The sequence below is a fragment of the Strongylocentrotus purpuratus genome, unplaced genomic scaffold (assembly GCF_000002235.5).
Source record: "Strongylocentrotus purpuratus isolate Spur 01 unplaced genomic scaffold, Spur_5.0 spur5_scaffold_10, whole genome shotgun sequence".
Classification (NCBI taxonomy): Eukaryota; Metazoa; Echinodermata; class Echinoidea; order Camarodonta; family Strongylocentrotidae; genus Strongylocentrotus; species Strongylocentrotus purpuratus.
The window spans coordinates 6,878,515-6,942,068 of NW_022145595.1; the positions used below are offsets into that span (position 1 = coordinate 6,878,515).

Sequence of the window (63,554 nt, forward strand, 5' to 3'; positions counted from 1 at the left end):
TGCATCTATGAACAAGGGAAGGGGCACGTTAACACACAACGCAGGCTTCAGTCATCCGCCTGGGTGGGAGTCGAACCCGGGATCTTTGGTTCGACAGGCAGACGCTTTACCGACTAATACATCATATAAAATTCTAATAAGAAGCCTTACAGGATCATGGTGAAAATATTGCTACATTCCATTACAAATTCCTTGGTATTCACTTTGCACTCTGTCTGACAATTCAGTAAATTGAATGCTCTAGGAACTGATGATATGAAAAATTAAACATCTGTATTGTAGAGAAGAACAATATATTAACAGAAATTAGGCTCCGCTTAACAGTCGGAAGTTGTGTTGCTTGATTAAGCATTTTAAGTAAATGAAGAATATCATGATATGTTTGTGAAAGTTAGTTGGTAATTTTACTTTGCATATTTTATCTGTATTTGGTAGTTGTATTTTCCGTTTTAATAACCGCTCCAATTAAATTAAATTCAGTCAAATTAAATTCGATTTAATCAAATCCGACCTGAGCGGAGAAGGGATACAAGAGAGATTCAATTCAATTAAATCTATACAGACTATCGATTTGTGTCATGAAGTTGAATTTAAGAGGTATCTATCACTTGAGACGCAAGAAATAGAAGCAAGTGATATGTATAACTTGAAAAATATTACTTAAATTTTGTTATTTGCCTCATGTTATTATTCTCAAAGTATTTACATTAATTTTGTTTGTGCTTGTATTTCTTGGTTTTTATATAATTATATTTTGTCTTTAAATAAATAAATTGTTAATACTAAATTTGTAATAATTAAAAAAAAAAAAAAATCAGCTTCATGGGTCATCCTGTCAAATTATCGGTATTACTGATTTGTTTTCATTTGATGATATTATTTTACTCTTTGTAGTTATGTTACTTTGACTTGACTAATACATCGCATCAAATTTATTTTAAAGCCTCACAGTGACACAGGACCATGGTGTAAATATTGCTGCATTCCATTACAAATTCTTTCGTGTTAATTTTGCACCCTGTCTGGAAAGCCTTTAAATTGAAATTATCTGGAGACTGATAATATGACATATTAGTTTGCTATGATGTAGAGAAGAACAATGTATCAACAAAAATTAGGCCTATTTTAACCGTCGGAAGTTCCGTTTTTCTGACTAGACATTTTAAGTAACGTAAGAACATTATTATACATTATGTAAACGTTTACTGCATTCCTGTTATAATTAGTAATTTCACTTTGAATATCTTTCAAGTGAATTCGGCAGTTGTCTTTTTAAAAATAATTACCGCTTTAATTCAATCTTATTCAGTTTAGTTAAATTCGATTCAATTCAATTAAATCTATACAGACCAACGATTTGTGACGTGGAATTAAGAATATCTTCATTTTCATTTTATAACGGTAGAAGATAGGATTATGTTTATCATATGATAAATTGTAAGAAATGATGAGGATATTAAACCTACCTCTGGTCATGCTAGTAATAGTATGGACATGCTCGGCAAACCCAGGAATGGATCTGGATCAATCATCATTTTAATGTTTCCTTATCGTTTAAAGAAATGACTTTCTAGTTGATATGTTTGTAAGAAGATGATATCGACGAAATTTCTTGTACACTTGAACGACCTTACTTGGACAATTTTTTTCTTCTCCCGTTCTGTTTTTTTCATTTCTAAAAAAAAAATGTTGAGGAGGGAGGGGGGGGGGGTCTGATAACCGCATCTCGACCTTATGTTTTTCTTCTTCACTTTTTGTGTCATGATAATGTACCTACAACTTCCTCCTGACAGTTTGGTACATGGTCCGACCCCTCCCCCACAATTCTCCTCTTTGTTCTCTTTTTCCCAACTTAGAAAATAAGTATAGAAAGTATGAATGCGCTGTAAATGTAGCCTATATAATTTTTTACAATAACAAGTTCATTTTGCTTTGTATATACACAATATTGTTGACGAACAATGGATATTTTGGGGGGTATATCTAGATTATACTTGTGTGATGATTACTGTAAGCCTACTCAAATTAAAATAAAAAAACAGCACATTCTCTGAGCATAAAAACGAGTGATTCAATTTGTTTAATCGTTATTCAGATGATAACAGAAATCTCTAAATGGAGTGCAAGCTGACGTAGAATTTGGTATTATTGATCCTTTCTAGATTACAATTTGATCACATTTTGCTGTCCATAGACTCCATACGCTGTATTAGATCTCTCACCATGTTTATCAGCATGCCGTCATATCTTACATTGTATGGACAGCAAGATGTGATCGTAGTAAGGTGTCCATACGCTGTGATATATCTCGGCATGTTTATCAGTATGCCGTGATATCTCACACTGTATGGACAGCAAGATGTCATCGTAGTAAGGTGTCCATACGCTGTATAAGATCTCTCACCATGTTTATCAGCATGCCGTGATATCTCACACTGTACGGACAGCAAGATGCCATCGTAGTAAGGTGTCCATACGATGTGATATATCTCGCCATGTTTATCAGTATGCCATGGTATCTCACACTGTATGGACAGCAAGATGTCATCGTAGTAATGTGTCCACACGCTGTAAGATCTCTCTGCCATGTTTAGCAGTATGCCATGGTATCTCACACTGTATGGACAGCAAGATTTCATCGTAGTAAGGTGCCACACGCTGTAAGATCTCTCGCCATGTTTATCAATATGCCGTGATATCTCACACTGTATGGACAACAATATGTCATCGTAGTAAGGTGTCCATACGCTGTGATATATCTCGCCATGTTTATCAGTATGCCATAGTATCTCACACTGTATGGACAGCAAGATGTCATCGTAGTAAGGTGTCCATACGCTGTAAGATCTCTCTTCATGTTTATCAGTATGCCGTGATATCTCACATTGTATGGACAACAAGATGTCATCGTAATAAGGGGTCTATACGCTGTAAAATCTCTCACCATGTTTATCAGTATGCCATGGTATCTCACACTGTATGGACAACACGATGTCATCGTAGTAAGGCGTTTATATGCTTTAAAATCTCTCACCATGTTTATCAGTATGCCATGATATCTTACATTGTATGGACAGCAAGATGTGATCGTAGTAAGGTGTCCATACGCTGTAAATCTTTTGCCGTGTTTCTTAGCATGCCATGGTTTCTCACACTGTATGGACAGCATGACCTGCCTATAAACGATATGAAGTGTGATACAGTGTATTTTCAGAAGTACCTCAAAAGGCCTTGAGCTGTGACGTGGTATTTTATTCTTTGTTGTTGTAATTCATGATGACATAAAAGTGTAATACGAATCGTCTTCATCTTATACGTGGGTGATCTTTGTTGTGCAAAATCACCATTCATTTACACATTATTTATTTTAAAAAGACATGATCGAAAGAAAAAAAGTGAAATAAACCCACAGCGTCATATCTGAACGAGCCAGATAGTGTACACCTTTTGCAGCCAACATCAATTTGTGTAGAACTTTGCAGGAATTATGAATATATCACGTATGTCCTATCTGTGAAATTTAAACGTTAGCAGCGTCCTAGCATTCAAATTATTCAAGGAAATCCGTTTACTTTCTTTACTTCACTGTCAGACTCTATTTGGTGACTGACTGACTGCTTTTTTTTCTTTGGTAATAATATACATGAAATGAGCTGTAAAGGGCACATGAGCATTAATTTTTCCACATCAATAACCCACTTCTTGTATTTAGCTGATTGAATCTTTGCAGTGCTCAAAACGTACGACAATTCGATACAAGGGTCTGAAATCAGACAATTTAATTAAACGAGCGCGCTCGCCAAATTCAATTCGACAAATAACAGTCGTTATTTTTTACACAAAAAGACATTCTCAAGCCCTTCTGTTTCGAGGAAAGTTCTAAATTGGTATTATTTTTCAAATGCCCTTGGATTTTTACCTTTTTCATTTGTTTGGCCTACAATTGGGACATACTACCTTTAAGCGGGACTGCACTACTTGTAGCTACTTGCGCCCTCTATATAGCCAACAATTGGACTTTTAGATTTTTACGTCGACATAGTGAACTGCTACGTGTGACGTCCTCTTAAGACAGGACGTCACACGTAGCAGTCTACTATGTCGACGTTCAAATCTTAAAGTCCCTAATGCCTCGGCGGTGCCCCGGGTGGTGCCCGTTAATCCCCCATGGTCCCCTTTTTCTTAACTTAATTGAGAGCTGATTTATGAGAAAACCACCGGCCAGTGACCATGCAGGGAGGTCTAATCCCCTGGCAACGCACGATTAACAAAATAAAAAATACACGGTACACTATGGACCAATGAATATTCTTTCCCATGTAAATCTTTCCTCTTGTTTTCCAAAACATTTATCAAAACATGTAAGAAAAGGTAAAAGACGTAAATAAGTTTTGCTTATGAGATGAACATATAAATGATAAATACAAAATATCACATTCAAATCTATTTTACATGCAAAATTACAGTAAAATAGGGAGCATTTGATGAACTAAGTTAACAATCATAAGTGAGATAATTGGACCTTCCCTGTATATTTCCCTTTTTTTTAATGCCGACCGTAGATTTTCAGATTTTTGGGTCGGTCGCAAAGGGCAATACAACAAGTTTTTATTGTCGGCCTTATGCACGAATCATGAACGAAGCCAACTGGGAGGTGGCCGTTCTGATTGGTCAATAAATCCAAAGTTATGAATAATTCATGCGGAGCAGTAGGAGCCAGAGTCCAAAAGGCCCTCGCGGCTACCGCCACTCGATCGCGCGTTCACCCTGGGTTTCTAGATTCACCTCTGCCGCTGATTTGGGTGGAAAATAGCCAAAGTCACGAGGCCTTGTCAAAAGGCTATGACGGGATTCGAACCCTCGACCTTCGCATCTCTAGTCAAGCGCCTTAAACCACTAGACCACTCGTATTACATTACTATTTCAATATCGATATGATATAATTTGTCTCGTTATCAGCTCTTGAGACGGACATGATTTACATCGTCTAGGTTATAGCCTAAGTCATGGCATTTTGTATAAAAGAGGAAGTGGTGAAATATTTGCTTCAGACGAATTTTGCATTGTAATAAGTGTAGCCTCGTAGCATTTAATACGCAAACAATTTTGAGAGAAAATTTTGACAGAGAAAAGGGAAGAGAATGCGAGAAATGGAAGGAGATAAAGGAAGAATAGTGGAGAAAGAAGGGGTGAAATATAAGTGTGATTACCGCCCTTTACCCCTTCAAACATAGGAATAAAGAAAAAAATTGCTCCATTATCCGGGATTCTACTAGAGTGGATCTCCAACATAATATCATATCCACCACTGAAAACCTAAAAAAGTCTCTCTCTACCTGTATAGATAAAAACGATGAATACCGCCATAAAGTCCAAAGGTGCTTATACGCTGCGCATACTCTCTGTGGGAAAACCCATTTCTATTTATATAGGATACAGGAACTGGATTGTATTCACAAAAGATCTACTCAAGTGTAATTTGACTATTATAACCTTACTTGTATTCAGATACACATTTGAATGGAGAATTAATACTTTTGATCAAAGCTAGGCGCACCTCTTTCGACACATATTAAGCAACGTACGAACTTGGTACAGAACTGCATGCAGTTAGGACGCACTTGTTGCGTAGTCTCGGGATATGGTAAAATCTGCTACTTTTTGCTTGCATGAACAAACTGTTTATTTACTTCTATAGTACACATTAGCTGATCATACTTTTAAGTTTTATTGGACATCAATTGGATATAGGCGTAGCACGTACTCGTGTTTGTAATTAGCCAGAAATCAGATATTAATTGTACCAATGGCTGCGAAGACCGAGGAAGAGAAAGCTCCAAGCTCTTCAGCGAACCTGACGTGTCCACTATGTCTTGATATTTTCGACGAGGCAACCATCTTGACTTCATGTGGACACACCTTCTGCCGGAAATGTCTCAGGAACTATGACTTGTCCCATCATGATCTTGATCACATGATCTGTCCTCTGTGCAGAGAGGTCACCAAGTTGTCTGCGAACCGTGTCGATGATTTCCTTACCAATCTGACGGTCAACGGACTTGTAGACAATTACCACGTCATGTGTGGAGAAGTGAACGCGGTCCTTGAGATGCGTTCAAAATGCACTGCTTGTAAGCTTCAGAAAGATGCCGTCTCATTCTGCTGTACATGTAATAACTACATTTGTGATAAGTGTCTGGATTGTCATCACCATCTTAGAGCCTATGAAGGTCACGAGATTGTATCCATACATGACATCATCATTAAGGTAAACGTGGTTTCGTTTAAGGTACCGTAGGCGCTGGAAGCGGGAAGGGGTTGGGGCACAGGGGGCTGATACTATAATACAAGTGGGGGGGGGGGGGGGGGGGAGGACTCGCATAACAAAAAGGGAAAATTATATGTAATTTGTTTACATCCGTTTACATTGAATATTAATAGACCCGGTGTTTCTTAAATTTGTAACCCCCCCCCCCCTTCTACAATATAGGCACCGAAAGCATGGGAGCAGATACAATTAAAGAATTGGGGCAATATGAGATTCTCCCCACCCATGACAACAAATAATTTGCAGCAAAGCCCTATCAGCAGATTTAGTCCTCTAAAATTCAGAATTTTACCATTCTAAAACCTAAATCTACTCAGTTTTTGTTCTGCTCTACAAAATATAGAAAGAAGTGGAATCATATATATATACAGTAAAATGCTAATCTCAAAGAGGCGGCAAAAGCTAGGGCATATTATTTCCTCTATCAGGATTGGAGCCAAATAGTTCATGCCCCTCCCCTCACAAGGCCAAATATCTTTACAAATAAAGGAGGATTTGATTTTTTTTCTGCCTCCCTTGCCAGACAAAACTTGTGGGGAGTAGGCAGAGGCGGGGGCGACTGAACGACTTCCAAAGTGGGTGGGGGGGCACCAAGGAAAAAGGGCACTTTCTGGAAAAAAAGGCACCTACATGTACAAAGGGAAATCTCAAAGCGAAAATATATAATCTTTTAGACATTGGTATTACCCCTACATTGCGATTAGATTATCAGGGTTGATTTCAAGATTTGTTTCACCTTATACAGTTGGGTGTGATGGTCTGAACAATTATTTGCGAGCGAGCGAAGCAGGCAAGGACAAATTTTAAGATTTGTGGGATCGCAGTGCGAAAAATTACATCTTATAAAGAGGGAAAAACCCAGTCCTGGTGGGGTTATTAGCAAATTCTCATGATGGAAGACTGAAAAGACCTTTGATAAGTAACATAAGTATATCATCTATAGATGCGTGCGGGCGTAGCGAGCGAGCTTTGGGAGAAATTGCTTGAAATTGGGGCGCATTTAATGTGAAAGAAGTTGTGAATTAGTTGAAAGAAAATGGGCATCGATCAGATTTCAAAGGGGCATTTATCGGAGGTTAAGGGGGCACTTGTCTGAAGTGAAAAGGAGTAACTTCTCGTACCTGAAAATGGTCATTTACCAAAAAAAGGGCACTTATCAGAAGGGGAAGGGGCTCTTTTTTAATGGGGCACTAGTCATTAGGAAAAGGGACACTTTTAGAAAGGAAAAGAAGCACATGTGAAAATATATGGTGCGCTTATCCGAGTTAAAATGGGGGTAGTTATCAAGAGGGGAAGGGGCACTTATTACAAAGGAAAAGGAGCACTCGTCAAAGTAAAAGAGGCACCTCTCAGAATTGAAAAGGGCAATAATCAGACTCACCTGAAGGGGACACTAATCAAAAGTTAAAAGAGGCACTTCTCGTACCTGAAAAGGGGCACTTACTAGAGATTAAAAAGGGCACTTCTGAGAATGGAAAATGGACACTTATTGCAAAGGAAAAAGATAAGTTTTCGAAGGAATAGAGGCACTTGTCAGAGTAAAAGGGGCACTATTCCTATGTAAAAAGGGGCATTTTTCGGGTGCTTGAAAAAGAGGGGGGCACTTTGCCCCCCTGCCTCCCAGGAGGGTGGCCTCTGGGCAAAGGCCCCGCCCGGCTAGCAATATTATAGCACGATTGTACTTGATATTATAGCAGACTAGAAAAGCTTTTAAGTGCTCTGAAATATGGTTTCAAATTTCCAAAACGCTATCTGTTTCCTCTCAGTCGCTAGACCTTATCTTTTCTTATCATTGAACAAACACCCTGTCTACTGCATATGCGCTTAACACGGGTAAGGTACGAAGTTCAAAGCTTCTCTCTAGGGGTGAGACAACAATGTTGCCACCCCTCTGAGAAGACATGAAGCTCTTTCTGCTCGCACATGCTCACATATATGCAAATCATTATTTTGAAGTAGGCTGGGATTTTTCGATATTTTTCAAACTTTACTTGATTACACATTTCAATTTCACAGAAGCAATTTTGTTTAGCCGGGTCACTACACTCACTAACTTTATAGTAAACTTTCTATCGAGTTATATATCATTCTTAGTATTAAATAAACTCTTTTATAATGACGTCTTATGGAAATAATAACTTGGAATATCTTAAATCTGCTTCTTCGCATTAAAACATATAAAACAATTAGAGGAATACAATATACATGTACTTCTTTTTTTTTGTAATTGAAACTTAAATACATTATTCTTTGTAATTTTCAAGAAACGTTTTTGCGAAAGGAGAAAAGGTGTTTGTTGCGGAGGAGGAGGAGGAGGGGGGGGGGGGGGGGGGGGGGGGGGGGGTCTTGGTTCTACATTTTGTGAAAAATGAGGCGCCTCCAAACTCCGGTGTTTGATTATCAAACCAGCTCCATGTAATTGGCATACATCTCATTCTGCAAAATGTTCTTTTCAATTCTCTATTATTTGTTCTGTTAAGGTGAACGACCTTGTCCAGCGATGTGCCACTAAGAAATCAGAACTGGAGAAGAACATTCAGAATGTGGAAGTACAACGCCATGAAGTTTACACTGCCGTGCAGAAACTATTGGACAATGTCAGTCAAGCCTACAGCATCAAGGCTAAAAAGCTTGAAGAAAATCATCGAATTCTCATCGAGCAAATCAATGCAGTAAAGCGGAGTTTCGAGGACGACCTCAACGTCTTGAAAACCAAGGATCGACAGAGGATCAAGAGTATTTGTAGTTCATTAACACTGGTAGCTAATGACAGTCTGGGTCGTCTTGAGACAGACAGTCTGTCTGCTCATTATTTGCTCTGTGAGGAGCTGGATGCCATGCTGAAGGAGGCTACTGATCACACTTCTGCGGCACTCATTACGACGAAAGCACAGGAGAAGAGGTTCAAGCCTGCAATTGATACTCGTCTTGACCTCGGGAGCATCTCAGAATCAGATCCGATGTTGCAAGTCATTCAGTGTGTAGATCTACGGGGATCCATGTCTGGAATGACCCAATACTCTGATGATAGTGTGGCTATCGGATTTAGTGATACACATGGTATAGATATAATTAATTCAGCTGGTAAAAAGCACCAGTATGCAAACATACCAAGTAGCATGAAATGTTATGATCTTGTGTTTCAGCAAGACAGGTCATTATGTATATCGACGGGTAGCACAGAAGCACACGTATATTCGCCCAATGGCTCCAAGAAATCAACCATCCAAGTGAAAAGTTATGGCTATAATTATCTCAAACTTAACAAAAGTCCATCAGATGAAATCCTCATTGCTAACAGTAAGAAGAAAGTCTATATCTTTGACCAGACTGGATCCCCTCTCAAACACACTGTTCAAACAACACACAACGAGACGAGGCAGATATCTGCCACCAGGTGGGGTTTGATCGTCACGAGTTCATGTTGTTACACCAATCCAAGCGTGGTGGCGGTCTATGACAGGGGTTGGAATGCTGGTAAGTCTCTACAAGCTCCAAGCGGTGTCCACCTGTATGCTGCCCTGGATGAGCAGGACAGGGTGTATGTAGCGAGTGTTGATGGTAAGAATGGTAACGTGGTGATCAGGCTCTATGACCTTGATGGTCTGGACCTGAAGGAGAGAGTTGAGTTCAATGCACTTACTATGACGATTGGTTCTGATTGGTGTTACTTGGTTTCCCTCTCACCAGATATGCTCGCGTTTGCTTGTGACAAGAAGTTGTATTTTATCAAAGTATCACTGTAATCCATCTCACACTCTGTATTACCACTATGTGTAGTGTGTATACCTCTCTGTCCCAAATCTACTCTAATATGGGCCTATGTTTCATATTTATTTGTTAATAATTATGTCATAAATAACCAAATCAAATGAGAAGATGCCCATTCTCTAGATAGATTTTGATCACCTGAAGACAGTTGCAATTATCCTATATAATGATAACTTCCCTCTCTCGAAATAATATGTAAAATCATATTTCTTCTTGCATTCTTGCACTTCTTGCATTTTGTAATCGTATCTCTTACTTATTTTCTTAAAGTCAGTAATATGATATCATAATGTATAACTTCAAAATTGATTAACTTATGTCAGTGTTTTTTTCCTTTTGATGATATTCTCAAGTATTTAAAAGTCTATTTTGTTTGTGCTTATATTTTTTTAATTTATATTTTGTCTATTTTGTATCTTCAAATATAGTTATGATTAATGCTGACTTTGTAAATAGGACCCATTGTAAATTTGTTTCTTTTTACTCTGCGTATGTTATATTGAACCTAATTAATACATCAAATCCGTTATAAACTTTTCTGGACCATGGTGCTACATTCCATAGAAAAGTGAAAGATTAGTTTTCTATGATGTAGAGAAGAACAATGTATTAACAAAAAATAGGCCTCGTTTAACAGTCGGAAGTTCCGTTTCTTGAGTAAGCATTCTAAGTAATAATCAAATTATGATACATTATTTAAACGTTTACTGCAGCTCTGTTATAATTAGTCATTTCACTTTGAATACATTTCATGTGGGGGTGACATGCTTTTGTCACCCCTGACCAGCAGCTTATATCCTTCTCTCTCTCTTCTCCACTTTCCTTAAACTGTTTGCATGTATTATGAAATCTCTATATATTATATAACTGTTATAATCACTGTATGTTTTCTGATTGGTCAAATAAATTATAATAATAATAATAATAATAATAATAATGTAAATTCGGCAGTTGTCTTTTTCGTAATAGTCACCCCTTCGATTCAATTCAATTAACGTGGAATTTGGAATATCTTCATCTGCGTTTTATAACGGTAGAGAGAAAACGGGGTAAGATAGGATTATGTTTATCATATACAAATTGTAGAAATGATGAGGATATTTACATCTATCTATGGTCATGCTAGTAGACATGAATGGCAAACCCAGGGATGGATCTGGAGAAAACATCAATTCACTGTTTCCACATCGTTAAAAAATGACATACCAGTTGATATGTTTGTAAGAAGATTCCGTAGAAGAAATTGCTTGTGTGCATAAGCGACCTAGTTTGGGGACAAACGTCTTCTTTCTATATCGTTCTTTAAACAAAATATATTCGGTTTAAACAAAATAAAACATTTAGGGGGAGGTTCTGATAACCGCATCGCGTTGGAAATTGTAGTTACTTTATGTTTTTGGCGAAAAAGAAGTCAATTCTAATGGGTAAAATGGCGCGACTATTTCGATACACACACATGGTCTTTATACTGTTTTGTAGATAGTTTTGTAAATTACCTTACACTCATGTCTCAAAGTTCATTTTTTATTATTTTCCTCTTGTTTTTCTAAAAGAAAATTAGATTGTAATAAAATAAATGTATACGCTATAAACATAAAAGCCTATAATTACATATACATTATTTCGTAGTATGCACACGGTATTGTTGATTGACACTGGAAGAGTCATTTAATTGATGACAGAGAAAGAGGAAGAGAATGAAAGAAATGAAAAGAAATAAGGGAATAACAGAGGAGAAAGAGGGGATGAAAATTAAAGTAATGAAAACAAATAAAACGTCTTGCTCTTTTATCCAGGATTCTACCAATTAAAGTGGAACTCCAACATTATATTTACACCACTGAAAGACTAAATAAGATTCAAAAACTGAAATGAACACCACCACTAAGTTCAAATAATGTAATTACTGCTCTTATAAATTGTCATTGTATTTGTTATCACTTTCTTGTTTTTGTATAGCTCCATTCTGTATTTGTATGTTTTAAATGTTTTTATGAAGATTGTTGAATAAACTTTGAATTGAAAACTTTGAATTGAAAGGTGCATGTTTATACGCTCTGTGGGAAAACCCATTTATATTCAGAGGATGCACAAACTGCGTGAAATTGATAATCATCCTAATACTCAAGTGTGATTTTATCATGGTAACCACATTGGTATCCAAGTTCACTCTTGGAAAGAGAATGATTGTGTATGTGTGTGCCTCAGTTGAGATGTCTAATTTTCATTCGAGCATCAAAATAAAGTTATGAGAAGCAATAAAATTAAGCACTACGTTATCAATATGTTATCAATACAAAACACATATTTTACTTCCTATACAATATTTTGCTACTAACCATTTAAGGTGTTTTTAACAATTTCTCTGGGAATCTCTTGTCTGGCTTTTTTAGCTCCTGATTTACGTGTAGTCTGTGTTTTTTTTTCTCTTTTAAATACGTGCCTTACTGTGAAATGCTTTTCATTAAAATCATACTTAAAAGTTCTGGAAGACTAACATTTTGTATATACACCAGAATGCGATAGTTATTACCACATCCACTTCTCTGCCATTTTTATTCTAAGGCAAACAAGAGATATCCACGCAAAAATCAATATTACAAAAATATGGCAACTTATTTGACATAATCGAGGACATTTTGATTAGTTCACGTTTATTGAACACATGGACACATGGTACTGGGGCAGTATCTGTCGTCTGCTAATCACCATTCGTAAAAAATTGTTTTAAACAGGTAATTTAACTCTCTTCAACGATGTTTCCTTGGATACGTCGAATGCCTTTTGAACACGGAAGACTAATATTTCAGTGCAATATGGCCTACATATTCTATTTGATATCACTTTTCTTAATATCAGCTCTTTGAGACAGACATGATTCACATTATCATGGTTAGAAACCTAATCTATAAGATTTTGTATACAATTTTCACGAGAGAAAGTGGAGAATTATATTTTTCAGGCAAATCGTGCATTGTAATATCGCCTCGTAGGATTCCAACCGTTTAGATAAATTTTGACAGTGAAAAGAGAAAAGAATGAGAGACTGATGGAAGAAGATAAAGGAAGAATAGTGGATAAAGAAGGGGTGCAATGTAAGTGTGGTTTAACGTCCTTTACCCTTCCAAACAAAGTGATAACAGCAAATAAAACCTAGGATTCTAATAAAGTGAATCTCCAACACAATGTATCCACTACTAAAAACTAAACAAGTCGCCCTCTATAGATCAAAATGATGAATACCGCCATTTAAGTACAAAGGTGAATACGCTGGACGCGCTCTCTGTGGGAAAACCCACTTCTATTCATAAGACGCACAAACTGCATTGTTTTCACAGACGATCTACTTAATAATAAGTGTGAGCGTATATAGCATTGCAATCAGATTTGCATTGATGTATACACTTGAATAGAGACTCAGTACTTTTGATCAACGTTATTCGCACCTCTTTCGACACAAATTTGGGATCAACGTGAAAAATTGGTATAGAACTGCATGCAGTTAGGACGCACTTGTTACGTAGACTCGGGATATTGGTACAATCTACTACATCACTGCATATAGTTTGTGCTTTTATGAACCGACTGTTGATATTATGTACACATTAGCTGATCACACTTTTAAGCTCAATTGGACATTGGATATATTATGCGTAGAATGAGCTCATTTTTGTAATAAGCCCCGAATCCTATATTCGTACCAATGGCTGAGAAGACTGAGAAAGAGAAACCTACAAGCTCTCCAGAGAACCTGACGTGTCCACTATGTCTTGATATCTTCGACGAAGCAACCATCCTGACTTCATGCGGACACACCTTCTGTCGGAAGTGTCTCAAGAACTATGACCTATCCCATCAGGATCTCGATCACATGATCTGTCCTCTCTGCAGAGAGGTCACCAAGTTGTCTGCGAACCGTGTCGATGATTTCCTCGCCAATGTGACTGTCAACGGACTCGTAGACGATTACCACGCGAAATGTGGAGGGATGAATGCTATCCTTGAGATGCGTCCAAAATGCACTGCTTGCAAACGTCAAGAAGTGGCTGTGTCATTCTGCACAACCTGCAACGGTTATTTGTGTGAGCAGTGTCTGACGGGTCATCAGAATATGTCTTTAACGTTTGAGGCTCACGAGATTGTATCCATACAAGATATCATCAGCGGGAAGGTCAGCATTGGTCATCTATCCGAGAAGTGCTGCATCCACAAACAGGAGAACAAAGATATGTTTTGTGAGGATTGTAAGGTCCACGTCTGTTTCAAGTGCGTGATCGTTGGTCATCAAAATCACAAAATCAAGAATCAGGCTGACTTCGAGCAGGAGTTACGGCTTAAGGTAAACGTGGTTTTATTTAAGGTACCATAGGCACCGGAGGCGGGGAGGGGGTGGGGTAGAGGGGGCTGATGCAATAATTCAAGTATGGGGGGGGGGGAGGCCTCGCATAACATAAAGGGAAAATTATATGTAATTCCTTTTAATACATTCCTTTGCATTGAATATTAATAGACCCGGTGTTTATTATATTGTAACCCCTCTTCTACAATATAGGCACCACAAGCATGGGAGCAGATACTTCTATCAATCAAAGAATTGGGGCAACATGAAATTCTCTCCCCCAATGACACTAAATAATATGAAGCAAAGCCCTATCAGCACGCACGTAGCCAGAGCTTGATATTTTTTGGGGCACATACATGTAATCGATCGAGGTAAAAAATAGGGGTCTAAAAAAGTTCAACCGATCTTGGAAATTTAGGGGGGGGGGGGCACGTGCCCCCCCCCCCCCGCGTGGCTACGTGCCTGCCTATCAGATTAGTCTTTTAATATTTAAATTTAACCATTCCAAAACCTAAATCTAATCACATTTTTGGTTGCTACCCTGCTCTACAAAATAAATAAAAAATAAATCTTATGTTTATACAGTAAAGAGCCTATCTCCAAAAGGCAGCAAAATCTAGGGGCATATTATTCCCGCTATCGGGGGTGGAGCCAAATCGTTTCTGCCCCCTACCTCTAACAAGGCCAAATATCTTTACAAACAAAGGGGATTCGTTTTTTCCGCCTCCCTTGCTAGACAAACATTTTGACGTCAATGTATTTGCAAAGCAAAATAGGTTTCTTTTTTTGGTCGCTACGCTCCATGTATCGCACATTTGTCTGAATTACACGGAAAACAGATCGATGGGGAGAAGGCCAAGGCCCCGCCCGGCTCGCAAGATATTAGCACAATAATTATTGTATTATATTGATGATATTGTAGACTAGAAAAGCGTTTAAGTCATCTGAAATATGGTTCCAAATTTCCAAAACGCTATCTTTTTCCTCTCAGTCGCTAGACTTCCCCGCATTTTGATGCTTCTTGGGATGTTTCTTATCATTGTACAAACACTGTCTACTGCATATGCGCTTTAAACGGGTAGGGTGCGAAGTTCAAAGTTCTCTCTAGTAACGGGGGTGAGACAACAATGTTGCCATCCCTCTGAGAAGACATGAAGCTCTTTCTGCTCGCACATGCTCACATATATGCAAATCATTATTTTGAAGTAGGCTGGGATTTTTCGATATTTTTCAAACTTTACTTGATTACACATTTCAATTTCACAGAAGCAATTTTGTTTAGCCGGGTCACTACACTCACTAACTTTATAGTAAACTTTCTATCGAGTTATATATCATTCTTAGTATTAAATAAACTCTTTTATAATGACGTCTTATGGAAATAATAACTTGGAATATCTTAAATCTGCTTCTTCGCATTAAAACATATAAAACAATTAGAGGAATACAATATACATGTACTTCTTTTTTTTTGTAATTGAAACTTAAATACATTATTCTTTGTAATTTTCAAGAAACGTTTTTGCGAAAGGAGAAAAGGTGTTTGTTGCGGAGGAGGAGGAGGAGGGGGGGGGGGGGGGGGGGGGGGGGGGGGTCTTGGTTCTACATTTTGCTCTTTATGTTGCTCACTTATATGCAAATCATTATTTTGAAGTAGGCTGGGATTTCCAGATATGTTTCACACAATACTTGATTACACTTTTCTATTTCACAGAAGATTTTTTTCCCGCTGGGTCGCTACACTCACTCGCTTAATAGTAAGCTTTCTGTCGAGTTATATGATCCCTAGTATTACAAAAAGTCTTTTACATGAGGTATCTTGTGTATTATGAAAAAAAATGACTTTAAATAAAAATATATTAAAATTGCCTCCGTGTTTCAAAACATATACGTAAGAGAGCTAAATTCCAATACTAAAAGAAAGAGGAATGCAATCACCCCCCAGAAAATTACCCCCCGGAAAACTACCCCCGTAGGAAGATTACCCCCCGGAAAATTACCCCCCGGAGAATTACCCCCGAGGACAAGTTCCTCCCCAGGACAATTACCCCTCGGAAAATTACCCCCCGGAGAATTACCCCCCGAGGACAACTACCCCCCGGTGACAATTACCCCCCGAGGACAACTACCCCCGAGGACAATTACCCCCAAGGACAACTACCCCCGAGGACGAATACCCCGGGAGGACAACTACCCTCGAGGACAAATACCCCCCGAGAACAACTACCCCCGAGGACAATTAACCCCCATGGACACTACTGGGCATGGTGGCTCAGTGGTTAGAGCGCCCGCCTCATGAATGGAAGGTTGTGGGTTCGAACCCCGGTCGAGTCATACCAAAGACTTATAACAATGGTCTCTGGTAATTCGTCTCATTTGATTTTGTAACTCCAGCACAGCGTTTTTCAACCGGGGTGCCGCAAGAGAATGATTTGGAAAACGTTGATTTTGTTTAAAAAAAATCAAATACCAGAAACGGTTAAAATATGTAATTACATGAGATTTTTTTGTTGTTGAAGATAATAAAGTGTCTTCCTTCCTCGCTCGCTGACAATATTTTGACAGCAAGGCAAATAAGGGCAACGAGAGGCCCGAATATCCTCATATTCGTGTATCAAGGTCATGACCGAATATATCACTTTTTATTTATGTACATTCGGCGGCAAGGTGCCCGCAAACAGTACTTTAAATAGTTTCTAGTGTGTGGATTACAAACTAATTTTTTACCAGTTTGAAAATGTCTTCTCCTTTTTATTCTTAAATGTGCCAATACGTGTGTGCATAGCACTTGACGAGAGCCAGAGTCATGCAAACATTAATAGTCTGTAAAGACTTTGGAATTTGGGAGAAACTTTTCATTTCTTAAGAGGGTACCGTGACTAACAAAAAGTTAAAATAACGCTGCTCCAGAGAAATGTATTTCTATGCATTTCGAAAAGCGCTGGACAATTACCTAACACTTACAGCTTTCGTGGAAATTAGCAACCGCACTGGCGTTGCATAAATTATAATAAAAGGGAAATGTGTAGTAATGAGGAAGACAACGTGCCATAGTATTTGAAAGAATATGGTTTCATGCAGGGGATCTTATGGGCTCGTAGCCATCTCACAATGTGTCAGATCGTCTTTTGCTATTGAATCGTGATTGTCCAGGGGGGGGGGGGGGGGGTAAGGGTCATCGGGGGAATTGTCCTCGGGGGGTAATTATAATCGGGGTAGTTGTCATCGGGGGGTAATTGTCCTCGGGGGGTAATTGTCCTAGAGGGTAATTGTCCTCGGGGGGTAATTGTCCTAGGGGGTAATTGTCCTCAGGGGGTAGTTGTCCTTGGGGGGTAATTGTCCTCGGGGGGTAATTCTCCGGAGGGTAATTGTCCGGGGGGTAATTGTCCTTGGGGGTAGTTGTCCTCGGGGGTGATTCTCCGGGGGGTAATATTCCAGGGGGTAATTGTCCTTTGGGGGTAGTTTTCCGGGGGGTAATTTTCTGGGGGTGATTACCCAGGGGGTAATTGTCCTAGAACCGCATTTTTGTCCTTTATTTTGTTGAATCTAAAAACACGATTCTTTGGAAATATCAAGAAACGTTTGATAGAATGGTGTTTGTTGTGGAGGAGGGGAGGTATAATAACGGTAGTAAACGTAGCTACATGTCATAGCTAAATTTGTCGAAAATCCTTTCGAGGTGCCCCCCCCCCCCCTCTCCCCATACAGTTGAAACTCTTCCGGCGCGCATTGAAGGTACGAAGGGTATCTGCTTTCATCATCTCCGTTTCTTTCTTTTCTCCCTGTTTTTCTTTTTCTCTAAATCTGTCTGTCTCTTCGTCGGTTTCCCAATAGTTGTAGTTTAACATTTAAAGATAAGGTTGAGTTTTGGTCATGCGATTGCATTGTGAAAGAAACGTTGTGGAATCGATCAAAAAAGGTTGATCATTTACCTTTTTTATTATTTTTGCAATAGGGCCTATAGCGCTTGTTATCTCGTTAGACAGCACTTTGCATCAAAGTATCAATACAACATTATTTGGTAGTCTTAATGTCATTTTTTTTTTAATCTATGATGATGATAATAATAATAATGATAATAATTATAATAATAACAATCAAATGTAAATGAAAATCATCATTATCATCATCACCATAGTTGGTTATAGATGTAGTAGTATCATTATCATTATTATCAGTATTACATTACTTTTATTTTAATTACTGTTACTATTATTTATTTTTTTCTTTTAAAAGTTACCATTATTTTTCTCATTATTATTGCCCTTATTGATATCATTATTATTATTGTTATTATTATTATCATCATTATATTATTACTATTTGGCCTATATCCATTCGGTTTATCTGATTGTTTCTGTTTTTATACAAAGAGATTTGGGTTGGATTCCCTTTTAAGAAAAATTATACAAAATGTTCTTTTCACTTCTCTATCATTTGTTTAGGTGAACGACCTTGTTCAGCGATGTGCCACTAAGAAATCAGAACTGGAGAAGAACATTCAAAATGTGGAAGTACAACGCCATGAAGTATACACTATCGTGCAGAAGCTACTGGACGATGTCAGTAAAGCATACAGCATCAAGGCCAAAGAGCTTGAAGAAAATCATCGAAATCTCATCGAGCAAATCAATGCAGTAAAGCGGGGTTTCGAGGACGACCTCACCGTCTTGAAATCCAAGGATCGACAGAAAATCAAGAGTATTTGTAGTTCAATAACACTTGTAGCTAATGACAGACTAGGTCGTCTTGAGACAGACAGTCTGTCTGCTCATACCTTGCTCTGTGAGGAGTTGGATGCCATGCTGAAGGAGGTTACTGATCACACTTCTGCGGCAGCCATAACGAAGAAAGCACAGGAGAAGAGGTTCAAGCCTGCAGATGACACTCGTCTTAATCTCGGGAGCATCTTAGGAACAGATCCCAAGTTGCAAGTCATTCAGTGTGTAGACCTACGAGGAATGATGTATGGAATGACCCAGTACTCTGATGACAGTGTGGCTATCGGATATTGGAATGCACATGGAATAGACATCATTGATTCAGCTGGTAACAAGCACCAGTATGCAAATGTATCAAGTAACATGACGTGTCCTGATCTTGTGTTTCAACAAGACAGGTCGTTATGTATATCAACGGGTAGCAAAGAAGCACACATATATTCTCCCAATGGATCCAGGAAATCAACCATCCACGTGAAAGACAATAATTTTTCTCTCAGACTAAACAGAAGTCCATCAGATGAAATCCTCATCGCTAACAATGAGAAGAAAGTCTACATCTATGACCAGACTGGATCCACTCTCAAACACACTATTCCAACAAAAAAACAACAATACGAGCGCGGTATCTGCTACCAGGTCAGGTTTGATTGTTACGAATCCATGTAATTACACTTCTGTGACCAATCCAAGCGTAGTGACGGTGTATGACAGGGATGGGAATGCTGGTACGTCTCTGCAAGCTCCAGACGGTGTCCGCCTGTATGCTGCCCTGGATAAGCAGGGCAGGGTGTATGTAGCGAGTGTTGATCGTAAGAATGGTAACGTGGTGATCAGGCTCTATGACCTTGATGGTCTGAACCTGAAGGAGAGAGTTGAGTTCAATGCACTTAATGTGACGCTTGGTAGGGAATGGTATTACTTGGTTTCCCTCTCTCCAGACATGCTCGCCTTTGCTTGTTACAATAAGTTGTATTTTATCAAAGTATCACTGTAGTCCAGCTCACACCCTGTATAACCACTATTTGTAGTATGTATACCTCTCTGCACCGGATCTATAACAGGCAAATGTTTCATATTCTAATGTTCATTATGTGATAAATAACCGAATGAGTAGATGTTCATTCTCTCAATAGATTTTAATTACCTGTATACAGTGCGTCCCAGAAAAAACGAAACCGAGAAGTATCGATGTTCTATCATAACTTAATCACAACTATAATTAATGAATGATACATATTTGGAAAGCTTAGAGTCTCCTCTTTCATGTAATGCTACTCAGATGATGCATATTTCACGCATGAGTGATTAAAAGCAATTTGAAGGAAGGAAACCAAAAAGACATTTGGCGGGCGGTATCTGAATTTCGAAGAAAAACTTACATTTCTAGAAAGTTGAGTTTCTGCCCTTTCATATGACACCTCAATCAGGAAAAATGAGCAAGGAATGACAAAGTTCTGTTTGTTTAAAGTAGTGCTTGCATTTCCATAATTTTATTAAACGAATTCGTTTTCACTGGCTGCCTGCCGTATCAATAAACGAAATTAACAAAAGACTTAACTCCGTTTCGTTGACAATCAGCCGTAGACGAGAGTCTTCATGCATGGCTGATTGTCAACGAAACGGAGGTCTTTTGTCAAATCTGCTTTTTGCTACGGCAGGCACCCAGTGAAAACGAATTCGTTTGTTAAAATTATGAAAATGTAAGGGCTACTTTAAACAAACAGAACTTTGTTATTCCTAGCTCATTTTTCCTGGTTGAGGTGTCATATGAAAGGGCAGAAACTTAACTTTCTAGAAATGTGAATTTTTCTTCGAAATTCAGATACCGCCCGCCAAATGTCTTTTTGGTTTCCCTCCTTCAAATTGCTTTTGATCACTCATGCGTGAAATATGCATCATCTGAGTAGCATCAACTGAAAGAGGAGACTCTAAGCTTTCCAAATATGTATCATTCATTAATTATGGTTGTGATTAAGTTATGATAAAACATCGATACTTCTCGGTTTCGTTTTTTCTGGGACGCACTGTACAGTTGTCATTATCCATTATCCAATAACATGAAAACTTCCCTTCATCGAAATAGTATGTAATAAATAAGTAAAATATGCATATACTTTTTGCGTCGGGTACTTGTTTTCTCTTGAATATCTAAACGAATGATCGGTAGTGCAAAATTAAAGAATAACAACAAATACAGACATACTTTTAATTTGAATTTAAGAGGTACTTACCACTTGAGAGGCTTTAAATAGATGCAAGTACTGTATGCATAATTTAAAAATGGATAAAATGTTGATTAACTTCTTATAAGTGTTATTTCTCTTATGTCATTATTCTCGATGTAATTTTAAAACGTTTATACTTATATTTTGTGATTTTTACTGTGATTTTTTTGTATCTTTGAAAGAAGAAGATATAAAGAAATAATCAATGCTGAATTTGTAAATGGGACTCCATTGTAAATAAACGTTTCCGCTTTCGTAGTCATCCTATCAAGTTAATATCATTATTTGTTTTATTTCTTAATATCATTTTACTCTCTTTATGTAAGTTACATTGAACTTGACTAATACATCATATCAAATTCTAATAAGAAGCCTTACAGGACAATGGTGAAAATATTGCTACATTCCATTAAAAATTCACTCGTATTCACTTTGTACCCTGTCTGAAAATTCAGTAAATTGAATGCTCTGGGATCTGATAATATGACAAATTAGTTTACTATATTGTTGAGAAGAACAATGTTTTAACAAAAATTAGGATTCGCTTTACAGTCGGAAGTTTTGTTCCTTGACTAAGTAAGCGTTTTAGTAAGTAAATGAAGAATATTATGATATCTTTGTAAAAGTTAATTGGTAATTTTACTTTGCATATTTTATCTGTATTCGGTAGTTGTATTTTCCGTTTTAATTACCGCTCCAATTAAATTAAATTCGATTTAATTAGATCCGACATGAGCGGAGAAAGGATACAAGAGAGATTCAACTCAATTAAATCTATACAGACTATCGATTTGTGATATATAATTTGCAACATCTCAATCTAAATAACGATAGGAAGAGAATGGGGTAAGATAGGATTATGTTTATCACATGATAAGTTGGAGAGTAACAAAATCCTCTTCTAAGATAATTTTTTCTTCAGTTTTTGTGTCATGAAGTTGAATTTAAGAGGTACATATCACTTGAGACGCAATAAATATAAGCAAGTGATACGTATAACTTGAAAAATATTGATTCAATTTTGTTATTTGCCTCATGTTGTTATTTAGATTAATTTTGTTTTTGCTTATATTTCTTGGTTTTTTATGTAATTATATTTTATCTTTAAATAAATAAATCGTTAATACTAAATTTGTAATAAAAAAAATAAAAAATCAGCTTCATGGGTCATCCTGTCAAATTATCGGTATTACTGATTTCTTTTCATTTGATGATATTATTTTACTTTTTGTAGTTATGTTACATTGAACTTGACTAATACATCGCATCAAATTTCTTTTAAAGCCGCACAGTGACACAGGACCATGGTGTAAATATTGCTGCATTCCATTACAAATTCTTTCGTGTTCATTTTGCACCCTGTCTGGAAAGCCTTTAAATTGAATGCTCTGGGAACTAATGATATGACAGATGAGTTTGCTATGATGTGGAGAAGAGCAATGCACTAACAAATATTAGGCAAAGGTTTTTTCGTGACTAATTATTCTAAGTAATGTAAGAATATTATGAAACATGATGTAAACGTTAAGTGCAGTTCTTTTATAATTAGTAATTTCACTTTGAATATATTTCATGTAAATTCGACATTTTGTCTTTTTCATAATAGTTAACCCTTGAATTAAATTTAATTCAATCTAGTTAAATTCGATTCAATTCAATTAAATCTGTACAGACTATCGATTTGTGACGTGGAATTTGGATAATCTTCAATTGCATTTTATAACAGAGGAAAATGAATGGGGTAAGATAGGATTATTTTCATCATATGATTAATTATAGACATGATGAGGATATTAAATCTTCCTCTGGTCACGCTAGTAGACATGCATGGCAAACCGAGGGATGAATCTGGAGAAAACATAAATTCAATGTTTGTTTCCCCATCGTTAAAAAATAATATACCAGTAGATATGTTTGTAAAAAATATTACATTGAAGAAATTGCTTGTGTACATTAAAGCAACCTAGCTTGAGAACAACACTCTTCTTTTTATGGTTCTTTTGGGTTTTTATTTTATTTTTAGGGGGAGGTTTTGATAACCGCTTCTCAATGGAAAATGCAATTAATGTATGTTTTTGTTAAAGAAAGAAAATCAATTGTTATGGGTAAAATGGCGCGACTATTTCGATACCCTCACATGGTCTCTAAACTATTTTTGTAGACAGTTTTGTAATAAAGTTCCTTAAACTCATGTCTCAAAGTTCGTAATTTTTATTTTCCTCTTTTGTTTCTTTAACCCTAATAAGGCCGGGGGGGCCATTTTGGCCCCCCCCCTCCACAATTTTTCTGATTGTTCGAGAACGCATATAGTTGGCGCCTCGCCGCTCGCTGACTTTTTTCTTTAGAGTCTTGCGCATCTAAAAAAAAAAAAAAAAAATCGGACCTATAGTTACAAGGTCACGTGACCTTTTGTCTTTGCATGTCAGCCCGAAAATCGCTCATTTTTGTGATTTGTGTACAAAACATATGGAAATGTCATTTTTCCTAAAAATAGATCAAACATTGCTTATTGGGTCTTGTTTAAAGTTTAGGTGGTTGTTTTGGGAGTCAAAATAGTTGAATTGTAGGAAGAAATGAAGAAAAAAAAAAATAACATAAATAAGTTAAAAAAACAATGAAATACATAAGAAATTATCAAAACAAGAGATAACATAAGAAATAAGCTGGCTCTTCCAAATTTTTTTGTCGTATTATTGTTCCAAATGGTCTAATGAATATATGTAGTGAAAAAGAATGCTTAAATATGAATAATATAGGATTTATGGGTAAAAATGTGATTTTATGACGTTATTTGCATAAATTACCATAAATATGCAAATGAGTGATTTTTTTCAAAAAATCGAAATTTTCATATTGTTCTATACACTTCACTTGACATGCGTGCAAATTTTCGCGGAGATCGGCCGTTTCACGGCCGAGATCTTAGGGGGGCCATAATGGCCCCCCCCCCGGCCGTAGTAAGACTTCAAATAGCCCGGCCTTATTAGGGTTAAAAGAAAACTAGAATAAAATAATAAAATAAATGTATACGCTGTAAACCTAGCCTATGATAACATGCAGGCGCGTAGCCACGGGGGGGGGGGGGGGGGGGGGGGGCACGTGCCCCCTAAAATTTCCAAGATCGGTTGAAATTGTTTAGACCCTTTTTTTGACCTCGATCGATTACATGTATGTGCCCCCCCCCCCCCAAACATCAAACTCTGGCTACGCGCCTGATAACATGTACATTATTTTGTTGTATGCACACAGTATTGTTGATTGACACTGAAAGAGTGCTTTAATTATTGACAGAGAAAGAGGAAGAGGAAGAAAGAAATAGAAGGAAATAAAGGGAGAATAGTGGAGAAAGAGGGGGTAAAAAAACAAGTGTAGTGACTGTCCTTTACTCTTCCAAATTATAGTAATGAAAGCACATGAAACGTCTTGCTCTATCATCCAGGATTCTACTAAAGTGGATCTCCAACATAATAAATCCATCACTTAAAGCCTAAATAAGTCGCCCTCTAGATTTAAAGACAAATGATTACCGCCAATAAGTTCAAAGGTGCATGCTTATACGCTCTGCGGGAAAACCCATTTATATTCATAGGATGTACAAACTGCATGATATTGACAGACGATCTACTCAAGTGTAATTTTACCATTGTAACCACATTGGTATTCAAATACACACTTGGAAAGAGAATGCTTGTGTGTGTGCCTCAGTTGAGATGTCTTATTTCAATTCAAGTATCAAAATGAAGTTATGAGAACAAATATAACTGAAGTACCATATGTTATCAATACAAGACACATCTTTTCTCGCCTGTACAATATTTCACTACTTACCATTTAAGGTGTTTTTAACCATTTCTATGGGAACCTCTTGTCAGGATTTTTAGCTCCTGATTTACGAGTAGTCTGTGTGTTTTCTCTTTCAAATACGTACCTTACTTTGAAACGCTTATCATTAAAATCATACATGTACTTATTCCAGAAGACTAACATTTTGTAGATACACCGGAATGCGATAGTTATTACAACGTCTACCTCTCTGTCATTGGTAATCATAGGCAAACAAAGGTATCCATGAAAATATCAATATTAAAAACAAACATCACAACCTGTTTGACATAATCAAGGAAATTTTGCTCAGTTCACATTCAATAAAACACATGGACAAGGTCCTCTATCACGCGGTAATTTGGGGGCAGTTTCTGACATCTGTTAATCCCTAAATTTAAAAATTGTTTCAAACAGGTAGTACAGCAATTTGAAATTGAACTCTCTTAAACGATGTTCCCTTGTATAAATCAAATGCTTTTTGAACACGAAAGACTAATCAATGTATCTTTTTAATATACCCCCCCCCCAAACAGCACCTGTTAGTGGAGAGTCTGTTTAAAAGTTATCAGATTGTAGAAACGTTTGCTGCTTACGTCGCTAACATTAAATATTGATTTTTCTCTGAATAATAATCTGTTGTGAGAGTTCCGTTAAAATAATAGTATAATATTCGTAGAACATTTTCGAGCTAAGGGTAACTCCTAATATTTATTATTTCATGGTATTTTAAAAATATTTTCCCGCATCTTTCCCCTCGCTCTTACCTTTTTTTCGTGCCATTCGATTAGAGGGCATGTACGTGCACACCCCATGTGTCACACAAATTCATAAGACATACTGCTCTACTGATTGTCACTAGTCTACAGAAATTACAGAAGATTATATTAATCTTGTTGTATACCTGAGATAATCTAAGCAGAGCGATTAAACTGTTGATACCACTACAGATAAAGATAAGTGCTGTTCTTTTAAATCTAACTGCGTGACATGTACGAGAGAAACTGTCCAGAAACGATTGAAAACTGTCAATACAGTTATCAGGAAATGTTGATTGTGTAGTTTATAGGAGTAATTATTTAGGCTGAATTGTGTAGGCTTATTGTGAGGTTTTAGAATCATTTAAATGACAACCACATTGCTCCGTTTAGTCTCATTTCACAACGCCCCCTATCGTCAGAGTATGGTCAGAGCCAGCAGCCTAACATGTTAGCCTATGGACGTTTTTAAAAAAAATCGTTAAAAAAAAAAAATCATTTTTTGTTTAAACGAAAAGCACATCCACCCCGACGTTCGTTATCACTAGCTCTTTCATTGGAGCCCTCATGTCTCATTGACTTTTGAAAGTTCACCCACCGTAATTTTTCAAAATAGGTTGCAAGCTCGTCATTGCCTATAATACACATGTGAAACAAGTCTAACTTTGGACTCAGTTTTCCAAGCGATTTGAAGATTATAGGTCGAGCACACGAAACATAAAAGCATGAATGATCATAGATCACTTCTGCCTATTTCAATTTGTCCATTTCATCCAACCCCCCACCGTAATTTTTCAATTTAGTAAGAGCAAACATTTTGCCGAGGTAAGCAAAAACATGAATATTCATGAACGGTCAGACAATACATCCTTTTAGTACGTATCGTATAGTGAATGGGAATGGGCGATGATCCGTGTAGGAGGTAGAGGTCAGTAGTTTGTGCTGGCAATGTTCACGCGAGCGAAAATAAGACAATCGGAGCAATATGACACTGATATCAATCTTCATGCAAATCACAAACGGTGAAAACCACTGCACACAGATATACGATTCCATCAATGTTTCAGACTTACTTTGGCTACTTTGCTGGTCCAAAACAAGCCATTCTCTTTACAATGAAAATAAATATTTTCCAACAGTTTTTCCCGAAATACAGTATCACAAACAAAACTATTGTGATTTACTTAATATATTATAATTTTAAATGAATCATATTTCCGTGCAGTATGGCCTGCATATTCTATTTGATATCACTTTTCTTGATATCAGCTCTTTGAGACAGACATGATTCACATTATCATTATTTTGTCAGAAGCATAATCTATAATATTTTGTATACAATGTTTACGAAAGGAAGTGGAGAAATATTTTTCAGGCGAATTTCGCATTGTAATAAGTGTCGCCAAGTAGGTTTCCATACGTTATGAGAAATTTTGACAGTGAAAGAGAAGAGAATGAGAGACTGATGGAAGAAGATAAAGGAAAAATAGTGGATACAGAAGGGGTGAAATGTAAGTGTGGTTACCGTCCTTTACCCTTCCAAACAAAGTGAAAACAGCAAATAAAATCTAGGATTCTAATAAAGTGGATCTCCAACACAATGTATCCACTACTAAAAACTAAACAAGTCGCCCTCTATAGATCAAAATGATGAATACCACCATTCAAGTTCAAAGGTGAATACGCTGGACGCGCTCTCTGTGGGAAAACCCACTTCTATTCATAGGACGCACAAACTGCATTATTTTCACAGACGATCTACTTCATAATAAGTGTGAGCGTACAGCGTTGCAATCACATTTGTATTGATGTATACACTTGGATAGAGACTCAGTACTTTTGATCAACGTTATTCGCACCTCTTTCGACACATAATTGTAATCAACGTGAGAAATTGGTATAGAACTGCATGCATTTATAGGACGCACTTGTTAGTAGACTCAGGATATTGGTACAATCTACTTCATCACTGCATATAGTTTGTGCTTCCATTTAATGACTGCTGACTTTAAGTACACATTAGCTGATCACACTTTCAAGCTTAATTGGACATTGGATATATTATGCGTAGAATGAGCTCATTTGTGTAATAAGCCCCAAATCCTATATTCGTACCAATGGCTGAGAAGACTGAGAAAGAGAAACCTACAAGCTCTCCAGAGAACCTGACGTGTCCACTATGTCTTGATATCTTCAACGAGGCAACCATCTTGACTTCATGCGGACACACCTTCTGTCGGAAGTGTCTCAAGAACTATGACCTGTCCCATCAGGATCTGGATCACATGATCTGTCCTCTCTGCAGAGAGGTCACCAAGTTGTCGGCGAACCGTGTCGATGATTTCCTCACCAATGTTGCTGTCAACGGACTCGTAGACGATTACCACGTCAAATGTGGAGGGATGAATGCTGTCCTTGAGATGCGTCCAAAATGCACTGCTTGCATAAGTCAAGGAGAGGCTGTGTCATTCTGCAAAACCTGCAACAGTTATTTGTGTGAGCAGTGTCTGATCTGTCATCAGAGTTTGTCTTTAATGTTTAAGGCCCATGAGATTGTATCCATGCAGGATATCATCAACGGGAAGGTCAGCATTGGTCATCTATCCGAGAAGTGCTACATCCACAAACAAGAGAACAAAGATATGTTTTGTGAGGATTGTAAGGTCCACGGCTGTTTAAAGTGCGTGATCGTCGGTCATCAAAATCACAAAATCAAGAATCAGGCTGACTTTGAGCAGGAGTTACGTCTTAAGGTAAACATGGTTTCATGTAAGGTACCGTAGGTGCCGGAAGCAAGGAGGGGGCAGAGAGGCTGATGCAATAATTCGAGTCGGGGGGGGGGGGAGGACTCGCAAAGGAAAACGGGACAATTGTATGCAATTTCTTAGTAATAAGATAACAAGTGCTCCGAAAGGTAAATTTTCAGCATCCTAAAATCAACACTCCCTCGAAATAGGCACGTGCTCAGATTATCCAGATAACTTCGTACCTACGCCATTTTCGCAACGGAAAAAACAACATCCAGGAAAGTCATACTCAATTTGTTTGTCATTGTTTTTGTGCAAAAATAATGATAATCATAATGTAAATATGAAAATTATCACCATCATCATCAACACCACCATAATTGGTATAAAATAGATGTTGTAGTATCATTAATATTGTCGTTATTATTATCATCATTTAACAGTTACTTTTTTGCCTAAATATATATCCATTCTATTTATATGATAAAACTGCTTTCATACAAATGGACTTATTGCTAGGGGTGGATTCCCTTTTAAGAAAGCCGAACAAACGATGTATTACATTTTCGGTCCTCATGGTAAATTATGAATTAGGTGTTGTTTGATTTTAGAACCAGCTCCATGAAATAGTATCAGGCCTTATATCTCATTCTAAAGGAAGTTCTTTTCACTTCTCTATTATTTGTTTTGTTTAGGTGAAAAACCTTGTTCAGCGATGTGCCACTAAGAAATCAGAACTGGAGAAGAACATTCAGAATGTGGAAGTACAACGCCATGAAGTATACACTGCAGTGCAGAATCTTCTGGACGATGTCAGTCAAGCCTACAGCATCAAGGCTAAAGAGCTTGAAGAAAATCATCGAAATCTCATCGAGCAAATCAATGCAGCAAAGCGGAGTTTCGAGGACGAACTCAACGTCTTGAAATCCAAGGATCGACAGAAAATCAAGAGTATTTGTAGTTCAATAACATTGGTAGCTAATGACAGACTGGGTCGTCTTGAGACAGACAGTCTGTCTGCTCATTCCTTGCTCTGTGAGGAGCTAGATGCCATGCTGAAGGAGGTTACTGATCACACTTCTGCGGCAGCAATTACGAAGAAAGCACAGGAGAAGAGGTTCAAGCCTGCCGATGATAGTCGTCTTGACCTCGGGAGTATCTCAGAATCAGATCCAAAGGTTCAAGTCTTTCAGTGTGTAGATCTACGGGGAAAGATGTTTGGAATGACTCAGTACTCCGATGACAGTGTGGCTATCGGATATGGTGATGCACTAGGTATAGATATCATTGATTCAGCTGGTAAACAGGAGCAGTATGCAAACATACCAACTATCGTGACCTGTTTTGATCTTGTGTTTCAGCAAGACAGGTCGTTATGCATATCGAGTGGTGGCACAGAAGCACACATATATTCTCCCAATGGATCCGGGAAATCAACCATCCATCACGTGAAAATCAATTACTATTATCCCAGACTAAACAAAAGTCCATCAGATGAAATCCTCATCACTACCGGTGAGAAGCAAGTCTACATCTATAATTCGACTGGATCCACTCTCAAACACACTGTTCCAACAAAACACAATGAGACGAGGCAGGTATCTGCTACCAGGTCGGGTTTGATCGTCACGAGTTCATGTGACATCAAGTCATACGTGGTGACGGTCTATGACAGGGATGGGAATGCTGGTAGGAGTCTACAAGCTCCAGACGATGTTTATCTGTATGCTGCAATGGATGAGCAGGACAGGGTGTTTGTAGCGAGTGTTGATCGTAAGAATGGTAACGTGGTGATCAGGCTCTATGACCTTGATGGTCTGAACCTGAAGGAGAGAGTTAAGTTCAATGTACTTAATCTGGCACTTGGTTCTAGTTGGTGTTACTTGATTTCCCTCTCTCCAGACATGCTCGCCTTTGCTTGTCACAATAAGTTGTATTTTATCAAAGTTTCACTGTAATCCATCACCCACTCTATATTACCATTATTTGAAGTGTGTATACCTCTCTGCTCCAGATATTCTAATGTTTATTATGTGATAACTAACCGAATGAGAAGATGTTCAATCTCTCGATAGATTTTGATTACCTGTATACAGTTGTCATTATCCAATAACATGAAAACTTCACTCTATCGAAATAGTATGTAATAAATAAGTAAAATACGCAAAGACTTTTTGCATTGTGTGCTTGTTCTCTCTTTTATATTTAAACAAATGATCGGTACTGCAACATCAAAGAATAACAACAAATACGGACATACCTATTGAATTTTTTTCGTCTTGATTCATTGTTTTTGCAATTTACTCTCATAAGTACAACATTAATAACTTTAGAATGTCAGAAGTTGTTGCTTTGCTTGATATTTCAAATTGTGTTATTGAGTGAGAAAGGACATAGTGAATAAATATTGTACTGTAGAGCAAAACAAATGTTTTTTGTTGTTTTGTTTGGTATCAATATTTCCTCTGGGTCCCCCCGTCTTACAAAGAGTTGCGATTGATCCAAATCAATCGCAAGTTTGCAGTCTCCTATCTCTTATGTACATAGTCGCGATTGATATAAATAGCAAATAATTGCGATTGATATCAACTCTTTGTAAAGACGGGGCCCTGGTATCAATATTTCCTCATCCCTTTTCCCTCTTTTTCATCGCAGTAGAATTTAATGTTTAATAATTAAAAGCAATTCAAAATTTTACAAACTGTTAATTTGAATATAAGAGGTAACTTCCACCTGAAACGCAATAAATAGATGCAAGTGATATAATGATATATGTCATATGTATAACTTGAAAATTGAAGAAAAAAAAATGATTAACTTCTTATAAGTGTTATTTATCTTATATCGTTATTTTCAATTTATTCTAAAGTTTATTTTGTGTTAATGCTAATATTTCGTGATTGTTATCATGATTATTTTGTATCTTTAAGAGAAGAAGAAATGAAGGAATAATTAATACTGACTTTGTAAAAGGGGAATTGTAAATATGCTTTTCAGTGGTCATCCTCTCAAGTTATTTTGATTATTTTGTTGCTATTTTATGATATCATTTTACTCTTCGTATGTATGTTACATCGAAGTTTACTAATACATCATATCAGATTATAATAAGAAGCCTTTACAGGATCATGGTGAAAATACTGCCACATTCCATTGAAAATGCACTCGTATTCACTTTGCACTCTGTCTGAAAATTCAATAAATTAAATGCTCTGGGAACTGATAATATGACAAATTAGTTAACTATATTGTTGAGAAGAACAATGCGTTTTAACAAAAATTAGGCTTCGCTGAACAGTCAGAAGTTTTGGTTCTTGACTAAGCATTTTAGTAAATAAATGAAGAACTTATGATATCTTTGTAAAAAGTTAATTGGTAATTTTGCTTTGCATATTTGATCTGTATTCGGTAGTTGTATTTTCCATTTTAATTACCGCTTCAATTAAATTAATTCAGTTTAATTAAATTTTATTCAATTCAATTAAATCTATACAGACTATCGATTTGTGACATGTAATTTGAAACATCTCAATCTAAATAACTATAGGAAGAGAATGGGGTAGATAGGATTAAGTTTATCACATGATAAGTTGGAGAGAAAAAAAATCCTCTTCTAATATAATTTTTTCTTTAGTTTTTGTGTCATGAAGTTGAATTTAAGAGGTAAATATCTCTTGAGACGCAGGAAATAGAAGCAAGTGATATGTATAATTTGAAAAAAATTGATTAAATTTTGTTATTTGCCTCATGTTGTTGTTATTTTAAAGTATTTACATTAATTTTGTTTGTGCTTATATTTCTTGGTTTTATATGTAATTATATTATTGTGTCTTTAAATAAATAAATTGTTATACTAAATTTGTAATCAAAAATTTAAAAAAATCAGCTTCATGGGTCATCCTGTCAAATTATCGGTATTACTGATTTGTTTTCATTTGATGATATTAGTATACTCTCTGTAGTTATGTTACATTGAACTGGACTAATACATCGCATCAAATATCTTTTCAAGCCTTACAGTGACACAGGACCATGGTGTAAATATTGCTGCATTCCATTACAAATTACTTCGTGTTCATTTTGCTCCCTGTCTGGAAGGCCTTTAAATTGAATGCTCTGGAGACTGATAAATAACAGATTAGTTTGCTATGATGTAGAGAAGAACAATTTATTAACAAAACTATGCCTATTTTAGCCGTTGGAAGTTTTTTATAAGTAACATTTTAAGTAACGTAAGAATATTATGATACATTATGTAAACGTTTACTGCAGTCCTGTTATAATTAGTAATTTCACTTTGAATATATTTCATTTAAATTCGGCAGTTGTCTTTTTCATAATAACTTCCCCTTCAATTCAATTCAATTTAGTCTTACTAGTTAAATTCGATTCAATGCAATTAAATATGTACAGACTATCGATTTGTGACTTGGAATTTGGAATATCTTCATCTGCATTTTATAACAGTGGGAAGAAAACGGGGAAAATAGAATTTTGTTTATCATATGATAAATTATAGAAATGATGAGGATATTAAATGTACCTCTTGTCATGCTAAGAGACATGCATAGCAAACGCAGAGATGAATCTGGAGAAAACATAAATTCAATGTTTCCCCATGGGTAAAAAAATGACATACCAGTTGATATGTTTGAAATAAGATTACATCGAAACAATAATATTGCTTGTGTGCATAAGCGACATATAGCTTGGGGACAATTTTCTTCTTTCTATCGTTCTTAAAACATGGTTTTGTGGTTTTTCTTTGTTTAGGGGTAGGTTCTCATCACCGCATCTCGATGGAAAATGCAGTCACTTTATGTTTTTGTTTGTAGAAAGAAAGTCAATTCTTATGGGTAAAAGGAGGCGACTATAGTAATTCGATAGACACGCATGGTCTCTATACTGTTTGTGTACAGAGTTTTGTAAAATACTATAACACAATGTCTCAAAGTTCGCATGTTGTATTTTCCTCTTTGTTTCTTTTTAAATATTAGATTATAATAATGAAATAAATATATACGCTGTAAGCCTAGCCTAAGATTACATGTACATTATTTTGTTGTATGCACACAGTATTGTTGATTGACACTGAAAGAGTCATTTGATTTGTTGACAGAGAAAAGGGAAGAGAATTAAAAAAATAGAAGGAAATAACAGAAGAGGAGAAAAGGGGGTGAAAATTATAGTATTGAAACCAAATAAAACGTCTTGCTCTATTATCGAGGATTCTATCACAGTGGAACTCCAACATTATATTTACACCACTGAAAGCCTAAATAAGTTTTTTTTTTAATGACAACAAAAATGAACACCGCCAATAAGTTCAAAGGTGCATGCTTATACGCTTTGTGTGAAAACCCACTTCTATTCATAGGATGCACAAACTGCATGACATTGACAGACGATCTGCTCAAGTGTGATGTTACCATCGTTACCACGTTGGTATTCAAGTACACACTTGGAAAGAGAATGCTTGTGTGTGTGTGTCCCTCAGTTGAGATGTCTAATTTCCATTTAAGCATCAAAATAAAGTTACGAGAAACAAATATAATTGAAGTACTTTATGTTATCAATACAAGACACATCTTTTCTCGCCTGTACAATATTTCACTTCTTACCATTTAAGGTGTTTTTAACCATTTTAATGGGAATCTCTTGTCAGGATTTTTTAGCTCCTGATTTACAAGTAGTCTGTGTATTTTTTCTCTTTCAAATACGTACCTTACTTTGAAACGCTTGTCATTAAAATCATACATGTACTTATTCCAGAAGACTAACATTTTGTACATACACCGGAATGCGATAGTTATTACAACGTCTACCTCTCTGTCATTGGTAATCATAGGCAAACAAAGATATCCATGCAAATATCAATATTAAAAACAAACATCACAACCTGTTTGACATAATCAAATACATACTTGTTCAGTTCACATTCAATAAACACATGGACAAGGTCCTCTATTACGTGGTACTTGGGGCGGTATCTGTCTTCTGCTATTCCCAATTTTTAAAGATTGTTTCAAACAGGTAGTATATAGTACAGCAATTTATAATTTAACTCTCTTAAACGATGTTCCCTTGTATAAATCAAATGCTTTTTGAACACGGAAGACTTATCAATTTTTTTTCTTCAATATACCCACCCCCAGACAGCACTTGTTGGTGGAGAGTCTGTTTAAAAGATATCATATTGTAGAAACGTTCGCTGCTTACGTCACTAACACTAAATATATACTTTTCTCTGAATAATAATCTGTTGTAAGAGTTGCGCTAAAATAATAGTATAATATTCGTAGAACATTTTCGAGCTAAGGGTAACTCCTAATATTTATTATCTCATGGTATTTAAAAAATATTTTCTTGCATCTTTCCCCTCGCTCTTACCTTTTTTCGTGCCATTCGATTAGAGGGCATGTACGTGCACACCCATGTGTCACACAAATTCATGAGACATACTGCTCTACTGATTGTCACTAGTCTACAGAAATTACAGAAGATTATATTAATCTTGTTGTATACCTGAGATAATCTAAGCAGAGCGATTAAACGTTTGATATTACTACATATAAAGATGAGTGCTGCATGGTCATTGTCCAGAAACGATTGAAAACTGACTATATAGTTATTGGGAAATGCTAATTGTGCAGTTTATAGGAGTAATTGTTAAGGCTAAATTGTGTATAGGGTTAATGTGAGATTTCGGAATCATTTAAGTGATAACACATTGATATCAATCGTGATGTAAATCACAAACGGTGAAAACCACTGCACACAGATATACGATTCCATCAATGTTTCAGACTTACTTTGGCTACTTTGCTGGTCCAAAACAACCCATTCACTTTACAATGAAAATAAATATTTTCCAACAGTTTTTTCCAAAATGCAGTATCACAAACAAAACTATTGTGATTTACTTAATATATTATAATTTTAAATGAATCATATTTCCGTGCAGTATGGCCTGCATATTCTATTTGATATCACTTTTCTTGATATCAGCTCTTTGAGACAGACATGATTCACATTATCATTGTTAAAAGCCTAATCTATAAGATTTTGTATACAATGTATAACAGAGGAAGTGGAAAAATATTTTTTTTCAGGCGAATTTCGCATTGTAATAAGTGTCGCCAAGTAGGTTTCTATACGTTAAGAGAAATTTTGACAGTGAAAGAGAAGAGAATGAGAGACTGACGGAAGAAGATAAAGGAAGAATGGTGGATAAAGAAGGGGTGCAATGTAAGTGTGGTTACCGTCCCTTAACCTTCCAAACAAAATGATAACAGCAAAAAAAACCTAGGATTCTAATAAAGTGGATCTCAAACACAATGTATCCACTACTAAAAACTAAACAAGTCGCCCTCTATAGATCAAAATGATGAATATCGCCATTTAAGTTCAAAGGTGCATACGCTGGGCGCGCTCTCTGTGGGAAAACCCACTTCTATTCATAGGACGCACAAGCTGCATTATTTTCACAGACGATCTACTTCATAATAAGTGTGAGCGTACATCATTGCAATCACATTTGTATTGATGTATACAGACTCAGAGACTCAGTACTTTCTGATCAACGTTATTCGCACCTCTTTCGACACATATTTGTAATCAACGTGAGAAATTGGTGTAGAACTGCATGCAGTTTATAGGACGCACTTGTTAGTAGACTCAGGATATTGGTACAATCTATCACATCACTGCACATAGTTTGTGCTTGCATGGACGACTGTTGGCTCTAAGGACACATTAGCTGATCACAATTTTAAGTTATATTGGACATCAATTGGATATAGGCGTAGAATGCACTTGCGTTTGTAATTAGCCAGAAATCCGATATTTGTACAAATGGCTGAGAAGACTAAGAAAGAAAAAGTTCCAAGCTTTTCACAGGACCTGACGTGTCCACTGTGTCTTGGTATCTTCGACGAGGCAACCATCCTGACTTCATGTGGACACACCTTCTGTCGGAAATGTCTCAGGAACTATGACCTGTCCCATCAGAATCTTGATCACATGATCTGTCCTCTTTGCAGGGAGATCACCAAGTTATCTGCGAACCGTGTTGATGATTTCCTTACCAATGTGACGGTCAACGGACTTGTAGACAATTACCACGTCATGTGTGGAGGGGTGAACGCTGTCCTTGAGATGCGTTCAAAATGCACTGCTTGCAAGCTTCAGAAAGATGCAGTCTCATTCTGCTGTACATGTAATAACTACATTTGTGATAAGTGTCTAGAGTGTCATCAAATTCTTAAAGTCTTTGAAGGTCACGAGATTGTATCCATAGAGGACATCATTAACGGGAAGGTCAGCATTGGTCATCTATCGGAAAAGTGCTGCATCCACAAACAAGAGAACAAAGAGATGTTTTGTGAGGATTGTAAGGTCCACGTCTGTTTCAAATGCGTGATCGTCGGTCATCAATTTCACAAAATCAAGAATCAGGCTGACTTCGAGCAGGAGTTACGGATTAAGGTAAACGTGGTTTCATTTAACTTAATGTACCGCGTACGCGCCGTAAGCGGGGTGGGGTGGGGACAGAGGGGGCTGACGAAATAATTCGAGAAGGTTGGGGGGGGGGGGGGGGGGGAGTTGCCTGGCAAGGGAAAGAAGGAAAACTATATATCATTCTTTTGCATTATAATAAGATAAGTACTCTGAAAAATAAAGTAATGAGTGTCATTACGCTCTCTCGAATATTAATAAATCCGGTGTTTATTATGTTAGTAAGCCCCTAGTTTCTACCATAAAGGCACCCCAAGCATGGGAACAAACACTTCTATCAATCAAAGGGTTGGGGTGACATGAGATCCCCTCCCCCCTTGACATTAAATATTTTGCAGCAAAGCCCTGTCAGCAGATTAGTCCTCTAAAATGCAGAATTTAACCATTACAAAACCTGAATTTACTCAGTTATTGGTCGCTACTCTGCTCTACAAAATATAGATTGCAGTCCCATGTAGAAAGCCTGTCTCCAAGAGGCAGCAAAAGCAAGAGGTATATTATTCCCTCTATCGGGGGTGGAGCCAAATCATTTCTGCCCCCTACCTCTAACAAGGCCAAATATCTTTACAAACAAAGGGGATTCATTTTTTCCGCCTCTCTTGCTAGACAAACATTTGCAAAGCAAAATAGGTTCTTCTTTTTTTTGGTCGCTACGCTCCACGCATCGCACATTTTCTGAATTACACGGAAAACAGATCGATGGGGAGAAGGCCTAGGCCCCGCCCGCCTCGCAAGATATTAGCACAATAATTATCGTATTATATTGACTAGAAAAGCTTTTAATTCATCTGAAATATGGTTCTAAATTTCCAAAACGCTATCTTTCTCCTCTCAATCGCTAGACTTCCCCGCATTTTGATGCTTCTTGGGATGTTTCTTATCATTGTACAAACACTGTCTACTGCATATGCGCTTTAAACGGGTAGGGTGCGAAGTTCAAAGTTCTATTTAGTAACGGGGTAAGACAGCAATGTTGCCACCACCTCTGAGAAGACATGAAGCTCTTTCTGTTGCTCGCATATGCTCACTTATGTGCAAATCATTATTTTGAAGTAGACTGGGATGTTTCGATATGTTTCAAACTTTACTTGATTACACATTTCAATTTCACAGAAGCATTTATTTTTTTATCCGGGTTTGTACACTCAATAGCTTTATAGTAAACTTTATATCGAGTTATATATGATTCTTAGTATTAAATAAACTCTTTTATAATGACGTCTTATGTAAATAATAACTTGAGTATCTTAAATCTGCTTCTTCGCATTAAAACATATACAAAAATAAGAGGAATACAATGTACATGTACTTCTTTTTTGTTGTAATTGAAACTTAAATACATTATTCTTTGTAATTTTCAAGAAACGTTTGTGCGAAAGGAAAAAAGGTGTTTGTTGCGGAGGGGGAGGGGGGGGGGTCTTGGTTCTACATTTTGTGAAAAATCAGGCGCCTCCAAACTCCGGTGTTTGATTATCAAACCATCTCTATGTGATTGGCATACATCTCATTCTGCAAAATGTTCTTTTCAATTCTCTATTATGTGTTCTGTTAAGGTGAACGACCTTGTCCAGCGATGTGCCACTAAGAAATCAGAACTGGAGAAGAACATTCAGAATGTGGAAGTACAACGCCATGAAGTTTACACTGCCGTGCAGAAACTATTGGACAATGTCAGTCAAGCCTACAGCATCAAAGCTAAAGAGCTTGAAGAAAATCATCGAAATCTCATCGAGCAAATTAATGCAGTAAAGCGGAGTTTCGAGGACGAACTCAACGTCTTGAAATCCAAGGATCGACAGAGGATCAAGAGTATCTGTAGTTCAATAACACTGGTATCTAATGACAGACTGGGTCGTCTTGAGACAGACAGTCTGTCAGCTCATACCTTGCTCTGTGAGGAGCTGGATGCCATACTGAAGGAGGCTACTGATCACACTTCTGCGACAGCCATTACGAAGAAAGCACATGAGAAGAGGTTCAAGCCTGCAGATGATACTCGTCTTGAACTCGGGAGCATCTTACAATCAGCTACTGATCACACTTCTGCGGCACCCATTACGAAGAAAGCACAGGAGAAGCGGTTCAACCCTGCATATGATACTCGTCTTGACCTCGGGAGCATCTCAGAACCAGATACCAAGTTGCAAGTCATTCAGTGTGTATACCTACGAGGAATGATGTATGGAATGACCAAGTACTCTGATGACAGTGCAGCTATTGGATATTGGGATGCACATGGAATAGACATCATTGATTCAGCTGGTAACAAGCACCAGTATGCAAACATACCAAGTAACATGAAGTGTCTTGATCTTATGTTTCAACAAGACAGGTCGTTATGCCTATCAACGAGTAGCGACAAAGCACACATATATTCTCCCAATGGATCCAGGAAATCAATCATCCATCACGTGAAAAGCAGTACATATTATCTGAGACTAAACAAAAGTTCATCAGATGAAATCCTTATCACTACCGGTGAGAAGCAAGTCTACATTTATAATCCGACTGGATCCACTCTCAAACACACTGTTCCAACAAAACACAACAATACGCGCCAGGTATCTGCCACCAGGTCGGGTTTGATCGTCACGAGTTCATGTTGTCACTCCAATCAAAGCGTGGTGGCGGTCTATGACAGGAATGGGAATGCTGGTAAGTCTCTACAAGCTCCAAACGATGTCTACCTGTATGCTGCCCTGGATGAGCAGGACAGGGTGTATGTAGCGAGTGTTGATCAAGAGAATGGTAACGTGGGGATCAGGCTCTATGACCTTGATGGTTTGAACCTGAAGGAGAGAGTTGAGTTCAATGTACTTAATCTGACGCTTGGTTGGGAATGGTGTTACTTGGTTTCACTCTCACCAGACATGCTCGCCTTTGCTTGTCAAAATAAGTTGTATTTTATCAAAGTATCACTGTAATCCATCTCACATTCTATATTATCATTATTTAAAGTGTGTATACCTCTCTGCTCCATATTCTAACGTTTATTGTGTGATAATTAGTTAACCGAATGGGAAGATGGTCATTCTCTCCATAGACTTTAATTACCTGAATACAGTTGTCATTATCCAATAAAATGAACATTCCCTCTATCGAAATAGTATGTAACAAATAAGTAAATTATGCATACACTTTTTTTTAACAAAAGATCGGTACTGCAAAATCAAAGAATAACAACAAATGCAGGCATTCTAATAAAATTGAATTTAAGAGGTTCCTACATCTTGAGACGAAATAAATAGATGCAAGTGATATGGTAATAAACATGTGTATGTATAACTTGAAAATTGATAAAAAATATTGATAACTTCTTTTGAGTAGTATTTTTCTTATGTCGTTATTCTCATGTATTTTAACGTTTATTTTGTTTGCACTGATATTTTGTGATTGTTACTGTGATTATTTTGTATCTTTGAAAGAAGAAAATATGAAGAAATAATTAATACTGACTTTGTAAATATGACCCATTGTAAATAAGCTTTTAAGTTTTCATGGTCATCTTTTCAAGTTATTATTATCATTTTGTTTTTATTTTGTGATATCATTTTACTCTGCGTATGTATGTTACATTGAACTTGTCTAACACATCATATCAAATTCTAATAAGAAGCTTCATAGGACCATGGTGAAAATATTGCTACATTCCATTACGAATTCCTTCGTATTCACTTTGCACTCTGCTCTGGGAACTGAAATTATGAAAAATTAGTTTACTATATTGCTGAGAAGAACAATGTTTTAACAAAAATTAGGCTTCACTTAACAGTCGGAAGTTGAGTTGCTTGATTAAGCATTTTAAGTACATGAAGAATATCATGATATGTTGGTGAAAGTTAGTTGGTAATTTTACTTTGCATATTTTATCTGTATTTGGTACTTGTATTTTCCGTTTTAATTACCGCTCCAATTAAATCCGACCTGAGCGGAGAAAAGGATACAAGAGAGATTCATTTCAATCAAATCTATATACAGACTATCGATTTGTGACACGGAATTTGAAATATCTTAATCTGCATTTTAAAACGGTCGTAAGTAAATGGGGTAAGATAGGATTATGTTTATCATATACAGTATATGATGAGTTGTAGAAATGATGAGGGTTTTAAATCTTTCTTTGTTCACGCTAGTAGACATTCATGGCAAACCAAGGGATGAAACCTGAGCAAACATCAATTCAATGTTTCCCCATTGTTAATAAAACGACATACCAGTTGATATGTTTGCAAGAATATAACATCGTAGACATTCCTTGTGTGCATAGGCGACCTAGCTTGGGGACAATTTTCTTCATATCTTTCTTTTTAAAAAAATTATTCGGTTTTGTTTTTGTTTTTAGCGTGTTTTGTTTGTTTGTTGTTGTTGTTGTTGTTGTTGTTGTTGTTTTTTTTTTTTTTTTTTTTTTGGGGGGGGGGGGGTTTGATGACCGCATCTCGACGGAAACTGCACTTACTTTATGTTTTCGATCACAGAACGAAAGTCAATTCTTATGGGTAACATGGCGCGACTGTTTTGATACATACATCGTCTTTCTACTGTTTTTGTACACAGTTTTGTTAAGTACCTTTAAAAACACATGTCTCAAAGTTCGTATCTTGTATTTTCCTCTTTTGTTTCTTTTCTTTTTATTAAAAAATAGCTATAAAAAGTATATATATATGCTGTTATACTAGCCTATATTTACATATACATTATTTGTGTTGTATGTACACGGTATTGTTGATTGACACTGGAAGAGTCATTTAATTGTTGAAAGAGAAAGAGGAAGAGAAAGAGAGAAATACTAGTATAAGTAAATAACGGAAGCTTTGCGGAAAAAGATGGCCTGGAGAACAAATGTAGCGACCGTCCTTTACTCTTCCAATCATAGTAATGAAAGCACATGAAACGTCTTGCTCTATTTTTCAGGATTCTACTAAAGTGGATCTCCAACAGAATGTATCCATCACTTAAGGCCTAAATAAGTCGCCCTCTATATATTAAAAAAGAAATGAATACCACCAATAAGTTCAAAGGTGCATGCTTATAAATACGCTCTGAGGGAAAACCCACTTCTATTCTTAGGATGCACAAACTGCATGATAATAGGGACTTTTAGATTCTGTACGACGAGAACGTGGACTGCCCTTTTAAGGCAATGTGACGTCCTTTTAAGGCACTGGCAGTGACGTCACATTGCCTTAAAAGGGCAGTCCGCGTTCTAGTCGTGCATAATCTACTCAAATGTGATTTTACCATTGTAACCACATTGATATTCAAGTACACACTTGGGAAGAGAATGCTAGTGTGTGTGCCTCAGTTGAGATGTCTTATTTCAATTCAGGTATCAAAATGAAGTTATGAGAACAAATATAACTGAAGTACCATATGTTATCAATACAAGACACATCTTTTCTCGCCTGTACAATATTTCACTACTTACCATTTAAGGTGTTTTTAACCATATCTATGGGAACCTCTTGTCAGGATTTTTAGCTCCTGATTTGCGAGTAGTCTGTGTATTTTTTTCTCTTTCAAATACGTACCTTACTTTGAAACGCTTATCATTAAAATAATACATGTACTTATTCCAGAAGACTAATATTTTGTACATACACCGGAATGCGATAGTTATTACAACGTCTACCTCTCTGTCATTGGTAATCATAGGCAAACAAAAGATATCCATGAAAATATCAATATTAAAAACAAACATCACAACCTGTTTGACATAATCAAGGACATTTTGATTAGTTCACATTCAATAAACACATGGACAATGTCCTCTATAACGTGGTGCTTAGGGGCAGTATCTGTCTTCTGCTATTCCCTATTTTTAAATATTGTTTCAAACAGGTAGTATATAGTACAGCAATTTATAATTGAACTCTCTTAAACGATGTTTCCTTGGATAAATCAAATGCTTTTTGAACACGGAAGACTTATCAATGTTTTTTTCAATATACCCACTCCCAGACAGCACTTGTTGGTGCATGAGAGTCTGTTTAAAAGATATCAGATTGTAGAAACGTTCGCTGCTTACGTCACTAACACTAAATATATATTTTTCTCTGAATAATAATCTGTTGTAAGAGTTCCGTTAAAATAATAGTATAATATTCGTAGAACATTTTCGAGCTAAGGGTAACTCCTAATATTTATTATCTCATGGTATTTTAAAAATATTTTCCTGCATCTTTCCCCTCGCTCTTACCTTTTTTCATGCCATCCGATTAGAGGGCATGTACGTGCACACCCCATGTGTCACACAAATTCATGAGACATACTGCTCTACTGATTGTCACTAGTCTACAGAAATTACAGAAGATTATATTAATCTTGTTGTATACCTGAGATAATCTAAGCAGAGCGATTAAACGTTTGATATTACTACATATAAAGATGAGTGCTGCATGGTCATTGTCCAGAAACGATTGAAAACTGAATATATAGTTATTGGGAAATACTATTTGTGCAGTTTATAGGAGTAATTGTTGAAACTAAATTGTGTATAGGGTTACTGTGAGATTTCGGAATCATTTAAGTGATAACACATTGATATCAATCGTGATGTAAATCACAAACGGTGAAAACCACTGCACACAGATATCGATTCCATCAATGTTTCAGACTTACTTTGGCTACTTTGCTGGTCCAAAACAACTCATTCACTTTACAATGAAAATAAATATTTTCCAACAGTTTTTCCCGAAATGCAGTATCACAAACAAAACTATTGTGATTTACTTAATATATTATAATTTTAAATGAATCATATTTCCGTGCAGTATGGCCTGCATATTCTATTTGATATCACTTTTCTTAATGTCAGCTCTTTGAGACAGACATGATTATCATTGTTAGAAGCATAATCTATAAGATTTTGTATATATTGTTTACGAGAGGAAGTGGAGAAATATTTTTTTCAGGCGAATTTTGCATTGTAATAAGTGTCGCCAAGTAGGTTTCTATACGTTAAGAGAAATTTTGACAGTGAAAGAGAAGAGAATGAGAGACTGACGGAAGAAGATAAAGGAAGAATGGTGGATAAAGAAGGGGTGCAATGTAAGTGTGGTTACCGTCCCTTAACCTTCCAAACAAAATGATAACAGCAAATAAAACCTAGGATTCTAATAAAGTGGATCTCCAACACAATGTATCCACTACTAAAATACCGCCAATTAAGTTCAAAGGTGCATACGCTGGGCGCGCTCTCTGTGGGAATACCCACTTCTCTTCATAGGATGCACAAGCTGCATTAGTTTCACAGACGATCTACTTCATAATAAGTGTGAGCGTACATCATTGCAATCACATTTGTATTGATGTATACACTTGGATAGAGACTCAGTACTTTTGATCAAAGTTATTCGCACCTCTTTCGACACATATTTGTAATCAACGTGAGAAATTGGTATAGAACTAATATGCAGTTAGGACGCACTAGCTTGTTACGTTGACTCAGGATATTGGTACAATCTACTATATCACTGCATATAGTTTGTGCTTGCATGAACGACTGTTGACTTTAAATACACATTAGCTGATCACACATAACTGCTTCATTGGACCCTGAATATATCCATAGAATAAGCCGGAAATCCGATATTTGTTCCAATGGCTGAGAAGACTGAGAAAGAGAAACCTACAAGCTCTTCAGAGAACCTGACGTGTCCACTATGTCTTGAAATTTTCGACGAGGCAACCATCCTGACTTCATGTGGACACACCTTCTGTCGGAAGTGTCTCAAGAACTATGATCTGTCCCATCAGGATCTTGATCACATGATCTGTCCTCTCTGCAGGGAAATCACCAAGTTGTCTGCGAACCGTGTTGATGATTTCCTCACCAATGTGACGGTCAACGGACTTGCAGACAATTACAACGTCATGTGTGGAGGGGTGAACGCTGTCCTTGAGATGCGTTCAAAATGCACTGCTTGCAAGCTTCAGAAAGATGCCGTCTCATTCTGCTGTACATGTAATAACTACATTTGTGATAAGTGTCTAGAGTGTCATCAAAATCTTAAAGTCTTTGAAGGTCACGAGATTTTACCCATAGAGGACATCATCAACGGGAAGGTCAGCATTGGCCATCTATCGGAAAAGTGCTGCATCCACAAACAAGAGAACAAAGAGATGTTTTGTAAGGATTGTAAGGTCCATGCCTGTTTCAAGTGCGTGATCGTCGGTCATCAAAATCACCACATCGAGAATCAGGCTGACTTCGAGCAGAAGTTACGTCTTAAAGTAAGTGGGGTCATTTAAAATATAATTGCGTTTGGCTAAGGCCTGTCAAGTTTATAGACTTATATAATTCTGATAGGGGAAGGTACCATATAGGCGCCGGAAAGGAGGGGGAGGGGGGTTGATGTCCCCGCATTATTCTTGTCAGGGACACAATTGATTTCAGCTAGTCCTCTGCCCCCCCTTCCACTCGCAAGGAAAAATAAAAAATAAAAATAACATTAAATTCCTTTGCAAAATGAGCTATCAAGCGCACCGAAAAGTAATTTTCAGGAGCCTAAAACGAACACTTTCTCAAGGCGGACGCTACATAAACTCCCTCCAATAATAAGAGACCCGGTGTTTACTGTATTTGTAAACCCTGTCTACAATATTATAGGCACTGCAACCCAGGGAACACATTTTCCCATCTATCAACGGGTGTGCTTAAAATAAATTTCCCCCGACAAGGAATCAAGGATTGTAAAGTCCACGTATGTCTCAGTTGGTCATCAAAATCAAGAACCAGGCCTAGGCTGACTTCGAGTAGGTAGGGGGTGGTTCTTACTATCATGTTTTCGTGTTTAATTTTAAAATCAGCTCCATGTAATTATTATCATACATCTCACGCTAGAAAATGTTCTTTTCACTTCCTATTATCTGTTATGTTTAGGTGAATGACCTTGTCCAGCGATGTGCCGCTAAGAAGACAGAACTGGAGAAAAACATTCAGAATGTCGAAGTACAACGCCATGAAGTATACACTGCCGTGCAGAAACTACTGGACGATGTCAGTCAAGCCTACAGCATCAAGGCCAAAGAGCTTGAAGAAAATCAGCAAAGTCTAATCGAGCAAATCAATGCAGTAAAGCGGAGTTTCGAGGACGACCTCAACGTCTTGAAATCTAAGGATCGACAGAAAATCAAGAGTATTTGTAGTTCAATAACACTGGTAGCTAATGACAGACTGGGTCGTCTTGAGACAGACAGTTTGTCTGCTCATACCTTTCTCTGTGAGGAGCTGGATGCCATGCTGAAGGAGGCAACTGATCACACTTCTGCGGCAGCGATTACGAAGAAAGCACAGGAGAAGAAGTTCAAGCTTGCAGATGACACTCGTCTTGACCTCGGGAGCATCGCAGGATCAGATCCCAAGTTGCAAGTCATTCAGTGTGTAGACCTACGGGGATGGATGTATGGAATGACCCAGTACTCCGATGACAGTGTGGCTATCGGATATGGTGGTACACATGGTATAGATATCATTGATTCAGCTGGCAAAAAGGAGCAGTATGCAAACATACCAAGTAACATGCAATGTTATGATCTTGTGTTTCAACAAGACAGGTCGTTATGCATATCGACGGGTAGCAAAGCAGAAATATATTCTCCCAATGGCTCCAGGAAATCAACCGTCCACATGAAAAACAATGGCTATGTTCTCAAACTAAACAGAAGTCCATCAGATGAAATCCTCATCGTTAGCTATGAGAAGAAAGTATATATCTATGACCCGACTGGATCCACCCTCAAACACACTGTTCCAACAAGACACAACGTGACGAGCCAGGTATCTGGTACCAGGTCGGGTTTGATCGTCACGAGTTCATGTAATCATACCAATCAAAGCGTGGTGACGGTCTATGACAGGGATGGGAATGCTGGTAAGTCTCTACAAGCTCAAGACGGTCTCCCCCTGTATGCTGCCGTGGATGAGCAGGACAGGGTGTATGTAGCGAGTGTTGATCGTAAGAATGGTAACGTGGTGATCAGGCTCTATGACCTTGATGATCTAAACCTGAAGGAGAGAGTTGAGTTCAATGCACTTAATCTGACGCTTGGTTGGGGCTGGTGTTACTTGGTTTCCCTCTCACCAGACATGCTCGCGTTTGCTTGTAAGTTCAAGTTGTATTTTATCAAAGTATCACTGTAATCCATCTCACACCCTATATTACCATTATTTGTAGTGTGTATACCTCTCTGCTCCAGATCTATAAAAGGGGCCAATGTTTTATATTCTAATTTGTATTATGTAATAAGTATAACCGAATGAGAAGATGTTCATTCTCTCAATAGATTTTAATTACCTGTATACAGTAAGTTGTCATTATCCATTCTCCAATAACATGAAAACTTCCCTCTATCAAAATAGTATGTAATAAATAAGTGAAATATGCATATGCTTTTTGCGTTGTGTACTTGTTTTCTCTTCAATATTTAAACAAATGATCGGAACTCCAAAATTAAAGAATAACAACAAATACAGACATACCATTAATTTGAATTTAAGAGGTACCTACCACTTGAGAGGCTTTAAATAGATGCAAGTACTGTGTGCATAACTTAAAAATGGATAAAATGTTGATTAACTTCTTATAAGTGTTATTTCTCTTATGTCATTATTCTCAATGTATGTTAACGTTTATACTTATATTTTGTGATTTTTACTGTGATTTTCGTGTATCTTTGACAGAAGAAGATAAGAAGAAATAATTAATACTGATTTTGTAAATAGGACCCATTGTAAAAAAAAGCTTTTCAGTTCTCATGGTCATCCTGTCAAGTTATTATTATCATTTTGTTTTTATTTTGTGATATAATTTTACTCTACGTATGTATGTTACATTGAACTTGACTAATACATCATATCAAATTCAAATAAGAAGCCTTACATGCAGGATCATGGTGAAAATATTGCTACATTCCATTACAAATTCCTTGTAGTCACTTTGCACCCTGTCTTAAAATTCAGTAAATAGAATGCTCTAGGAACTGATGATTTGACAAATTAGTTAACTATATTGTTGAGAAGAACAATGTTTTTTAACAAATATTAGGCTTCGCTTATCAGTCGGAAGTTGTGTTGCTTGATTAAGCATTTTAAGTAAATGAAGAATATTATGATATCATTGTGAAAGTTATTTGGTAATTTTACTTTGCATATTTTATCTGTATTTGGTAGTTGTATTTTCCATTTTAATTACCGCTTCAATTGCTTTGGATTCAGTTTAACTAAATTCGATTTAATTCAATTAAATCTATACAGACTATCGATTTGTGACATGTAATTTGAAATATCTTAATCTAAATTTAATAACGGTAGAAAGAGAATGGGGTAAGATAGGATTATGTTTATCATATGCTGAGTTGGAAAAAAAACCCATCCTCTTCCATAATAATAATAATAATATTTAATTTTTATATAGCGCTTATTACAAATGTCTCTAAGCGCTTTACAAAATAATAATGTAAGAGTACAGCTTAACAGGCAGTCAGCTCTAGTTTTAGCTCCCGGATTTTTAACTTTGTGATCGTTGTTTTGTCAAACGTCGTGTTTTTACTGTTAACTACTAGAGAAAGTGTATATCTGGGAAGCACCAGGACAAGTTTGGAATTGAATTTTACGCTTCCAGTTGTGATATTTCCTGGAAAACACTTCTTGATTTATGCTGTACTGGGTATGTACTGAAGCCATGTTCGTGTATTCTCTTTGCTGTGTATGTTGAGAAGGGGACAAGAGAACAATAGAAGTGTCCCCCTCAGACAATAGAAGGGTAACATCATTCAAAAGCAAGGGGTACTGGCCAATACGCTCCGATGGAGATACACAAGTTAAGCGTACTACTAATCCTTCTCTTAAGTACTTGCCCCAGGCAAGCGCCTGTAACTGAATATGCTCATCGCTTTGAACCTGTAAGGTGTCAAAGTAGTCTACACAGAGGGTACCACGGAGCCCGTATTCCCTACTACGCTAATTCATATATCACATTTCAACTCTCGATAATATGTAGTGGAGATATAGAAGTCAATCCAGGACCCTCTACCACGGAAACCAGATTGTCAACGCACCGTTGCTTGTCTGGAATATCATTCAATGCCCGAAGTATACGGCACAAGTGCATAGATTTGTTAACTTTCATAGAATGCACTCGACCTGACATTATCTGTATTACGGAAACCTGGCTGGATTCATCATGTACTGATAGTGAACTTTCGATCCCTGATGAGTATGTCATATTTCGACGAGATCGTGAAACTGTTAATGATGTACGTCACGGTGGTGGTGTTCTTTTGTGCTTGAAAGCATGTCTAAACCCTAGACGGTTGGAAAATCTCGACCACCAACAGTTAGAAAATATATCAGCGGAGATATCCATAAACGGTTCAAAATGGATTGTATCTGCACTATACAGACCTCCAAGCAACCTATCGGACTTCTGGGATCGACTTCAAGACCACATCGACCAGATCCAGGTGTCCTCATTGAATCACAGAGGTATCATACTGACTGGTGATTTTAACATCGATGTGACGGATCCTGATGCACCTGATGCTGTTAGGCTGTTGTCAATGTTGGAAGCAGCTGATCTGTCTCAGGAAGTGAAGTCTGTCACACGCCAGTCAACACGTAACCCCACAATTGGTTCGACGATTGACCACTTCTACACTAACCGTCCAGATCTATTTGATTCTATTAATGTTCAGCCTAACCCGGTTTCGAGTGATCATCTCGCCATCTATTTTAGATTCAGACTGCTCAAGCCATTCGTTGGAAAGGGTACATTACGCGAATTTCTCCTCTACAAAAAAGCCGACTTTGACCATTTCAATCAATTGTTGGAGTTAGCTCCCTGGGACCTGTATTTTGACCCTAATGATGTTGATGCCACTTGGGAAGGATTCCTTGATTTGTTGTTGGCAGCTTCCCGTGATGCCATACCACATAAGTTATCCGGATCCAAGAAGACAAAAGCGTGGATCACTCGAGAAATCAAGGGCCTCATTAGGAAGAAACATAGGCTCTTCACAATTGCTAAATGCTCTAATAGTTCAGGTGACTGGATGAAGTTCAAAGAAGTCCGGAATAAAACGAAGAGCATGATTAACAGTTCATACTGGTTGTATGTCAACCACCTGTTTACATTGAATGATAACCGAAAACGTTTCTTTGCCTATGTTAGGTCAAGAAAGACTAGCTTGGCCCCTCCGGTCCTCGTTGATAACAACAACGTCATCAATAAACCAAACGACATTGCAGAAAGGTTTGCAACTTACTTCCAGTCTATTTACCCTCCTCCTAGTAACTTACCAAATGTTCCTGACGCGTGTGTTCATCCGATTCCTCCACTTTGTTCCGTCGAGATATCTACTAGTGATATAGCAAAGGCTATAATGCTTCTACAAGATAAGAAAAGTCCAGGACCTGATTCTATCACGCCAACGATGCTTAAGAAATCTGTAAAAGTTATCTCACCAATTCTTCAGCGCCTATTCGCCTTGTTTCTTCGACATCAATCTCTACCATCTTCGTGGAAACAGGCTAATATCTCACCTGTTTTCAAAGCTGGTGATCGGTCGCTTGTAACAAATTATCGTCCAGTAGCACTAACGTCCATTGTTAGTAAATTGATGGAATCGTTCATTTCTAGGGCAATCTGCAATCACATGGAATCGAATTGCCTTTCATCACAAGTCCAGCATGGTTTTGTATCTAAAAAATCATGTGTGACCCAACTTCTGACCATTACTCACCAGTGGATGTCTATCTTAGATCAACGTCGCCCGCCCCGTATTGACGCAGTCTTTTTCGACTTTTCAAAAGCCTTCGACCGCATGCCTCACGATGTTCTATTGCACAAATTGTCTTCATTATATAATGTTACTGGTGACGTATGGTACTGGATTCGGTCTTTCCTGTCTGGACGTCAACAGCGTGTTCAGTATAAAGGATATTTCTCTTCACGGAGTTCACCAACATCCGGTATCCCACAGGGCAGCGTATTAGGTCCTTGTCTATTTAACTTGTTCATCAATGACCTGCCCCGCTACATTGACTCCTCATGTGCATTATTCGCGGATGACACTGTCATCTCTCGCCCCATGTATGCTCCCGTCGATCACCAATACCTCCAAAATGACATCGATAGCATTCATCAGTGGTGCCAAGACAACAAGATGTGTCTCAACGCTTCAAAATCTAAAGTCATGAGGATATCATGCGCTAAGAATCCAGGTATTCCCGAGTACAGCATCAATAGCGTTCTTCTTGATGTAGTAACTGAGACCAAATATTTAGGTGTCATGATAAATAACCGCTTATCTTGGGATAGTCACGTCAACTACATTGTCTCACGAGCCAACCGGCTCCTTGGGCTGCTTTCTAGTGTTTCATCTGGTCTCTCTTCCCACGCTACACTTTGTCTGTACAAAGCTCTTATTCTACCCATACTCGAGTATGGTCTACCGGTTTGGACCCCGTATACGAAAAATTTAATCGGTAAGATTGAAGGTATTCAACGTAGAGCAACCCGAATTATCCTTAAACAAAGAAGAATGGAAATGTCATACGAGGAAAGGTTGCGACGCCTCCGCTGGTCATCTCTTGAGTCTCGTCGGAAGTATACTTTGATCACATTCATTATCAAATGTTTGTTTATGTATGTATCCTGCGATAGTGTAAACAGCGCCATAAATGTAAACCCAAGGTATAGTACCGACCTGAAGTTCAAACATTTGTTCGCTCGAACTGAAAGACTGCGTTCGTCAGCCATTAACTCATTTCCCAGATTGTGGGACACACTTCCTCAACATATTCGTAACGATGTACTATTGACTCAAATTGGCACTTGGTGCTCCCACTTGAAGGTGTTGAACTCTGGCTTGTAAATCTGTATATATGATACCGTATTTATTCATGTTGTATTATACATTATATTTCTTAATAATATTAATAATGATTGTAACTATTATGTTATAATCGTAGCAATAATAATGATTGCAATAACAATAATATAAATGATGTTGATAATAATGACGAATATGCTTATACATATTTGTAACAGTGTGATCTTTTAATGCTGTTTATGCTTTCTTATTGCTAGTTGTTTAATTGCTGCTGTTTATAGTCATTTATAGAATATAAATAATTCTTCAATTCTATAAATAAGACTTCACATAATAACCACCTGAGATGTATACCGTATAATTTTTGTTCCATTTCTCATTATATAATATGAAACAATAATGATATGTACTTGAAATAATACACAGTCCATTTTAACCATTCCAAACCATTCCAAAATTGTATTACTGAATTTTAATATTTTCATAAACATGATATAGGGCTTACCTTCATCTGTACATATTATGATCGTGCAATAGCTTCGAGACTGGTTGTTGTTGAAATTGTATTCTCAATGAAAATTAATTTTTTGTTGATGTTTTAATATAAATATTGATGTCAATGATATAAATTATAATAATCATAATAATAATGATAGTAACGGTAGTAGTAATAATGTTAATAACGATAATGATAATGATATTATATTTTTTTTTTTACAACGTGATGATGGTGTTAATGATTAACAGTTACAATATGTTACTATACCTGTCATGAATTCACAATTTAAAAAAAAATTGTTATGCAATGTTTTTTTTTTTTTTTTTTTTTTTTTTTTTTTTCTTCTTCTTCTTCTTTCTTTTTTTTTCTTTTTTTTTCTCTTTCTTTTCTTTTTTTCTTTTTCTTTTTCCTTCGTTTTTCTCCCTTTTTCCTCCATTTTTCTTCTCATCTATCTTTTCTTTTTAAAGCTTTATTTTAACCAATATCAGGTGCATCTAGTCGGGTGTGGGGAGGAAGGTCTGCGGATCACAGTTATTTGGTTAACTTTTTCCATACCCGGGCAGCTCGACCGGATGCACCTGCTATTGCAATATTTATATATGCTTTCTATTGATTTTTTAATCTCAATTCATGTTTGTTATATTGTTGTATTATGTGACTTGATTTGCCAAATAAAATAATAATAAAAATAATAATAATATACTATTACCCGGTCATTTTTTTTCAGTTTTTGTGTCATGGTAATGTACCTTCAACTGCCTCCTGACAAAGTTTGGTGCATGGGTTTTCAATGCGGTGCCCCAATGTGATCGACTTGGTTGCCCTTCTCGAGGGTTCTCGGGAACAAACTCAAAGGGCATTCTCGACACTGACATTTTTTCGTGAAAAGCATGGATGGTCTAAGTAGTCCTTTGTTTGGTCAATTCTTATGACTTTTTTTGGTAAGACTTCTGGTCTCTGCACTGTTTTGTTCAAAGTTTTGTAAATATATGATTAACCAAGTCTAAAAGTTCACATTTTGTATTTGTATTTTCTAAATGAATTGTTGTCTCTTTTTATTTAGAAAAAGATAGTTTGTATACGCTGTAGAGGGAGCTTATTACATGTTTTTTGTTGTTAGTAAGTACAAGGAATTGTTGATGGACACAGGATATTGCTGTAAGATTACTGTACTCGCTGATATCGCCATCTGTAATATATTCCTTCGTTATTGATACAAGCATAAGCATATTAAAATAACAAGAGCAGCATATTTTCAGATTATGAAATGATCGACTGCCTGAGTTGTTCATTGTTACTGAGTTGATAATTGCACATATCATAGACTTTCGTAATATTCAGGGGTTTATAGGAGAGTGAACGAGAGACAAAGATAGAGAGGAGGAGACACAGAGAAAGAAAGAGAGAGAGAAAAAGGAGAGAGAGAGAAAGAGATAGAGAGAGTGAGACAAAGTTAGTGTGATCGCGAGGATCCAGAATGTGCGTGTGTGTGTGTGTGTGTGAGACAAGAAAAAACAAAGAGCGAGAGAGAGAGAGAGATAGAGAGGCAGAAATAGAAAAAGATGCTTATATCAGACAGAATTGTGATGAGAGAAAATCATTTCATTATTTCACCGACCCATTGTTGAAGGGTCCAAGCATGTTTATTATAAATAAACCATATTTCTGTGCAATATGAGCTATAATACCGACATGTTCAATTCGATATGATTCATCATGTTATCAGCTCTTGAGACAGAAATGATTCACATTATAATGGTTGTAAGTCAAAATCATGAGATTTTATAAGAGAGGGGAAACGGTGAAATTTGTTTTCTGGCAAATTGTACATTGAAAGGAATGTCATAGCCTCGAAGCAATCTAATCACAAGAATATAAATTGCTGACAGAGAAAGAGAAAGAGAAAGAGGGACATGGAAGGAGATAAAGGAAGCATAGTAAAGAAAGAAGATGTGGAAAGCAAGTGTGGTTACCGTCCTTTACCATTCAAATGATAGTAATAAAAGCAAATAAAACGTCTATCTTTATTATCAGGATTCTACTAAAGTGGATCTACAACATAATATATCCACCACTGAAAGCCTTAAGTCGCCTTATGTAGACAAAATGATGAATACGTATAAACTGCCAGTTCAAAGATGCTCAAATGCTGCGCGCGCTCTCTGTGGGAAAAACCCATTTCCATTTATAGGATGCTCAAACTGCATTATATATGAACACACGATCTACTCAAGTGTGATATTACCACTGTAACTTTATTTATACACACAATAGAGAATTATTACTTTTGATAATAATACTAATAATAAATTTATATAGCACAGCTTTTATACAAAATATATTCAGCCGCGCCGCTGGTTCAGATCTCCTTTTTAAAAACTAAATTCTACAAACTAGAATCTCTCAATTGAACAAATAATTTAATTTGGATTTGAATACATTGAGAGATGGAGAGCTTCGTATTTCTATTGGAAAGCTATTCCATAGTTTGGGGGCAGCAATGGCAAAGGCATGCTCCTCGAGAGTAACTTTAGTTTTACCATGACGAATCTGGAACAATAATTTATCTCTGGAACTGCGCACGCTACGACTGTGTGACTGGACTTTGAGTTTAAGTAATCAAAGATCAAGATAGGCGAACCTCTTTCGACGCGTATTATCAATCAACTTGAGAACTTGAACTTGGGATATTAGTACAAACGGTGTACAACTTTACTGTACTTCATTGCATATCGTTTTTGCTTGCATAAACTGACTGTCGACCTCTAGTACATTAGCTGATTACACTTAGTTTTATTGAACATTGGCTGTATGCGTAGAACGAGCTGAAAATTGTACCAATGGCTGAGAAGACTAGAGAAGATAAAGCTCCAAGCTCTTCACACAACCTGACGTGTCCGCTATGTCTTGATATCTTCGACGAGGCAACCATCCTGACTTCATGTGGACACACTTTCTGTCGGAAATGTCTCAAGAACTATGACCTATCCCATCAGGATCTCGATCACATGATCTGTCCTCTCTGCAGAGAGGTCACCAAGTTATCTGCGAACCGTGTCGGTGATTTCCTCCCCAATGTGACTGTCAACGGACTCGTAGACGATTACCACGCGAAATGTGGAGGGATGAATGCTGTCCTTGAGATGCGTCCAAAATGCACTGCTTGCAAACGTCAAGAAGAGGCTGTGTCATTCTGCAAAACCTGCAACGGTTACCTGTGTGAGCAGTGTCTGACGGGTCATCAGAATATGTCTTTAACGTTTGAGGCTCACGAGATTGTATCCATAAAAGATATCATCAACGGGAAGGTCAGCATTGGTCATCTATCCGAGAAGTGCTGCATCCACAAACAAGAGAACAAAGATATGTTTTGTGAGGATTGTAAGGTCCACGTCTGTTTTAAGTGCGTGATCGTCGGTCATCAATTTCACAAAATCAAGAATCAGACTGACTTTGAGCAGGAGTTACGGCTTAAGGTAAATATGGTTTCATGTAAGGTTCCGTAGGTGCCGGAAGCAGGGAGGGGGCAGAGAGGCTGATGCAATAATTCGAGTAAATTTTCAGCATCCTAAAATCAACAAGTCCTCCCCCCCCCTCCGTCATTACGCTCCTCGAATATTACTAGACCCGATGTTTAGTATGATTGTAAACCCCTTTCTACAAAATAGGCAACGCAAGCATGGCAGCAGATACACCCCCTTAACTAGAAATATTTTGCAGCAAAGCCCTATCAGCGGATTAGTCCACTAAAATGTCCATTCCAAAACCATTCCAAAACCTTGAATTACTCAGCTATTGGTCGCTACCCTGCTCAACAAATTATAGAAAGAAGTGCAATCCTATGTGTATACTGTAAACAGCCTGTCTCTAAGAGGAAGCAAAAGCTAGGGGCATATTATTACCTCCATCGGGGGTTGAGTAAAATTGTCTCTGCCCCCTCCCGCTCACATTTCCAAATATCTTTACAAACAAAATAATGAGTTTTGTTATTTCTGCTTCCCATGCCAGACAAACAAATTTGACATCAATAATTTTGTAAAGCAATAGAGGTTCTAAACTAAAAATGTAACCATTCCATATTTCAAAATTCTCTCTTGGTCGCTACGCTCCATCGCACTTTAATAGATGTACCCTTTCTGATCTGTCCAAAAGAAGGAAAAAAACATTGGGGAGAAGGCATATGATAATTTGATATTATAGCAGACTAGAAAAGCTTTTTTTAAAGTCCTCTGAAATACGGTTTCAAATTTCCAAAACGCTATCTTTTTCCTTTTGGTCTTTAGACTTCGTCACGATTTAATAGTCGGAAGGTTTCTTATCATTGTACCCTGTCTACTTCATATGCGCTTAAAACGGATAGGGTGCGAAGTTCAAAGCTTCTCTCTAGTACAGGGGGTAAGACCGCAATGTTGACACCCCTCCCAGAAAACAAACTCTTTCTCTTGCTCGCTTTTTTATCACTGATGTGTTTCAAACTATACTTGATAACACTTTTCAATTTCACATAAGCATTTTCCCCCTGGGTCGCCACACTCACTAGCCAAATAATACAATTTCTGTCGAGTTATAGATGAACCTTAGTATAATAGAAAATCTTTAATATTAGGTATCTAACGTTTTATGGAAATAATAACTTTGAATATCTTAAATCTGGCTCTACGCATTAAAACATACGTTTAAAGATAGCTACATTCCAATACTACAAAAAAAGAGGAATACAATGTATTTCTGTTTTGTTGTATTTGAAACTTTTATACATTATTCTTTGTAATTATAAAAAAAGGTGTTTGTTGCGGAGGAGGGGATGTTTAATGACGGTAGTAAACGTAGCTACATTTCATAGCTAAATCTGTCGAAAATCCCTACGAGGTACCCCCCCCCCCCGCCTCCATACAGTTGAAACTCTTCCGGCGCGCCTTGAAGGTACGAAGGGGTACCTGGTATCATCTTCATTTCTTCCTTTTCTCCCTGTTTTTCTGCTTCTCTCAACTCTCTGTCTCTTCGTTACTCTCCCCATGTTCGTAGTTAACCATTTAATAGGTAAAAAGATAGTTTACTTCGTACCTTGACGCCATTTTCGAAGCGAAATCCAGGAAAATCATACTTTGTATATATATATATATATGTGAGAAAGGGCCTATAGCAGATTAATATTTTTTGCCAGCACTTTGCATCAAAGTATCAATGCAACATTATTTAGAGGTATTAATACCATTTTCATGATGATGATAACAATAATAATGATAGTAATAATGTAAATGAAAATCTTCACCATCATCATCATCATTATCACCATTATCAATACTATAAATGGTGAAAGATGTAGTAATTATCATCATCATATTACTTTTATTTAAATCATTATTACTATTATAAATAGCATTCTTTTAATTATTATTAATCATTGTCATTATAGTACTATTTTTCGCCTAAATCCATTTTGTTTATCTAATATTGTTGCTTCCATACAAACGAACTATTTGCAAGGGTTGGATTTCCTTTTAAGGAAGCCGGAGAACAATGTATTATATTCCTCATTCCCCATATGACATTTATGATGAGAGGGAGGAGGGGGAGGGGAGGGGGAGGGGAGGGGTCTTGGTTCTACATTTTGTGAAAAATCAGGCGCCCCCAAACTCCGGTGTTTGATTATCATACCAGCTCCATGTAATTGGCCTACTCATTCTGCAAAATGTTCTTTTCAATGCTCTATTATTTGTTCTGTTAACCCTATTTAGCCCGGGCTATTTTGAAACTGCATAGCCCGGGGGGGGGGGCTTCTCAGGCCCCCCCCCCATGATCTCGGCCGTGAAACGCCCGATCGCCGCGAAAATTTGCATACATGTCAAGTGAAGTGTATAGAATACTATGGTAATTTCAATTTTTTTGAAAAATTCACTCATTTGCATATTTATGGTAATTTATGCAAATAAGGTCATTAAATTCACATTTTTGCCCATAAATCAGACATTATTCATATTTAAGCATTCTTTCTCACTACATATATTTGTTAGACCATTTGGAATAATAATACAGCACAAAAATTTGAAAAACCAGGGTTATTCCTTATGTTATCTATTGTTTTGATAATTTCTTATGTATTTCTTTGTTTTTTTAACTTATGTATTTTATTGTTTTTGTTGTTTTATTTCATTTCCAACTATAATTCAACTATTTTGACCCTAAAATAAACACCTAAAATCTAAACAAGACCAAATAACCAATGTTTTACCTCTTTATTTGAAAAATGAGATTTCCATATGTTTTGTACACAAATCACAAAAATGAGCGATTTTCGGGCTGACATGCAAAGACAAAAGGACACGTGACTTTGTAATGGTAGGTCCGATTTTCGAAAAATTTCTTTCAAAAGTTGCGCAAGACTCGAAAGAAAAAAGTCACAAAATTTCAGTGCAAGATTTTCTTGCGTTAAAAAATTATCGCGAAAAATGTCGAGGGGGGGGGCTTCTCAAGCCCCCCCCCCCGGGCTAAATAGGGTTAAGGTGAACGACCTAGTCCAGCGATGTGCCACTAAGAAATCAGAACTGGAGAAGAACATTCAGAATGTGGAATTACAACGCCATGAAGTATGCGTTGCCGTGCAGAAACTATTGGACGATGTCAGTCTAGCCTACAGCATCAAGGCTAAAGAGCTTCAAGAAAATCATCAAAATCTTGTCGAGCAAATCAATGCAGTAAAGCGGAGTTTCGAGGACGACCTCAACGTCTTGAAATCCAAGGATCGACAGAAAATCAAGAGTATTTGTAGTTCAATAACACTGGTAGCTAATGACAGACTGGGTCGTCTTGAGACAGACAGTCTGTCTGCTCATACCTTGCTCTGTGAAGAGCTGGATGCCATGCTGAAGGAGGTTACTGATAACACTTCTGCGACAGCCATAACGAAGAAAGCACAGAAAAGGAGGTTCAATCCTGCAGATGATAGTCGTCTTGACCTCGGGAGTATATCAGAATCAGATCCCAAGTTGCAAGTCATTCAGTGTGTAGACCTACGGGGAATGATGTTTGGAATGACCCAGTACTCTGATGATAGTGTGGCTATCGGATATTGGGCTACACATGGTATAGATATCATTGATTCAGCTGGTAAAAGGCACCAGTATGCAAACATATCAAGTAACATGAAGTGTCCTGATCTTGTGTTTCAACAAGACAGGTCGTTATGCATTTGGCCGGGTAACAACCAAGCACACATATATTCACCAAATGGCTCCACGAAATCAACCATCCACATGAACTGCAGTGGCTTTCTCAGACTAAACAGAAGTCCGTCAGATGAAATCCTCATCGCTACCAATGAGAAGCAAGTCTATATTTATGACCCGACTGGATCCACTCTCAAACACACTGTTCCAACACTACACAAGGAGACGAGGCAGATATCTGCCACCAGGTCGGGTTTGATCGTCACGAGTTCATGTAACACCAATCCAAGCGTGGTGACGGTCTATGACAGGGATGGGAATGCTGGTAAGTCTCTACAAGCTCCAAACGATGTCTGTCTCTATGCTGCCCTGGATGAGCAGGACAGGGTGTATGTAGCCAGTGTTGATGGTAAGAATGGTAACGTGGTGATCAGGCTCTATGACCTTGATGGTCTGAACCTAAAGGAGAGAGTTGAGTTCAATGCACTTACTATGACGCTTGTTTCTGATTGGTGTTACTTGGTTTCTCTCTCTCCAGACATGCTCGCGTTTGCTAGTTACAATAAGTTGTATTTTATCAAAGTATCACTGTAATCCAGCTCACATCCTATTTGTAGTGTGTATACCTGACTGCACCAGATTTATAACAGGGGCCTATCTTTCATATTCTAATGTTCATTATGTGATAATAAAACGAATGAGAAGATGTTCATTCTCTCGATAGAATTTAATTGCCTGACTGAATACAGTTGTCATTATCAAATAACATGAAAACTTCCCTCTATCGAATTGGTATGCTATAAACAGGTTAAAAATGCATATGCTTTTTTCATTCTGTACTTGTTTTCTATTTGATATTGTAACAAATGATCGGTACTGCAAAATCGAACAACAATCATTTTTGAGATTTACTCTAATAAGTTCAAAATTAAAAATGTTAGTATGTCAGAATTTGTTGCTATATTATTTGTGATATTTTCCTTCCACTTGAAACGCAATAAATAGATGCAAGTGATATGATAATATATGTATAACTTGATAATTGAAAACAAATATTGATTTACTTCTTATGAGTGATATTTCTCTTGTATTATTATTTTTAATGTATTTTAAAGTTTATTTTGTTTATGTTTATATAACGTGATTTTTATCGTGGTTATTTTGTATCTCTAATTGAAGAAGAAATAGAGAAATAAATGATACTGACTTTGTAAATACGACCCCCATTGTAACTAAGCTTTTCCGCTTTCGTGGTCATCCTATCAAGTTAATATGTTAACATGCTATTTAGTAATAAGGTTGCAAATTTGCCTAATTGTATATTTGTTATGGTACTGTCATTCAAAGGGCCCGATCAACTACATTTTGGGGGCTAGTTATTGATGAAAAACTTGGAAAATGCACTTTGACAATATCTGCAAAATCATTGCTCGCAACACTGGTATTCTTAGCAAATTAAGACACTTCCTACCCCATTATATTATGTTATCCTTGTATTCTACGCTTATTCTTCCTTACTTGAATTACGGACTTATCGCATGGGGCAGTGCAGCAACTTCCCAAATTCATAGACTCTCTATATTACAAAAAAAGAGCTATTCGTATTATTAATAATGCAGATTTTCGGGCACACACGAATAATCTTTTTCTGAATAATAAAATTAATGGACAATTAATGTACAAGCTCAAAACTAAACAATTACCTTTGCCTTTTAATTATATGTTCGTATGAAATGATTAGATTCATAGTTAATTCACTCGCCAGACGAGCTCTTTTCATCTACCATTAAATAGAACATCTTTTGCACAAAAGACATTTGTTTTTACAGGTCCAAAACTGTGGAATTCTCTTTCAAATGATATTATACAGTGTAATTCGATACAAATTTTTAAAAGGAGACTTAAAAGCTTCTTCTGAATAGTTACTAACTAGGCTATTGCATTCGCCAATCAAATATAATTTGTTGTGTGACTTTATGCAACTTTGATTGTTTCTTTTTATAAACATGTGTATTTATCAATGTTTTACGTTTAAAAGTGATTTTTGTATTACTGAAGTAGTTATTGTTATTGTTTTTTTTTCTCATCAAATAATAATTCATAATAATTCCTTTTACAAGGGGCCTACACCCTACAAGGTCTGCTTTTTGGTCGGCCCTCCTTCCCTTTCAATTTCATGTTAATTTTGTAAATGTATTGTATTGTGCGAATTGATCTATATGTATATGTATATGCAAATACGTTAACATGTACCATCATTGTATTAAATATAAACAGTTGAAAGAGGGAAAATAAATGAATTGAATTGACTTGAGAAAAAAATTATTATTATTATTTTCTTTTATAATTATATCAATAATAATATTTCTGCTTATACAGCGCTTAATATATCAATAAGTCCTAGTTTCTAAGTGGTTTACAGTTATTAGCCCCGGTCATCGGATTCTGGCTTGCCCGCACACAATGTATGCACTTTTTCCACTCCCTGGGGAGCATTCCAGCAAGAGCTACTAGGCCCAAATTGCTAAGCATACTACATTGGCTTTCGCATCCTATTCCGGGTACCCATTTAACCCCTGGGTGGAGAGTGGCAAATGTAGATCAATGTATTGCCAAAGGACATTAGTGCCGCGGCGGGACTCGAACCGCGGACCTTGTGACGTATCTACTCGACCACGACACCTCTTATGATATCATTTTTACTCTTCCTAGGTATGATACATTGAACTTGACTAATACATCATATCAAATTCCACTAAGAAGCCTTACAGGACCATGGTGAAAATATTATTGCATTAAAAATTCCTTCGTATTCACTCTGCATCCTGACTGAAAATCCATTATTTTAACTGACGTGCTGCTCTGAGAACTGATTATATGACATGATTAGTTTGCTATGATGTAGAGAAGAACAATGTATGAACAAAACTAGGCCTCGTTTAACAGTCGGAAGTTCTGTTTGTTGACTAAGCATTCTAATTAAATGTAAGACTATTATGATACATGATGTAAACGTTATGTGCAGTTCTTTTATAATTAGTAATTTTACTCTGAATATATTTCATGTAAATTCGGCAGGTTGTCTTTTTCATAATATTTAAAGTAAACACACGAAGAATCAAAAGTGTTTTGAATTGATGCAAAACTCATATCATTGCGAAGGGGAAGCCGTACTGATCAAATACAACAACTCTCCTCTTCAAAATATGTTTGGGGCCCGCAGTAATCAACTCTCAAAAATGTTAGTTTTGAGATCCAGATTTTCTGCCTTCAGCGGTCCTTTGTAGAGCGTCAATAGGGACTTTTAGATTTGCACGTCAACAGCTTTGACTGCAACGTGTGACGTCATTTTAAGGCACTGCGCATGCGTTACGTCGTCTCAGTCGGCGATCGAGAATGCGTCAACCTTGATTTTCCTAAATCTAGTACATACATACATATTGGTATTTATATAGCGCCTTTACATGCTCAAGGTACTAGTATGCTGCGTGCGCATAAAATATACAGTTCCTCAGGTAAACAAAGGAACATCCCTTCCCTGCTATTATGTAAAAATGTGTAGAACAGGTGTCACATGCTTATTCACCTGTTCTACGTATTTTTACATAATAGGGGTGAAGGGATGTTCCTTTGTTGATGGTAGAATGAGGAACTGTATATTTTGTCCTCTTTCTTTGTCCGTGATGTTCATAGTGTTACTTCCTGCATGCATGTATATCGTCGAGTGCAATCTAAAAGATTTCTAATTGTAGTCAACATGGGCAGTTAAGTACGTTGACACGCATGATCAGTCGGCGTTCGTCGTGTTCTTGCCACTCAATCT

General features: G+C 37.0%; 4 protein-coding genes across 7 annotated transcripts; all 4 read left to right on the forward strand.

Annotated features, from left to right (window-relative positions):
- The first annotated feature begins 5,806 nt into the window (after positions 1–5,806).
- On the forward strand, positions 5,807–10,074 carry LOC115921829 (tripartite motif-containing protein 54-like). Its single transcript, XM_030980068.1, has 2 exons — positions 5,807–6,241; positions 8,809–10,074. Exons 1-2 carry the CDS (start codon positions 5,807–5,809, stop codon positions 10,072–10,074), a joined length of 1,701 nt encoding a protein of 566 aa, XP_030835928.1.
- Positions 10,075–13,496: 3,422 nt separating this feature from the next.
- LOC593824 (E3 ubiquitin-protein ligase Midline-1) lies at positions 13,497–40,360 on the forward strand. 4 transcript variants are annotated; one of them, XM_030979325.1, is made up of 2 exons: positions 13,497–14,438; positions 38,788–40,360. In XM_030979325.1, the coding sequence occupies exons 1-2, from the start codon at positions 13,803–13,805 to the stop codon at positions 40,156–40,158; spliced, it is 2,007 nt and encodes a 668-aa protein (XP_030835185.1). In that variant the 5' UTR covers positions 13,497–13,802; the 3' UTR covers positions 40,159–40,360. The 4 variants fall into 4 exon arrangements, with proteins under 4 accessions (XP_030835185.1, XP_030835188.1, XP_030835186.1 ...); XM_030979328.1 differs by lacking the exon at positions 38,788–40,360 and adding an exon at positions 18,887–19,844; XM_030979326.1 differs by lacking the exon at positions 13,497–14,438 and adding an exon at positions 28,037–28,723.
- A 4,473-nt stretch (positions 40,361–44,833) lies between these two features.
- Positions 44,834–51,018, forward strand: LOC115921830 (tripartite motif-containing protein 45-like). Its single transcript, XM_030980069.1, has 4 exons — positions 44,834–45,466; positions 46,116–47,350; positions 49,636–49,850; positions 50,978–51,018. The coding sequence occupies exons 1-4, from the start codon at positions 44,834–44,836 to the stop codon at positions 51,016–51,018; spliced, it is 2,124 nt and encodes a 707-aa protein (XP_030835929.1).
- Positions 51,019–55,405: 4,387 nt separating this feature from the next.
- Positions 55,406–60,325, forward strand: LOC115921831 (E3 ubiquitin-protein ligase TRIM71-like). The gene is made up of 2 exons (XM_030980070.1): positions 55,406–56,041; positions 59,069–60,325. Exons 1-2 carry the CDS (start codon positions 55,406–55,408, stop codon positions 60,323–60,325), a joined length of 1,893 nt encoding a protein of 630 aa, XP_030835930.1.
- The last annotated feature ends 3,229 nt before the right edge of the window (positions 60,326–63,554 follow it).

Coding starts and splice junctions, on each gene's coding strand:
- LOC115921829 (XM_030980068.1), top strand. CDS start 5,807: ATGGCTGCGAAGACCGAGGAAGAGAAAGCTCCAAGCTCTTCAGCGAAC. Junction 6,242..8,808: donor CCTATGAAGGTCACGAGATT/GTATCCATACAT, acceptor TGTTCTGTTAAG/GTGAACGACCTTGTCCAGCG.
- LOC593824 (XM_030979325.1), top strand. CDS start 13,803: ATGGCTGAGAAGACTGAGAAAGAGAAACCTACAAGCTCTCCAGAGAAC. Junction 14,439..38,787: donor AGCAGGAGTTACGGCTTAAG/GTAAACGTGGTT, acceptor TGTTCTGTTAAG/GTGAACGACCTTGTCCAGCG.
- LOC115921830 (XM_030980069.1), top strand. CDS start 44,834: ATGGCTGAGAAGACTGAGAAAGAGAAACCTACAAGCTCTTCAGAGAAC. Junction 45,467..46,115: donor AGCAGAAGTTACGTCTTAAA/GTAAGTGGGGTC, acceptor TGTTATGTTTAG/GTGAATGACCTTGTCCAGCG. Junction 47,351..49,635: donor TTTGCTTGTAAGTTCAAGTT/GTATTTTATCAA, acceptor TGCACTATACAG/ACCTCCAAGCAACCTATCGG.
- LOC115921831 (XM_030980070.1), top strand. CDS start 55,406: ATGGCTGAGAAGACTAGAGAAGATAAAGCTCCAAGCTCTTCACACAAC. Junction 56,042..59,068: donor AGCAGGAGTTACGGCTTAAG/GTAAATATGGTT, acceptor AATAGGGTTAAG/GTGAACGACCTAGTCCAGCG.